This window comes from Eschrichtius robustus, chromosome 8 (genome assembly GCF_028021215.1).
Source record: "Eschrichtius robustus isolate mEscRob2 chromosome 8, mEscRob2.pri, whole genome shotgun sequence".
NCBI classification, from domain to species: domain Eukaryota; kingdom Metazoa; phylum Chordata; class Mammalia; order Artiodactyla; family Eschrichtiidae; genus Eschrichtius; species Eschrichtius robustus.
In genome coordinates, this window is record NC_090831.1 from 64,301,887 (window position 1) to 64,373,975 (window position 72,089).

The window sequence follows — 72,089 nt, forward strand, 5'->3', positions numbered from 1 at the left end:
TCGGTACTCAGCAAACATTTGTTGATTGTCTTCTAAGTTCTGGAGACTCTGCTATGTACCAGTGGTCCAAAATAAGCATGACATATATCTGTCTTCAAGAAGTATATCATGCATGAGAGAGTTCTAAAGCACATCACAATGTGAGACATAGTGCATTAGATAAATACAAAGTGCAATAGTAGCAAAGAAAAAGAGCCACTTCCCTAAGTACAGAAAAGGAGGGTACATTATTTCACAGGAGATGTGACCTGTGAGCTGAGTTGAAGCAAGTTTCCAGAGAAGTAGACAGATACCCTAGAGAGAGAAAAATAAATGTCCCTGTATGTTCAGAGAGAATGAAAAGTTCTGGTGGCTGGAGCCTACCATGCATAAGCAGAAATCTAGGGGCTTGAGAAATGCCCTATGAATTATAGTAAGCAGACTCTTCTAGTCTACAGGTGAAGAGAAATATTGAAAGATATTAAGGAAAATGGTGGTATGACCAGATGAAGGTCTGCAGCTGCTTATGTATTAAAAGGAATCTCTTAAAAGGAAGATTGTGGGCTTCCCTGGTGGTGCAGTGGTTAAGAATCCACCTGCTAATGCAGGGGACATGGGTTCGAGCCCTGGTCCGGGAAGATCCCACATGTTGCGGAGCAACTGGGCCCATGTGCCACAACTACTGACCCTGCGCTCTAGAGCCTGTGAGCCACAACTACTGAAGCCTGCGCGCCTAGAGCCTGAGCTCCTCAACAAGAGAAGCCACTGCAATGAGAAGCCCGCGCACTGCAACAAAGAGCAGCACCCGCTCACCACAACTAGAGAAAGCCGGCATGCAGCAACGAAGACCCCACACAGCCAAAAAGTAAATTAATAAATATATTTTAAAAAATAAGGAAGATTGTACCTTAATATCTCCACTGCACCAAAACAGCAAAATAACATTGGTGCTCATGAATGAATGTACACTGTAAAATAATCAGCTTTGAGTTTTAAAATTGAATTGATTGGATTACTGCCATCCAGGGCACACAGTAATCAAAGACTCTAGTGATCTTGCTATGGGCAATGTTCCAAAGGACAAAAACTCTATATTTTTATATAAAATTTTTAAAAAGCAGTTATTACGTTTATAAACATCTGAAATAAAATGGTGTTATTTCTTAATTCTCCTCTTTCCTATTGGAACTTTTTGCTTCTGTGTAGAATTCTTAAATGCAGCTAAGGCGTGACAGCCACAAGTGCTGTCACACACCAACCAAAGTGGCCTGTCTCTGTGTTTGTCCTTCATCAGCTCAGAGAGTTCTTATCCAATCCTCAGGGACAGAGGAGAAATGAAAAAAGTCTAAGGACAGGCCAAGGAGATTCACTTGCTATTCATAGACTAACCTTATGTTAGAGAGAATCAGCTCTTCAAAGAGAGGGAACTAAAGCTTTGTGTGTGAGTTTAACAGAAACGGCATCGTTGTGAATATAGGAAAAGACTCCTAAATCAAAGGAACACTTTGTAATTCTAAAAGAATGCAAGGGATAAATGTAAAATTATCAGTGAGCTAAAGTGAATGATTCTGTCATCTATTCTTTTATTGTTCTCTCTGGTTGTTTATCTTGAGAATATTTTCTTAGGCAAGTTCTGCTACCTCCTCCAGACCTGTCCTAATAGTAAGATATTAGAAAGTTAGCATCACTTTTGCACCTTGAATATCGCTCTACACCCATGTCGAATTTTTGTAAGTATAGAACTTGATAAATGTAATGCATAGTGGCTTTGAAGAAATTATACCATTTAAATAATATTTAAAATAATTTGTTTTAAATTCCACTCTTGTGGATCATAAATCCTGCTCAATTTAAACACTAGAAGTGTGAGAGATACTTTGGTCCTTTTTTGTTTGAAACCAATTTCATGGAGCTGTAGTTTTTGGCAACACTTTTATTATATAACTGAGCCCAGAAGATCCCCATCCCCCATCTGTTCACTATAATGTTTTCTTCCCATTTTATTCCAGAAGATGCCAAGACAGCCTCCTGGTGGGTTACCTTGGCAACCTCATGTGTCATGTTTTAGAATGTCCCAGGGCTGCAGTTTTATTTCCATTTGCATGCACTTCAGTCAGCTAACTGTAAATTAAAAAGGCCTATTGTAGAATCAAGCTTTTTTTTTCTTGCAGAGTGAAAAACAGATAATTAAGATTACTGTTCAGTAAAATCCATTTATATGTAGGATTATGTATAGGAAAACTTGGATTACTCTTACCTAAGTCATGGTATTTTTCACATGGCACTTCATAAACTGATGCTGCAATGCCACATAATATAATACACAATGTATTATACACATAATACCCAGTGTGACTGCTTGATCTCATCTTTGAAAAGCATGTCACTTTACAATCTTTTGATGACAATCATACAAGGCTTTTCTCAGTGGAGCTTTTGACATGTCAATCAGTATAAGACTGCAGTGATTCAGGATAGTTTTATTGCATCAAGCTACAGATTTCAAACAACCTCCAATCAAGCAAATATTGAAAATATATCATTTAATGTTTCTCATCTGAATAGTCACATCTCTTTGCTATATCTTTTTAAAAGATAGTGTCATAATTTCTTTCTTATAAGCCTAAAATACTTTTAACATATTTTTGTGGAAAATAGCTTACGATTTGTATTAATCTTCAAAGATAGGCTTTTGCAGTTTTATAAAAAGCAAGAGATACAGAAGCCCTGAAATTTGAGCAAAGTTGTATATAAAGTTAATAGCAAAGCTAAAGTGAAAAGTAATTCTCTTTGAAACTCCAGCATTTGTTACGTATCAGAGTAAGAGCAATGAATCAGTGTTTTCACTTCAGGAAGAAAACTACCATCCTGCATGCTCCACAGTCTGCAAGATATTTTTTGCCTCTCTGTAAAGAGTTTATGTATTCTATGACCACTTAACAACATTCTAGGAAAACATCCTGCTATGAAATAGTTACATTTTTCTGTTTGACCCAGCTTCAATGTTACCTTGAAATTAATAATCATCTCTTTCAAAGAAAGGGTCTCTGAAGAGCTTTTCTGGGTAATTTTGAGGACCACCATAAATTGAGTTGTATTTTCCCCTTTCCTTTTTTAGGGGCATATGCTGAACATGCTCAATATATGCAGGGTAATTCAGTTGCTACTGTCTTTTACATTGTTTCCTTCTAGGCTTCATTATCCTTAGTATGTCATATATTAGCTTTGACTTTGATGAAGGTGGCGGAAATAAGTCATCTTTGTTCATGAACTTTTTATTTTCCAAAATCTTCCCCATCCTAAGAGTATTAGGAGAATCTTCCAATATGGTGCACCCATTAAGGACGTCTGTGTCTGAATATCATTTTTTTGTGAATATCCTTAAAGCAATATGGTTCCTTTAGACATGAGTTTGTACTGGACAATTCAATACCTAATAAAGGCCTGGAGTAAGAGATGATTTTTTTTTAACTCCAAAGAGGAGTGAAACTAGCTTGGTATTTTATTTATGGGAGTGAAAATCCTTTGAAGAGATAATAAGGAGACAGAAGGATTGGTGCCCATACTGACATGGACAGTGTTGTTCAGGTTGTTCGTTTTAGATAAACTACCAAAATGCAAGTCTCGTTCTTACAACACTATGAAAATCTTCTCCAAACTTTAGCTGTTCATGACACCAATGATTGCTTCTAATTTGTTTAGGTTAACAGTTTTAATGCTTGCATATCAAAGGCAGATTTTTTTCTCTTATAGCCATAGTAAGGTTAGCTAGCACTGAATGACAGATGGAATAGGTTACCTCTGGTTCTGAGCAGCCATGATTGAGAGCATCGAGCACATCTTCTAGTCAAGCATGATTTTTCATTTAAAATATTTTCAGAGGACCTTAGGTGCAGATGGATGAAGTAGTTAAACTCATCTTTTCCAGTTCATGGCACACTGTCAGTCAATACTGTTCCATGCAAAGCTTCTCTCTTGTTTTCATTCTTTCTCTTAATTTTTTACAACTTTATTGCCATATAATTTACATATGAGAAACTGAACCTATTTAAGGTGTATGATTTGATGAGTTTTGACATATGAAAACATTTATGAAACCATCACTACAATCAAGATAATGAGCATCAGCCCCAAAAGTTTCCTTGTGTCTCTTTGTAATCTCTCCTTTCTGCTACTCTCCCAACCACAAATCTGTTCTAATCACTATAGATTAGTTTGCAACTTCTAGAATTTTTTATAAATGAAATCATACAGTATGCATGAAATTTTGTCTAGCTTCTTTTATGCAGCATAATTATTTTGAGAATCATCTATGTTGTATTTTGTATCAATAGTTCCCTCCTTTTATTGCTAAGTAGTATTCCGGAGTATAGCATTTGTTTATCAGTTCATCTGTTAATTGGCATTTGGGTTTTTTCCACTTTTTGTCTATTTCAAATAAAGTTGTTATGAGCAATAATGTATGTCTTTGTGTGGACATATGTTTCATTTCTGTTGTTTTAATACCTAGGTGCGGAATAGCTGGGTCATACGGTAGATGAATGTTTACTTTTAAAGAGACTGTCAAGCTTTTTTACAAAATGGATGTGCCAGTTTACAATTTCACTAGCTTTGTGCAAGAATCCCACATCCTCACCAACACTTTGCCCTGTCAGTCTTTTAACTGTCACCATTCTAATACACGTTTAGTGGTATTTCATTGTGGTTTTAATTTGCATTTCCTTAATGACTAATGATGAAGAGTATCTTTTCACATGTTTATTTGCCATCTGTGTACCTTCTTTGGTAAGGTGTCTGTTTAAACCATTTGCCCATTTTCTATTAGATTTTCTTAGAGTTTTAACAGTTCTTTATATATTCTAGATACAAGTCCTTTATCAGAGATAAGTTTTGCAAATATCTTCTCCCACTCTGGAGTAGGCCTTTTCATTTATGGCACAGTGTCTTAGAAAAGCAAAATTTCCTAATTTAATGAAGTCCAATTTATCTTTATTTTTCTATTATGGATCACGCTTTTAGTGTTATATTTAAGAAATCTTTGTTTAATTCAAGGTCCCAAAGGTTTTCTATCATTTTATTCTAAATATTTTCTAGTTTTAGGTTTTATATTTAGGTTTATGATCTATTTTGAATTAATATTTGTATGTGGGACAAGGTATGGGTTGAGGTTCTTTATTTCTTTACTTTTTATCTTTTTCTTTTTTTTTTTTTTTTTTTTTGCATATGGATGCCCATTTGTTCCAGCACCATTTGTTGAAAGACTGTCATTTTCCGTTGAGTTGACTTTGCATCTTTGTTGAATATCAATTTCCTATATGTGTGTGGGTGGATTTCTGGACTCTGGACACTCTATTCTATTCCACTGATGTATGCATTTCTTTTTTCAATTGTTCTTTTGTTTGTTTTTCCCTTTGTCCTATCTCCACTCCTACTGTTATTATGTGTATGTGTGTATGTATGTGCATGACATGTACATATATGTACACATATTTTTCTATATATATCATTATAAAATATAGTTATTTTGTATATACATGTTTTAATTTACATAAATATTTTTGTATGTAGTCTTTATTCTGTTTGATACTTCTTATAACATTCATAATATATTCAAAAATATATTTAAATGCTTATTTACATTGCTCTATGTAAATTTACATAATGAATTGTGTCTAATTGCTTCATAGTATCTGACAGTGTGCATCCACTACCTTTTGCTTATCCATTCCTGGAAGGATGGATACCTAGTATGTATATGTCTTCAACTTCTGGAACTACATAAAACACTACAATGAATAACCTTGTATAAATACCTTTGTGAAATTCTGAGAGAATTTCTCTGTGGGTGGAGCCACTGGGGCATAATTTATACACATATTCAATTTGACTATATATTGATCAACTGCTTGCTAGTAAAATCATAACAATTTATATTCCAACAAATTGTGCATGAGGATTCCTAGTTCTTTACATCCTTGACTACCCTTGGTATTACACAACATTCAAATTTTTCCAGTTCAATAGGTGAAGTACAGTATCTTTTAAACTTGCATTTCTTGGATTACTAGTAAATTTGAGAAACTCATTTACATGTAAACTACATGGGTTTCTCCTCTGTGACTTGTCTTTTTTTGTCTAAGTTTTTTGTTTTTGGCCAATTTTTCAATCATGTTTCCTATCCTTTTCCAGTTTATTTGCAGAAACTCCTATATTCTAGACTAGTATTGTTCAATAGAACTTTCTGCAGTGATAAAAATGTTCTGTTTCTTTCTGTCTAATTTGATAGCACTGGCCACATGTAACTATTGAGCACTTGGAATATGGCTAGTGGCACTAAGGAAGTGAATTTTTCATTTTACTTAACTCCAACTAATTTACATTTAAATAGTCACATGTGGCTAGTGGCTACTGTGCTTAAGAGTACAGTTCTAGACATTGGTCCCTTGGCAGTATTACATACTGCAATTGGCTTCTTCCTGGCTGTCTGCTACCTTTCTCTGTGGTCTTTATCATTCAACAGAAATCTTTACTTTTGATCTATTCAAACACATCAATTTTTGACTTATGGATTTCGTCTCTGGATTTTCTTTAATAAGTACTTTCCCATGTTGAAGTCACAAAGATATTCTCCATTATATTACTTACAGTGTCAGTTAATGATTGAGTCTTATTTTCCTTCGTGTAATCATATCCAGTTTTCCCTCCATAATCTATTAAATAATCTCTTTATAACTCATTGCTTTGTGGAGCCTTATTTACCATATATCAAAATTGTGTTTATATCTTGCTGAGCTCTGTATTCTTTTCATGAGGTTATTTCTCTGTTTTGCTTATTCCATATGCTTTTACTGTTGTAGTTGTTACATGTCTTAATATTCAACAGGACATGATTGAATCAAATGGATTTTTTTGGTCAACTTTTTCAAAATTGCCTCACATCTTTGTAAATCTTGATGTTTCGTACAAACCTATTTTTAAACCTTAATTTTTATTTATTGAGGTTTAATTTACATATAGTATCCGTCTCAGTGAATGTTTATACATACATATAACCATGTCACTACCTGTTAGATAAAAATGTAGAACATTTTAACCATCCCCCAAATCTCTCCATGCCCCTTTATACTCAATAACACTTTACCTCCAGAGGTAATCAGTATTCTGAATTTGATAATTACAGGTTAGTTATGTATTCCTTTCGTCTGACTTCCTTCAATCAACATAATGTTTCTGAGATTCATTCATATTATTGCATCAGTAATTTGTTCTTTTTATCACCATACAGTATTTTATGAATACATCACCTTTTGTTTATCTAATTTTCTGTTGATGGACATTTAGTTTGGAACTATTCAATGGTGTGCTGGTAAAGGGCTGAAGGTTTTGGGGGGAGGGGGATTTGTAGCACTGTACACACTGATTTGTAGCATTTGCCAATTCCCTGGTGTAAGTACTTTCACCACAGCCAATTTCAAGCTGCATGGCTTAACAACAATCTTGCAGTGTTCCTTGTGAGCTTCTGCAAGCTGACTCCAACACACACCTGGAGCTATTATGAATAAACTGCTCTGGATATTCTTGCACAAGGGTTTTTTGTTGTTTCTTTTGTTGTTTCTTGTTTTCTTGTTGTTTCTTCTTTGTTGTTTCATGTGGACTAATTTCACTTGAGTATATGCTGATTGCAGGATTTCTGGGTTGTAGGTAGGAGTATGTTTAATTAGTAGAAACTGACAGATTTCCCAGTTTGCTGATAATTTTTACAACATGTAGGAATAGACTGTATCAAATTCCTTTTATCCATATATAAACATAATCTCACAATTTTTCTTCTTGATTCATCAATGAGAATTGTAGATATATATATTTTTTGATGTTAAACTTTACATACATCAATAATGTCAATTATATTTGATCATACTGTATTCTCTTTTGAGCGCAGTTTTGGATTTGGTTAGCTAGCGTTTGGTTTAGGCTATATATATATATATATGTGTATATATATATGTAATATGCATATTATATATATGCTTTTTGCTAAAATGAAAGCAAAAATATAATATTAATTTCCAAATTAAGATTAAAGTGTATAAATTAAAGCATATAAATACTTCCTCCAAATTTCTGTTATTGCTTTTTTTACCCTAACTTTCCTTAGTCTTTAAGGCCATAATCCTAAAATAATTGTTTTCAAGCCTGGTAGTACATTGGAATCAGCTGGGGAGCTTTTACAACCATTCAGGTCCTCACCCGTACAAATCAGAATCTCTGGGGCTGGAATCCAGGTACTCTTTTTTTTTTTTTTTTTTTCTTTTTTTTTTTGTCGTAGGGCATAGTTATTTATTTATTTTATTTTTGGCTGTGTTGGGTCTTCGTTTCTGTGCGAGGGCTTTCTCTAGTTGAGGCAAGCGGGGGCCACTCTTCATCGCGGTGCGCGGGCCTCTCACTATTGCGGCCTCTCTTGTTGCGGAGCACAGGCTCCAGACGCGCAGGCTCAGTAGTTGTGGCGCACGGGCTTCGTTGCTCTGCGGCATGTGGGATCTTCCCAGACCAGGGCTCGAACCCGTGTCCCCTGCATTGGCAGGCAGATTCCCAACCACTGCGCCACCAGGGAAGCCCCAGGTACTCTTATTTTTAAAGCTCTATAGGTGGTATCTATATACAAGCCAGAGCTGATATTCACTATTCTAAAAGATGCTGGAGTATGGTGCAGCGTGTTGTAAATGTTGAGGAATGGCTGTGAGAATCACATGGATCATCACCCTCTGCTCACATAGAATCTGCTGTGCTGGAGATGCCTAGGTGATTATGAAATACACATGTACACAACACAACTACACATGAAACTTAAGCCTCTCTATTGTAAAGTGAAACTTCAGTGTCAGCCATCTTCATATCAGGTGTTAAGTATTGACGCATATTGTGCTTCATGCTGCCTTACTTTCCTAGGAGCTCTCAGCTATTACCTGCTCCAGCTATTCCACCATTGTCAGCAATGATCACCACCTGCTGATTGCAAATTTTGATGGAGGACAGGGTTAGAATAGATGGCCTTTAAGTCCGCTTTGGCTATGAAGTTCTGTAATTCTTAGAAGACCTTAATTTTTTAATTTAGCTCTCTTGATTAGTTCTGAAGCTTACCAACCAGCTATGCAGTCATTTCAAGGTAAAACATATATGTTTTTTTCATTTACTGCACCTATCTATCCTTTTCCTTTGTTGTCTGAAATGTAGAAGTTCCAAGTTAGGGACTACTGTAATAGAGCAGGACACTAAAGGGCTTTCCTGGGACCCAGGGTTTGGGTCCCGAGCCTGGCCACAGGTTGCTGTGGGACCCCTGCGAGGAGACGTGGACCTCGCGGCTCTAACAAGCGTGCACAGGACAGCGGCTGGGACGAGCTGAGGCCGGACGCGCCGCGGATCCGCCCTCCGGGCAGGGATGTGTCAGCCTGGCGGAGACAGGGGCCCGGGACCCGCCGCAGCTGCAGTGCGTCTGGGACGCACGGCTTGGGCGGCGCAGGCGCGGCCCAGGCGGGTGGGCGGGGTGTAGGGGTCTAGAGCCCGGGGCAGGTAGGTCCAGCCCCTAGGTCACTCCCGGGAGCAGGTCTTGAGCGCGTTCCCTGCCTGGCTCCGGGCTCCGCGCTCCGCGCTCCGCGCTGCGACCCGGTTAGTGTCGGCCTCCCTCTTCCCCGGCGCTGCGCCCGCAGGCTGAGTGAGTATCTCTGGCGCTCCTGTCTGTCCTGTCTTCCAGGGCACCGCGAGCAGCCCCCCTGTGCCCGCCCCGGACAGCCCATGGAGAGGGCGCCCCTCAAGGCCTCGGCTCAGTGCTTTTTTTGGGCAAGAACTCACGGTCAACACTGTTGCTTCTAAATTTTGCCTGTTTAGACAACATCCCAAGAACTGAAAGTTCCAAAATCGTTCTCCATATCATTTATTATCTTTTTTAGGGGGGCGGGGGAGGGGCGGACTAGGCCGTGGGGAGAGTAGGGGAGATTTGATCCAATGGAAACAGTAAATACTTTAAATGAGCGTATTTATGGTCTAGTTTCATCATTCAAAGCTGTCATCTTTTATTCCCTTGAACAAATATGACCTGAAGTTAAACTCAGTGAAAAAACAAAGACCATACTGAGGGTAAAATATAGAGGGGTCTCATTAGACAAGCAGACCTAGTTTAATGGAATAATCCTGTTCAGCTGAAACTAGAACTGGTTAACAAAATGGTAGGATAAGTCGTTTGAAAATTTAAACAATAAGTTCCCATCGTCTCTTGCCTGCATCTAGGGTTAATGTTGACATTATATGAAAATAAAGTTTACGTTAACTTTGCTAATTGTGTTAAAACCCTGGCACTGTGCATGTTTTACTGAGAGATACTTATCAACAGTTCTGTGAATGTAACCTATTTGGAAGAGGAGGATAGGCGGGTGGGGCAGGGAAACGGGGATAAGGAAACTTTTCTGAAGTAGTTTACAGGCTTGGCATTAGTTTTCTAAGCTACCTTGATACAACTTCAGTTTCATGTATGATAGAGTAAAAGGAGTCTGAAGATTTGTGTTGGAGTTTTGCTTACTAATGGTGTGGTCTAAGACAAGTAACAACAGTTTGGGAGCAGTTTCCTCAACCTTAAAAGAGTGTCAGTGGTTTAGATTAGCGGGAATACGCTATATAACTGTTTTTCAGACTGTACATGCATATTCGGCTTCCCCACCCCTAACGGCTTGAGGTGGGACAGGGTGTTTCCAGGTGATTCTGATCATGATCTTTTCCTCTTCCCTCTCCATCAGGAGACCCTTGAATACTCCTAGACCAAAGGCTGGGTAAGTTATCTAACTTTATAAACTGTTGAGTATTTGATTTTTCTGCCAAAGATTTTTCTTTAGTCATAATTTTTTTTTCTTAAGCAAAAAAGTAGTAAAACGTAGGTTTAAACTGGGTAGAGTGGTGAATAATTTACCTTTGAGTTGTATTTGAAATGTTGTTTGGTTGAAATATTATGTCTAAACATGAGTGTGGCACATACGTGTTAAATTCCCTGTGTGTGGGCCTAGATGTTTACGAATGAATACTTTGAAAGTCTTCCTGGGTTACATGAAAATAGCTTATACGCTAATTAAACCTTTAATTTCTAATTTGGTTCACTTGTATCTCGGACTGCCTGGATGAGTTCCTCTAAAAATTAGACTCACCTGAGTCCCTTCTTTGCCTTAAGATGTACTCTGTTTTCCCTGATTTCACTAGAATTTACCTTGAATCATTATCTGTGATGAATTTCTATTTCGAGTACTTAAGATATTTTATCATTAAATAAAATAATTAATTATAGTAATTAATATATAAATTATATAAGTTAATCTTTTATATGGTTGCTATAATATATACATGTAAATATACTTGAAGGTGAGTGTAATATAAAATTTGATGTCTGATTAGATCATGACTATACATATATCCATGGTATTTTGAAGGATTGGGGGTTTGCTACCTCGTTTTCTGGTGTATATTAATAATTCGAGTTGAGATCTCAGCCCTAGATGAGGTGTTACTTGAAATTGCTTAGGTTGGATGGATAGTCTATGCAGATCAGATTCTGTAAACCTCTTCATCAGGTATTTCCAAGGTTACCGTTGGGAAAATTCTCCCTTTTCTCTTTAACCTCTAAGATATCATAACATGTGTTAAACATTGGAGAATTTCAACTGAGGAATACAAGAATTGTGCCCATGTGTTGCGTACATTTCAAGGCAGATCTACCCCACTCACATAAGACTTGGAAACAAGATAGTGAAAATGTAGTTTTCAATTGAGTTTATCAGTTACTAGGAAGATATATTAGGGGTAGCTAGAGGTTTGATGAGGATGTTGAGATCTGTGGAGAGGCTTGTTTGGGTCAAATTATCAGTGCTTTACCCATTTCCTATGGAGGAATGAAACGAGAGCCTTTTTGAAGAAGGGGAATGTTTCCCCCTCACCTGAAATCAAGTTGGAGAAGGTTCAAAGTATCCATTCATAGGGCTTGGTAATGTTTCTTGGAGTTTTGGAGATTAACACATGTGCCTGAAAAGATGAGACAAATGCACCTGCCTGAGCACAGAGAGTTAGGAAGCTGCATTAGGAGTAAACTGCAATGACGTATGTAGTGGGGGAAGGATGTATAAATTTGACTGTTGATTCTTGGGAAGAAGTTGGCCTGAAGCCATTTTGAAAGTTTTTCTAACTAAGAGGATCAAAGGTGGACCTCGCGAAGTGAGTGGAAACCACCAGCAGAGAGGAATATTTCATGTCAGGGCAAGTTCAGTGTTCAGCTGGATGTCCTTTGAGAAATGGACAAAAGTGTTCCTTCTCCCCAGTCAGGATTTGTCCTCTGTCACCCAGAGGACTCTGCCTGTACATGACAGTGGTACCTTCCCCTTCCCCCATGTGACCCCTAAGGAGTCACAGTCTAGTGAAGGGGGAAGGACGAGGACAAGAAAGCACTAACCCGGTCACCACTACAGGCTTCTTAGCCTGAAATAGGGTCAGGCTGGGAAAAGCGGAAGTTTCACCTTCCTATGAAGTTTGAGATTTTGATTATTATGTTAAGTGGACATTTTAACTAGTGAAATGAAATTATTCTTTTGATTAAAGGGAACTGGAAAGCTGTGGATACTTCCTAAGGTTTTATCCAGGAGCAGGGAAAGAACTAGCCCAGAGAAGGTTGAAAGACAGTGGGAGAAAGTTTTTTATGCTCACTAAGGAGCCTAACTTCTTTAAAGAAACAGTTATTCCATAATTGCTTTGTCTCTGGCTCAGCTGTGGGATCTTGGCCAATGTGCTTAATCTGTCCAAAGCTTTGGTTTCTATATCAGTACCTGAGCATAATATTAGTACTTACCTCAAATCTTATAGTGAGAAACAGATCTTATTAACACAGTGCCTGACACAATGTAAGCAAATAATATGTTATTAATACTTTTGATTTTTACACAAATGTCATAACTCCTAGTTCAGTATTGGGCTCAGTTAGGTGCTCATTCATCTGTTTAGTTGAATTACCAGAATGACTGGGGTGAGGCAATAGAAATCAACAGATTTCTGAGCCTGGGCTAGAAGAAAGTGGTGACCAAAAGCATAAACTTATCTTGATTCCTTGATTCTGGCTGCTGTTCCCAGATGTGAGGAAGCTTCCCTAATCAGTCTTTTTTGAATCCTTTAATAGTAAACACAATAAAACAGCTTCTTAAAGATACAACTAAACATGTAGCTATGAAAATAGGGGCACAAATCAGGGACTCTATGGGCCATTTATATAAAATAGTTTTAGGGGAAAAATAAAGAAGAAAGATTCTGGTAAAGTTCAAAATGGAGTCCAATTGTTGAAGGCAGAGCTAATATTTGAAGGTCAGATTGCACAGATGTGTAAATCCAAATGCCAGTTAATTATTTTCACATAATCCAACATCAAAGGCACATGTGGCTGTGGATAGTATGTAAACATTTGAAATCTCAGAACCACTGCTTTGGCTTTAAACACTGGGAAGGTGTTTAAATGGTACTTGAATGGTGACTATCTGAGAAGTAGTATCACTTTTGCTTTCTTTGACTTTGTAACTTCCAGTGGTCTGAGGAAAATAAACCAATGTATTATGAAATTAAAGACAAATACTAAATTTCAGAGGAGTGATACAGGTTTAGGAAGGCTCTAAAAATGTGCAGATAGGTTTTGATAATCTCATAAACAAAAAGGCTTGGCTTGGCTTGGCTTTGGCCTTTTTCTTAACTTTTAGTAAAATTATACAAATAAGTATCTGCATGCCAGGGAAAATAACCTCAGTTAATAAAACATCCAGAACAGAAGGCATCCAACTCACTATGACTTGTTCAACCACACAAATTGAGCTATAGTATATATAAAAAAATGAATATCCGTGGTGCATTTTTCTGTTCTTTAAAAGAAGAAAAAGTACCTAGCTCTTTGATCTTCTTGTCTCTAGTCTCTTACCTTTTTAAACATGGTTTCAAGGATGCTTATTTCTCCATAAATATGTAATCAGTAGGATCTGACAAAATAACTTTGTGCAACTCCTTGTTCATTTTCCCTCCACAGCTTCATAGCTCTTAAATTAGAGATTAAAAAGAAAAAAAGAAAAATTCCAAGGGTGGGAGGCAAAGGATCAGTGCGAATCCATCTGAAGTTGAAAGAATATTTTGACATTTTTAACTAAGTGTCCATATTGGGGTGTACAGTATCATTATCTTTTCATAGAATAAACTACTGCTTTGAGAAAATAACCCAAGTTTTGGAGAGCAGTAAATATTATAATTTTAGTGAAAATGTTGTTATAAATATAGAGTTCCATATTTTAAAACTTAGTTCTTTCCTGTACCCATCTTGTCTTCTGAAATTAAGTGTTAAAACAAGCTTGGAAAATAATTTTGAGTTGACGGTGTATTCACAGGTCATGTAATCCTACTCCCCCATTTTATAACGGAATCTTAGATTAAGGTTCTGCATCAACTGGTAGGGCTGGGAAGATTAAAACCTTCGTGTACATCTTTAATCTCCATGATAAAAAGCAGTCCAAGAAAGTTAAGATTCTGTGGCAGTGTTTTGTTTTTGTTTTATTTCAAAGGTTTGATTTTTTTTTTTTGTGGGTGGGTCAGTTTTACATAAGTGAGAATAGCTTAATTTGATACAAATATTAGTCTTATTTAATGAAGGAATAGGAAATAATATTTTAAAATCATTTGTGTAAATTATCTTAGTTTAGAGGTATAAAATCATAGTTCAAAAATGTGAGAGAACATTTATCTGGAAAAAGCCACAGGAATTATTATTAATAATCCTTTCCTTCTTTAGTAGATTATGGCAGTCTTTCTTCAAACTCTCATTTTTTTCAACATTTTCTAGATTCTAACTTTTGTTGAATTAAAAAAAAAAAACAACACAATTCTTAAGGAATTTGAACCAGCTTTCTTATTTTGATTATTCAGTTATTTTTAATAGTGCTGATTTTACAACTTTCAGTGCTTGGTGTATTAAATATTTTATGTTCTGGTTTATATATTTGAATGTTCAAATTCTGGTAAACTCAAGTAGTTCTCAGTTACATGGTGTTTGTCAAATTTATTAACTACTTGGCATACAATTTTTCTTAAATAGCTTTATAGGTGTTTACTGAATTATATTATAGAAATAATTGTTTATTCATTTATAATCTACATGATACTATAGATGTATAGAAATTCATTTGCCGATAAAAATCCCACCTGTGAGAATTTTTATAGATAGGAAAATAATTGTTTAATAAATGATAATGAAATTGGCAATCTGTTTGAAAGGAATCAGATTGTGGTTGAATTAAATCATTAATTATTTTAACTCTAGGCTGTATTTAAACTATAATTAAAGGATATTAAACTTGTTAACTTGAATGATTTATAAGACAAATGATTGTGCTAACACTTGTTACTGAAATCAATACATTTTGGTATAAAGTAATGAGTAAAATAACCACCCCATTTTCTTTAGAAGCACTTGAGTTTTTATAAGGTTTAGAAATTTCACAAGTATTCATCTACTCTTCAAACTCCTTTAATTAAATTTCTCTTCAATCACCATGATTTAAAGTAAAACACCTTTTGCATTTGGTAAAAAATGATGCCCTTAATTTAACCAGCCATGTGACAGACTTGATGTGAAACCAGGTAAGTAACAATGAAAGCTGCTAGTAGTGATAAATATAAAACACCTTGAATAGTTTCACAGGAATTTTCATCTGTTTAATGTACAGTGATGTTAGAATCATTGGGAGTATTTGAAGGAAGATTTGGGTAAAAAGGGTAGATGGTAGTTCATCCATGTTGGTTCCTGGAATTGGCTGTAAAATGCATCGTGAAATAAATTTCTCCCATTTGCTGTTTTGTCCCTAGGTATCTTTGATATTTTGCATGAGAATACCAGGCTGAAATAGTGGGACTTAAGTACTTAAATAGGTGATTCAGAATCAGATATTAAGTATAGGAGTATGGAGCATATGTAAATATTTTAAACATTGTGGCCAATATATCATAATATATTTAATGCATGACTGAAACTGGGTTGTCTTCTAGTAACAGTTCAAGAATCCACAGTTGGATTTGGTTCTTTTAAAATTACATTGTCATTGACTTGTAATAAATGTTGTTGATTTGTCACAAAACAATATTCTTGCTAGCATAAATCATTATCACCATGATAGTACTTTCAATCACACACACTAGAGATTTGATATTCTTACATGTTTGGAGGATGTTGCACTCTTGATTTAAACCAAACTAGCCCATTAATGGTGACAAATGTGGTTTCTGGAGCCGGACTGACTGCATGCAAATCTTGGCTTCACCATTTCCTAGCCATGTGATTTTTGAATATATTAGCTATCCTCCCTGCGGTTGAGTTTGTAAAGTGACATATTTATACATCTTCAATGCCTTGCTGTGAGGGTTGAATGACTTAATATATATAAAGCACTTAGAATATTGCCTAGCACATTTGAATTACCCACAAGTATTAGCTACCAGCTAGTTTTCCCCCTGCCCTTTTTGTCCTGCTGTAGTGCTTTTCAAATTATTTTTTGCTAAATTCTCACCTCTTGCTTTCTCCTGCTAGATTCATATCTGTTGGGTTTATGGAAGGAACTAACTTCTGTAAGACTAAATTATGTGTGTATGTGGTTATGTAAATATATGTAAAGGTGTGTGTGTATATGAGAGTCAGATAAGTAATATTTTGATGGACAATATATCAGAAGGATTTATAGGGTTTCTCTTTACTCTAAAGAGCCATATTCTTGTTAGAGGCAATTGTGTGGACTGTTCTACATATGTACTTAAACACAGTGTTTACAAACTTTGTTCAGGGACCGACACAGGACATGCACACCTATCATTGTGTATATTAGATCACTTGTTCCGAAAATTCTTGGAAAATTCCTTTAATGACGACAAAGCTGTGAACCATAACATGATAGGCATGGAATTTTTTCCCCAAAGGGTACCGAGAATTCAATGTGGGAAGCTTCCAGTTTGGTGGTTAAGATTGACTGAAGGTTGCTTTTGCTACTTAATAGCTGTGTAACCTTACACAAGTTACTTAACCAGAACTCCCTCTTTAAAATGGCTTGAATTTTACATTTCTCATAATTCATATAAATGCTTTAGTATAATTCAGACAATGTTGCTTATAGTTTAAATGATTAAAACAGGAGCTGGCAAAGAGTAAACAGTGGAATATAAGATTGCGGTTTTACATCTAACTCTACCAATTGTCTCAAATGTTTGCTTTTGTTTTACAAAGGGAACTAAGGAAAAAAAAAAAAAAAACCCCACAATTATTTCCTCCTAGATGAACAGTTCTCTAAGAGCATCTCTAGTAGTGGACCAATACAGCATCTTTATATATGAACAAGAGTTTTTTTTTCAATGAAAGTAGCATTTGCAAAACAGCTTGTGTTCACTTTAATTTGGAAACATTAAAAATTAATGTCAAGGTGTAAAATTAGGTTGTATCCCACACTTGAAATATTTTTTGATAACTTAAGCAAAAACCTCAATGTCGCATGATTTATCCATTCCGTAAGTGTCTATTTACTTCTCAGTTGTTTTTTTTTTTACAGACTAATCTTCTTAATCAGCCCAACAATAATGAGAAACTGCTTTGGTCTTCAATTTTGGTTCGATTGTGGAAACAGCCTTGGAAGTATCAGTTCTTATACCTAACCACATCTTGTCTTGCCACAATCTAAACAAAATGAACAGACCCTATAATAAGAATAAATTTCTTATTATAGGATAAAGCAATTTATGACTTCCCCAGTGGCAGTTTGAAAAAATGTTGAGACTTTGGAAGATCTGTTAATCTGGGAAAAATAAAAGGACATGCTTATATCAAAAATATGTGCCCTTGAAGTTAATGTCAGCAAATGAGCCCCCAAATCAAACCCCAACCCAGAAAGCTTTGTTTTTTTAATAAAAGGTTGACAAAATAGAAAAGTTTTATTCTCCAAATATGCAGGTCCACATTTTATTAGTTTTTCAGAACATTAGATAATAGACCCATGTAAAATGAAAGGAAATGTGTCAGCTAAAAATGAAGAATTCTGAATGAGCAATTATTAAATCTTTCATCCTCGTGACGGGACAGCTGCAGGGTTAGAGGCTCACACCAAGTCACTCAATGCTTACAGAACACCCAGTGTGTGCCGAGTTCTGAATAGTGCAGCAACATCTATGGAATATATTGGATAATCACAAGTCTCCTTTTAGGCATAAATTATTTTACATTGCCCAAGGATCTTTTCAAACAAGTAGAGGATATTATAAAATCAAGCATTTACTTGAAATGGGCTTTACTATTTGAAAACAAAATTTATTTGTGAGCTCTACTTATAACTGTACACAGTGATTATTATGAAACTCCTTTCAGTTAAATAAAACAAATGTTAAAGGCTTTATACAGTATTCTCTCTTAGAAATACAAAATCTTTTAGAAACACGTTATAAGGCGTCTTGCCAGAGCAGTGATATTTAAAGATGGTTATAACAACTGCAGATATCTAGGGAGCTATAAAGACAGTTAAGTTATTGTATGTACATTTTAAACCACATTCTGCCAAGAAGGATAAAAGCTTAAGGGAGGAGTGTTTTGGTTTTTTTTCCCTCTTTTTTCAAAGGTGTGTGCTTGTAGGAAATGGAGAAAATCAATAAAAATTTATACTCATGAAAGACATGCCCAACATTGCCTTTTTTTCCTTCTCCTTTTCTGCATTTGTATTGGACTGTAGAAAGACAAGGGAGTAGGAATGAGAACGGAATAATCTTCTGGCAGCTGGGAGTTGTACAGACTAGAGAACAAGGAGAGAAAAGCCTTCTGTCATTCAGGACAGAGCAAAATATAAAACTCAGATTCTGAGATTAAGTAGAGATGAGAATGGTGTACAAGGTATTTATCTCTTAAAAAATTTCTCTATAAGATTATATAATTTAAAAGTTAAAAAGATCCTGTGCTTAAAACTATGGAAAACACAGAAATAAGTTAACTATTTCAAGGGCAGACAAACATTAATTTTACTTCTTTGAACAGATCCTTACATGTTGCTAATTTGAAACACTTTTGCAATAGCATTTTAAACTAATGATTAGCAAGGAAGTAATAAACTCTCAATTTACTCTATATTTGTCCTCTGTAACTTTGTATCCCTTGCTTCCTAATAAAATACCATTCCTGTTAGGCCCCATTGCTCTTAAAAAACTGCCACTGTTCATTTTTGTCTTTTTACCGTTAAATCTATTGGGGACATTCTCTACGCTTTTCTGGGTATTTAATTTTTTATGTATCCTATTACCTATGTTTTACAAATATGGCTTTTTTTGCTTTTTAAATGATTGAGCACACAAGTCTCCTTTTTCTCCTTTTTTCAATTTTATTGTGATATAATTGACAAAATTGTAAAGATATTTAGAGTGTACATTATGGTATACATTGAGAGGATTCCTCCCTGTCTAGTTAATTACCACATCCATCACCTCACATATTTATTATCTTTTTGTGTGTGAGAACATTTAAGTTCTCCTTTCTTAGCAAATTTCAGTTATACAGTAGTGTTATACAATAGTGTTATCAACTGTAGTCACCATGTTATATATTAGATCCTCAGATCTTATTCATCTTATAGCTGAAAGTTTGTGCCCTTTTACCAACATTTCCTTATTTCCCCCAGCCCCTAGCAACCACTTTTCTACTGTTCTATGAGTTTGATTTTTTAATTTAGATTTTAAATATGTGATGCCACGTAGTATTTGCCTTTCTGCTTCTGACTTGTTTCACTTAACATAATGCCTCAGGGTCCATCCGTGTTGTTGCAAAGTGCAGGAGTTGCTTCTTTCTCATGGCTGAATAATATTCCATTCTGTATATACACCACATCTTATCTCTTCATCTGCTGATGGACACTTAGGTTGTTTCCATATTTTTCTGGCCATTTAAAACATCTCTAAAGGGTAGGATTAAGTTCTGCCTCTTTGATTTTGTCCTTTAAATATTTTCTGCTGCAGCCCTCACCCCTTTCACTAATTAAATTGTGAATAATTAAGTTAAATAATTAAATGATTATTAACTATGAATACCTCTTTTTTGATTTACAATTATAAAAGAACTCTAACCTGAACGCAGCTCTCTCAGGCATGGATACTATATTCCACTTCTCCTATGTCTTTCAGTGCCAACAATAGTGACAGACACAGCATTGGAAATAGAAATGAGGGCCAATCACTGTAAAATTATGTTAAAATACTATATGGCAGTTACAAAAATACTAATTGTTTTGTTAATTAAATATAATGGTACTCTAGGCTTAAAGGTGGGGCAAAACCAGTGGAAGATGCTTGGTATATTCTTTTGTCATATTTCCTATAGATATATGAATAGGGCAAGTGTTCCCAAGTATGGGGACAATTATGGGAATCTTATCAAAACATAATTGTTGGGATTGAGATATATATATACTAATATGTATAAAATAGATAACTAATAAGAACCTGCTGTATAAAAAATAAATAAAATAAAATTCAAAAATTCAAAAAAACACATAATTGTATCAGAAAAAGCCCACTATACATATATTAAAAGGATCAAAATGTCATAGTAGGTAGTTGGGGGGGGGGGGTGGACATAGTAGGACAGTATCTTAAAAAAATGAAAGAAACTTATGGAGGTATTTTCCTCTTATTTACAATAGTTTAGGGTATTATGATTTTCCAAACAAAATGAGAGGACGGTATGACCTGATCCTTTCACCTTATGTTTGAATCCTACAGCCAGTCAGTACAAGGATCTCTTTTAAAAACATCTGATACCAGGCGCTACCCATTTTCCCAAAGATCTTTTATTAATGCTTTGATACTCAAATTAATCTTTTCTGAAACTTGGATTCTTTTCTTCAGTTTTTAATTTGTTAAACTCTGGTATATCACCATTTGTCTATGGCTTTCCAATTGTATTTTCCAACATCACTTTATAAATAATTTGCTACTTTTAAAATTTTACTTTGTAAATGATTTAATATTATTTGCATAGTATTTTCAGCATTCCAGTCGACAGTCAGTAGGGACTGAACGTTAAAGAGGTTGAGCAACGAATATGGAAAACTAGTATTAATTGGGGAGATTTCAGTGATAATGGGTTTTACAGGTCATCAATTCACTTATGAATATTTTTGGGTAGTGATGTTTTTCTATCCTACCTTATAAATTCAGGTATTTGGAAAATGAACGTTAGGGTAATGGGAGACCCTTATAAATATTTGCAGCTAGAGGTATATAAAAAGTATCCTTAAGGACAAATTGTGACTTGACTAAGGATCAAGCGTGACACTCATGGAAGCTTCCTAACCACTAGTCTCAGAATTCTCTGCAATTGGCAAGGTGGACAATAATGTCTCTGAAAGCATTCATCTGTGGGTGCATACCAACCATGTTTCAAATAATTTCACCCAGTCTCACACCTTCAAATACTATTCATTTCCTTTTCCTTCCCCCATTCTCTTACCTCTCCTCCTCTTTCGTGGTTGGTGCTATCTTTTAAAACAATTTCTGGCTGCTTTGTTTTTGAGATACCTTTATTTTTATTTCAAGAAACTTTATTTTTTGAGCAGTTTATGCTCATAGGAAAATTGAGTAGAATGTACAGAGACTTCCATATAGCCCCCCTCCCCACCCCCTGCAGTTTTCCCTGTGAACATCTTGCACTGGTATAGTACATTTGTTAAAATTGACAAATGAATGTTGATATATTAACTATATCCCATGGCTTATATTAGGATTCACTCAGTTTTACCTTTTATGTGTTTGACAAATGTATAATCATATATTGGCAATTAGAGTATTGTGCAGAGTAGTTTCATTGCCCTAAAAATCTTCTGTGCTCTATTCATCCCTCCCTATCGACTAATCCCTGGAAACCACTAATCTTTTTACTGTCTTCGTGCTTTTTTCTGTTCTAGAATGTCATATTGTTGGAATTATACAATATATAGCCTTTTTCAGGTTGGCTTACTTAGCAGTTCTCTTGATGTATTATCTCCATTCTGACCTGTCACTTACTCTTTCTTTTGCTGAGGTCTTTACACCTCTTCCAGTGGTCTTCATGAAAAGAACTTAAATGATCCCATATGTGCTCTTTCATTTATGTGGCCTGCATCTGGTCTGTGGAAAATCCTGATAAATTCATTTTCTTGAAAACTGAGTACCAGCTGACTAGTGGGAATGACCTCTCCATTGTGCCTTTCATCAAAAAAAAGGTAGCCAGGTGTTTGACCTTAACCTGGAAAATGCAAAGCTGATAAGCACTCATTCAGTGGATCTCCTTCCCTTCCTACAGCTCTTCTTTATTGATTTGGAGTTGGGAGATAGGGCTTCCCATCCCTCCATTCTTCAAAATGACTGTACTTTAAACCTTCATCAGTGTGACTGAGGGGTTTAAGAGTCATTGCACTGATTTGTGGCCCCCATAATAAATCCTTAACTAGAATCTTACTTTGGAAGCTCAGTTTAACATTTTAGAGCAGGAGCAACTCAGAACATATTTTTTCTTCAAATATTCAGAGATTTATCAGGAATGCCTCTACTTTGTCTTTTTTGTGCCAAAATGTCACTTAAGGAGTGACTTTCCCAGACCCTTCAATGTCATATTTCCTGTTTTCATCTGGATACCATCTAATTGACAGTTCTAAAATATGTGGCAAGTAAATAAAGCAAAACTACCAGATCACCAAATACTAAAACAGAAGACATATGTTTGTGACATATATACATCAAATGCAAATAATATACACTTAACAATTTACCTATGAGAGGAATGGATCATGGGATTCTTAAATAAAAAAGGTAGGGCACTGAGAGTTCTTTGACTCCAAGAAAGTGCTCCTCTATGAAATAACCATAAGGAATTAGTTTATAAATTATTATATATACATAAACAATTTTTTAGATTTCTATACTGTTTCCTTTAGATTGCTAAGTATGGGAACATGACCTACTTTTCTCCAGCTTGTGCCTCATAATGGGTATTTGCTCTATTTTATATACAACTATTTTCTCCTAGAGTTACTCTTCTACAGAAAGCACTTCCAAAATTGACTCATTAAAAACAGTTCTGTGAATCTTAATCAAAGATTCATAGTTTGTATTCATGTAGTTCACAGCTTTGTGAATTGCCAATTTTTGTTGAATTATTTACATAAAAATGAATACATTTTAACTGTTCGTTAATTGGCAGTATCTAATAATATCTTCTATTTGCTACTTGCCTTGCGGACATTAAGAAAATGGTTCTGAAATTCAGTTGGCATTTTGGGAGGCTGGCCTAGATAATCCTATTTCTGGAGAATCACTGATTTATGCCAGGCCTAGATAATCCTATTTCTGGAGAATCACTGATTTATGCCAGAACGTACTTTAAAAAAATCTCTTCTTAAAGTTACATCACTGTTTTCCTTAATCCTTAATTCAGTCCATGGACTCTATTTTTGTTTTAAATTGTTTGCCTTCTAACAGCTGATAATCTGGAAAAATTTAGGCTAACACCAGCCAACAGAAGGAAAACTCGGTAAACATGGTGTGACATAGCAGATAAGAGCATAGAACTATAAAGCCAGGCCGAGGGATATGAATCCTTTTTTGTCATCTCCTGAGTTACATTGAGTAGGTTTCTTAAACTGTCTGTGACTTAGTTTTCTTTTGTATAAAAAACGAGTAATAGCACATATCTTGTAGGGTAAAGATGAAGATTAAATGAGTTAATATATGTAAAGAGCTTCTCAGTGCCTGCGACATGAAAAGCGCTCAGTAAATGTATGTGTTTTAGTATTTGTAAAATAGTTACAAATCCTATTTGTCTAGCAGTACCAGGAATCATAGCATTTTCAATTTTTTTCCACATAAAGAATAAATGAAAGTTAATCAACTGAACTTCTGTGATTACCGTTTGCACCCACCTGGCTTGAGAAACTATTGGCTTACGAAACTAAAAATAATCAAATCAAATCAAACATAGGACACCAGAATTTAAATTGACAAGGTCTTTTATTTTAAGAGGCATTGGCCGTGGTTCAAACCATGTGGAAAAGCGTTCAGAAACGTCCTTTGTTCATCAGGATGTTTAATCCTATACTGTAGGGAAAAAAAAACACACAATAGTTCTCAGGAAGCATATATACCATTCTGAAAAGAACTTATTCCCAAAAGAAATAGTGTCAGCTTCCCGATGGGCTTCTGGGGTTTGGTTCCCTCACTTGCCTCTCTAGAGGGGCCTCTGTTTGAACCCCTAACGCTAACGAGGTTCTGTGCAGTGCCAGAATCTATGGCTAAGAGCTCGTGCCCTTGATCTTTTGCTAGCTTAAATTACCTTCTTTGATTTTGGAGTAAATTATTCTGAAGGCTTACTCACATTCTAGCATCCTATCTACTTTCCTTTTACATGTTTACTTTTTTCCTGGTTTGTTCTTCTTATAAATCTAGAGGTGCAAACCACAGGGAGTGTGGGTGCACACTGAGCGTCGCAGTGAGGGAGAAGGTGAAATGTTTTCCTAGTTCTCTGCAACCAGCCCCTGCAGACCTCCAGCCAATACCCACACTATACAGAAAGCTTTGAGGATAAAAATTCAAAGTGAGATCCAGAAATTGTTTAAAAAATGTCTCAAGTGACTAAGTTGATAGATACTTTTCCTATATTAATGTAACTTTAGAATGGCAAATGGTTTCTCCTCATAGGTATCTTTTTCTAATATTCTATATTTCATAAGTTATAACGTATATGGTCAATAATGTTACACATTTAAAAAATAACTGACGCTCAAATTCCAATACTGACCATAGTTCTACATGGATCAGTACTAAATCTTTCAGACAAATTAGTCTTTACACTGAACAAAACAAAGTCATTATATGCATATTAGGTACCACAACATAATTTGAATTAAGAGGTGAGTGAAGAACATACAGCTTTTTATACTACTTGATATGTGATACTTTCAGCCTTAATTCTCTACCACATTTTTAATGTTAGCAAATTATTCCAATGGCTAAACCATCAGCCATCTGCTCATTAAGTGAAATAAAACAGGTAAAATGTCCTGTACAGTGTGTGGTGCATAAAGGGGTTCATTAAATATTATATTCTTACCTCCTCCAATTTTTATCCTACAAAATGGGGATATTAAGAATTTAATCAACTCCTTTATGTATATATAAGACTAGTGAGGGACTTCTCTGGTGGTGCAGTGGTTGGGAATTCGCCTGCCAATGCAGAGGACACGGGTTCGATCCCTGGTCTGGGAAGATCCCACATGCCCTGGAGCACCTAAGCCCGTGCGCCACAACTACTGAGCCTGCGCCCTAGAGCCTGTGAGCCACAACTACTGAGCCCGAGTGCCACAACTTCTGAAGCCCGCATGCCTAGAGCCCACGTTCCACAACAAGAGAAGCCACTGAAATGAGAAGCCTGCGCACCACGACGAAGGGTCGCCCCTGCTCGCCGCAACTAGAGAAACCCTGCGCGCAGCAACGAAGACCTGACGCAGCCAAAAATAAATAAATAAATAAAAAGACTAGCAAATTTGGTGATGGAATCAGGGACTAAAAGCTGCCTTATGATGTGGCTGGTTTATTCCCTGAGTGGGGAGTTGGATGGAGATTACAAATTTGGGAAGTACTAAATGTTCTATAAGAGCATTTGATTTTAAAAAAGAGGTCCGTCCCTCTTCTGCCCATATAATTCTGGGGGCTATGAGTGTGGGAAGTATCCTTTCCCAAATTTCCAAGTTTACCTTAGACTTCGTCACAAAAGGAGATCTCATTTTATTCTTCAGGAGGTCCAATACTGTTGAAACAGATATTCCAGGGTTAGTTGGGAATGTAGACAGCCAAGTTTGGACAGGGCAGTACCAAGAATATTACGCATCTGTAGTTTTTGAACTTGAATCTCTTACTTCTCCTTGTCTCTGTCCCTGCTTTGTAATTCTTAGATAAACTGCCTTCCAAGCTGAAATGGTCAGAAATTGCCCTTTAATGACTTAGTCATTGCTTCACAGCCTAAAAGCTATTATACTCCTATATAAAAGGACTCATAATTATATATAAGGGTTAATTATTATAACTTTGCAAACTTTAATATAGGGGATCCAAGAGTTAAGAATTCTTGTTTTCTAATATTTGAATTTTATGGGTTCCCCTTCTAGAAAGCCTAATCATTTTTTTGACTAGAATTTTGCTAAAATTAATCGTCTTCAATATAGGTAGAACTAGTTACTCTATTAGTGTGAATGGATGGAGTCGAATAAAGGTAAACTCTCATCTGGAACCTTTCCGAACTAGAAGCCAAGCATCTTCTGGGCATACCTGCTTGTCTGGGATTTTACACTAGGCTTCTAGGTAGTCATATTACTGTCTTGTTTTGTCCCCACCCACCTCAGTTTTCCCCTCTCTACCACTGCCAATGCGATTGCGGTCATATCATTATCCTATTTCAGAATTCTAGCACCAACTGGGTATTTGAGTCATTAAGGAATTCTTACTTTTTTTTTTCAGTTTGCTATTGGTATTGTGGTCATATTACAAAAAAGGAGTTCTTATTTTGTATTTATGATAGAAATGCAATATAAGTTAATATTGATTTTCTTAAGAATGATATGTGATTTTTATTTGCTTTGTTCTTTATTTTCTGGAATTAGGTGTTTTTTAAAAATAGGCATTATTACCATATGAAAATCCTTCAATGGTATCTCATTTTTATGTTTATAATATTTCTTAACTTTTAAATAATTAATTAATTTATTTATTTATTTTTGGCTGTGTTGGGTCTTCGTTTCTGTGCTAGGGCTTTCTCTAGTTGTGGCAAGCGGGGGCCACTCTTCATCACGGTGTGCGGGCCTCTCACTATCGCTGCCTCTCTTGTTGCGGAGCACAGGCTCCAGACATGCAGGCTCAGTAGTTGTGGCTCATGGGCCTAGTTGCTCCGCGGTGTGTGGGATCTTCCCAGACCAGGGCTCGAACCCGTGTCCCCTGCATTGGCAGGCAGATTCTCAACCACTGCGCCACGAGGGAAGCCCCTTAACTTTTTAACAGTGTTAAAAGCCCTACCTACTTTTCAGTCAGATTGTTTTACATTTACTCACAGTCCTGTATTCCAGATATATCAAGGTATTTGCTGTTCAGTTTTTTGATTCAAGACCCTTTTTAGTCCTGTGTATTTGTACTGTTCTAAGTTGAATACTTTTTTCCTTCCTCAGTGTTGCTAACTCCTGTTCTTCCTTAGTAACCAGTGCATATACATATTATTGAAATTTGACTGTATCATACCTCATGGTACATATTCTGGCCCTCCCCACCCCTTTTTTAGACAGTGAGCTACTTGAGAGCAGATATTGTTTCCTAGCTTTATCTGGAGCGGCATATAGTAGGTACTTAAGTTCTGTTAAATGAATGAATACATTTGTAGCCCCAAAGCATTTTCTCTTACCCAGTGGACCTTCTTTACCATGTTTAGCTCTTGGAGGAAAAATGTTTCTAACTAAGAACAAAACCTCTGTACTTGGAACTGAGGCAGATCATGGGGTTGAGACTTAGATTTCCTCCTTTCCTCTTCCTCCTTTCTTGCCAAAATCTTCCTCCACACTTCCTCTAAAAAATTCAAAACTGGAGGTTGGGACAAATAACATGAATGTATTCATAGATGCTCTGTTAAAAACCAAAACCAAAACTAAAAACCTCAATGCCTCTCCAATATTTTTCAGCATTAATGACCTTCCTTCTGTCATTTCTTTTTGTTTTTGTTTTTGTTTTTTTTGTTTTCAGATTTCATCTTTTTAATCAGCTCGGTGAAAGACATCCTAAATGCTACATGAAACACAACAGAATTATTTTTTTCTTCCAGTATTAAAAAAAAAATTACACACAAATATTTTTAAGAAACTTCTGTATAATCAAGGCAGAGATCTGGAGTAAAAAAACACCTCTGAGTAATCATGTTCTTCATTTCTTATAGTTACAGTCAGAAATTGCTTCCTAATCACGATTAAACATTGTGTACAGGTGTTTAAAATGTTCCTAGATGCACATTATTTAAAAAAATCAGTCTGGCCAAACACTTTTTGCCAGAACCAACATTCCTGAGAGCCCCAACTAAAACACTGGTAGAAAAGGAAAAAATATCCAGACTCCACAAATGTCTCAGAATTTGTCTTTAAATAGGAGAAAAATTTAAAAAAAAAACACATGGAACTTTCTGAAAGGTCTTTAACAAGCTACCTTGGGAGCTCTACTCAGAAAAAGAAGTTGATGTAACTAAAACAGATGTTTCAGTGCAGCTCCAAAAATCTTTATAAATACAGCCATTTGGAGGGATGGTCCTGGATCAGAAGAAGTTTTATTCCTTGTGTATCTACATTAGGTGTGCATGCCTCATGTCAGTTATCATAATTATCCCAGTAATTTCCTCCTGAGTAGCGGTCATAACCACCCTGACTTCTGCCGCCATAGTCTCTGGACCTTCCATATCCATATCCTCCAGGTTGGCTGTCATACCTGCCACTTCCATAGCCCTGGTCCCCACCACCTCTAGAGTAGCTGTGACCACGCCCATAGGCCCCAAAGGCACCCCCTCTTGTTCCCCGGGCCGACTTGCCCGCATGGTCTACACGGATCTGACGACTGTCCAGAGACTCTCCATTCATGGCTCTCATGGCATCTGAGGCATGTTCTGGGTTGGTGAAGGTGATGAAGCCAAAACCCCGGGATCGCTGAGTCTCCCGGTCCTTGACAACAACCACCTCAGAAATAGGTCCAAAGCTGCTGAAGTGGTCTTCCAGAGCTTGCTCATCAGTGTTGAAGCTGAGCCCTCCCACGAAGAGCTTCCCTTCTTCAGAGGACATGGCGGTAAATTCAAGTCCTGGAAATTAAGTCAAAGGCCGAAGGGACAGCTACCACCAAGAAGCTGAGAGACTGGGCTGTCATTTCTTTTTGTAGGCTAGACTAGAGTATAATTCACACAGATTTCCCTATTCACAGGAGTATCTGGAATGCCTTTTTAGATGACGTTAATATCACAAATTGTGGCTATCAGTTTTGGTATTATCTAAGAAATATTAAAAAGTTAGAACTTGTCTATCCTTAATGCAGATTGTAATCTTACAGCACAATAGTAAAATAGTGTCTCACAAGGGGGCTCTTTATGCAGTGCTGCACTGGAAGTTTATTTGAAGAAGTGGAAGAATTTGATCACTCTTTGGAAATCAATTCAGCTATTTCTCATGACTAAGTTTCCCTTATACTTAGAAAGCCTTTATTGTCTTCCCTCGAAACAGTGCTGTTTTGTCTACTATTTTATCTAAGGAACATTTTATTTGTCAACCAAAAAATAATTCCTCATACAAGTGCAGATTCATTAGTGTAATTTAAATTAATTCTTGTCAAATATAATGAGTTTGAAAAATGAAAACGTGTGGCTATAGAATAATGAAAAGGCATTTTTCTCAGGTTGTTTTTCTGCCACACTTAGGAAGTGGGGAAGAGGGAAGGAGAAAGTGAGAATGAGAGGGGGAATGGGAGGAGGAGGTGGGGAGGAGGAAAAGTACTCCATTCAGTTGTAACTATTCAGAAGGTAAGAAGGTAAACGTGCATTTATTTTTTTTATTTAATAATTGAAATTTCCTCTGTATGCCTTTTGAAAAATTATCGAACATTGTAGAAATAATTTTTAAAGTATTAGATGCTTATGGCTCTTAATACCTTGCCTTTGCAGAGGCATAAGTAATAATTTACTCAGTAACAAGCAATAACATCAAAAAAGGAGTTTCATTTACTTAGAGCCTGAATAGTATACACTCTGAAAGCCTTTAACGTTTTTTTTTCCTTTTTCTTTACCTTATTAAAGCATTATGAAATTTTGAATATATATCAGCTCTATGCCAATCTCAAATTTGTTTACTTAGTCGTTCTTATTTTTTCCCTTGTTAAACATGCGTTTCTGAGGTTTAAATAATATCGGCATCTGATGGGAATTCTGATATGGTAATGATAGCTTCATTAAATCATTGTGATAACATAATGCCTGGGATTCAGTTTCAATGTCTTCAAGATATCTCATGTTCTTGTATCTGTCTGAATTTCTATATAGTTTATTTTCCTTCATAATGCCAAAAAAAGACACATAACCTGTAGTAGTAAGCTACTTGAATGATCTAAGTTGTTTGAACAAGCAAATAGACGTTTTTCTTTCACTGATTCATTTCGTGTTCTATTGAGTTGGGCACTTATATTTTTCTATCAATAGTATAAGTTTTTAGAAAATTAACATGAATAATGTGCAGCGATGGAAAACTTTCCCCTGCTAGGTTCTTTGGCTGGTCTAATAATTAAATTGATATAAGACAGACTAACAGAAGAAACAAATTTAGTTATGTACATATGGGAACCCCACAAAGACATGACACTTAAAGGCAGTCAGCCAGTTGAGGCTTACATGCTATCCTGAGCTAAGGGTAGAGATAGGGGTCTGGGGCTTCAAAGGGGAGAGGGGTGATTCACAGGAGGATGAGAAGAGCAGATGTTTGGTAATCAGATATTTGCCCTGCTATGTAGAGGAGTCTTTCAGATAAAGTTATCTCTGGTAATAGCTCTCTCCTGGATTCAGCCCCCTATCCAAATTCTTTTTAGGCAGTTAAGAAGGAGGTAAAAAAGCTCTTTCTGAGTCTGCTGGTCTTGACTGCCTTCAGCCCCAAATAATTCACCTGCTAAAGTGGTGCATTTTGGGGTGGCATATTCTGCTCCCTTCACATATCTGCTTCTAAAAGCATGGAATCTAAGAATAAATTATTCCAGATTAGACATATATTAGTGTTAATGAAAACTGAAATTGAGTTACATTTCCCATAATTTCTATTTCTCAAACAAAAGCCAACTCTAAATATTTTCTTGCATTATTATTTAAAATGTATAATAATAATTCAGATTTTTTCTTCCATTTTTATTGAGATAATAATTGACATACAGCACTGTAACTTTAAGATATACAGCATAATTAGTTGACTTACATCATGAAGTGACTATCACATTAAGTTTAGTGAACATCATCTCACGTAGGTACAAAGTTAAAGAAATAGAAAAAAGTTTTTTTATTACTATGAGAAATGTTAGGATTTACCCTTAACAAATTTCATATAGAACACACAGCAGTGTGAATTGTTCATGTTATACATTACATCTCTAGTACTTATATATCTTATAACCAGAATCTTGTCCCTTTGACTGCCTTCATCCAGTTCCCTCTCCCCCACCCCCATTATTTAGATTCTTGAAAAAAATATCTTTTTAAAAGTATGTTTTTACAAATATCAATCTTCTAATATATGTGTATGCATGTATATAACATAGTGTCACATTGCTTCTAGTAGTATGAATGAAATTTCATGAAAATTCCTGGGAAATGAAAAACAAATGTTATTAAAGTTGAGTGTATATAATCAGAATGACAAAGTAAGAAATTACTCTTTTTTAATGTGGAAAGAGACAAAAATGTATTAAAAGTCCAAGGATTAAATATATATTATGTAAATTGTTAAATCTGAAAGTACTTTGAGTATTTTCACTATATTTTAATTTCCTAAAACATTAAAAAAAGTTAGACAAGTCAGTTACTAAGAAATTCAAAGTAATCATTTTTTCAAGGATAATATTAAAATATCGATTAAAATGGTATTTGACAATATGTGGGATATAACATTATTTAGAAAAATAATAGTAGGCTTGAGTCGTCTAGCTTTGCCATCTCTACCTTCTTTATTTCCCTCCATCAGCCTTCTCATTCACTTTTATTTTAAAAGCCTTTTGCACATAGAAGTCTACTACTCTCTCCCAAGATGTGCCATTGTCCCAGGTGACTTTAATATCTAACCTGGTGAACCAACACTACTTTGAATTTCTCAGTTCTAATGAGTTCTACCTCCCATCCTTGTTAGCCATCAACTCTTGTGGCCATATAAGAGGAGATACTAACATTAGAAATAGAAAAACTATGTCTTTTTAGTGGATGTTCATAGTTTACTTCTACAGCATCCCATTTGCATTCTTCTAGCTACAGTCCTCTATTTCATTTTATTCATTCCTCCCTTGGGGATCCAAGGCCATTTGTCTTGACGGTTCTCTTTCTGGAGAACCCCCTTGGAAGCCAAAGTATTGCTAGTAACTAGTAACAGTAACTAGTTTAGCCTAACCTAAGCTGGTCCAATCTTTTTCTTTCACAGAATATTTGTGGAAGGTTGGGAAAAACCCTTGGTGTTTCTTATTGGATGTGACTGAAAGGATGTGAGGCTAAGGTTTCTATGGCCATTTGCTCTGTAGGAAACACTTTGACACCTATTGTACCTGGGAATGAAACCAAAAAAAACATGTTTTATACCCAAGAATGGAGATATTCCAAGTCCTGATATTTGAGCCCTGGGTCTTCTGGCATTAAGCTAACTCATCCCTTGGACTTTTCATTTACTTGAGTCAGTTCATTACCTTTTCCTTTAACCACTTTTGTTTCTGATACATATATCAGCCATTCCTAACTGATAATATCTGTAACCTTGATTTCAAATCTCATTTTCAGACCATAACTTTATCTTTCCAGCTTTCTGTCATACTACTTCACTTCTTTAACTTTTCTGAAATTGCTGTTTCCTTGACTCTTTAATGCCTAGGTAGATCTTGGCACATAGTATGTCTTGATAGATATCTGTCAAGTGAATGAGTGAATTGAAGGAGTTAGTGATATGACTCTTCTATTTAGCTCTCTCCTCTCTTCAGTTTTTTAAAATTTCATTTATATATGACATAACCACTTTCTTGGCAATACCCTCTACTCCATTATCCACCATTTCCCATCTCATCTCCTTGGTAAAACATTAATTTTTCATCAGTCCAACTGTCCTGTCTTCTCCATGACGCCACTTTGGCTGCTAAGCACATAGGACCATGCCGCCCACTTTTGTAGGAAATGAACTCTGTGACAAAGGAACTCTCTAATTCTCATCTGCACACCTAAAATTTAACTTCACATCATACTTTCTCTTTCCCTTCTGATACAGTGAACAGAGTGATTCCTCTAAGGTTTGTTCCTCCATCTGGGCTCTGGGTTCCATGTCTTCCCAGCTGGTTTGGGGTCTTTTGTTAATCAGTTATTCCTTCCTAATACTATATCTTTAACCTCAACCTTGCTATTTTTACTTTCTCATACATGATTTATTTTCTTTTTGTTTCTCCTTCAAATTCACGTTCTCTTCTAGTTTTTTTCCCCTCTCCCTCCTCTTAGCAAAACTTCTTGGAAGAGTTGTCAGCATATCTTACCTGAAGTTTTTCACCTGCCATTTTATTCAGTTCAGTGAAATCTGGGTTATTCCTATGTTCTTAACTGTTAATGTGCTTCTCAAGAAAACCTAATAAGCTTTCTCCACCATCTAATAGACCTCACAAATGAAATACTAGGCACTTTTCATTTTACTTTTGTTTTTATTCTCAGTTGCTTAGGAAAGCCTTCTTTGATACTGTAGGCTATATTTGATCTCCCTCTCATAAACTGCTATAGCTTTCTGTACTTTAAATTCAGTTTCTTAATCTTGATAATCAGTTTCTTGCTATAATTACACAGAATAATTGTATATTTGCATGATAATTTGACTAATACCTTCCTCTTCTACCAGCTTCTATATGCTATGAGAGAAGAGACTATGCATATTTTGTTCATCCTTTTAGCCACAGCCACTCATGTACGTCTTGCTACAGAGAATTGATTAAATATTTTAAAATGATTGTAGAGAGATTATCTAAGTCAATATGGAAGGCAGAAAATGGCCTCCATAGATGTCCATGTCCCAACTTCTAGAACTTGTGAATATGGCATTTTACGTGGCAAAAGGAATTTTGCAGGTGCATTTAAATTAAGGATGTTCAGATGGGGAGATTATCCTGGATCATCTGGGTGGGTAAAATGTAATAAATGTCCCTTAGTCTTGCTAAGGGAAAGAGCAAGGAAGGAGAATCAGAAGATGTGACAAAGGGGGTGGAGTGATAACAGCTACAAGCCAGGTAATGCAGGTGGCCTCTAGAAATTAGAAAATACAAGAAATGGTTTCTCCCTTACAGCCTTCAGAAGAAATGCATCTCTGTGGACACCTTGATTTTAGCTTCATGAGACCCATTTCAGACCTCTGCCTCCAGAGCTGTAAGATAATAGATTTGTGTCTTAAACCACTAAAATTGTGGTAATTTGTTATAGTGGCAGTGGGAAACTAATACATGGACCAATTTGATCACATCACTCTTCTGAACACGGAGACATGTGTTCTCAAATTTCCAGATTCTTCACATGAATGACATACAGCATCTAAAATTGGCTCCTTTTAATTGCATCAGCCTTATTTTGATCACATACTAATAACCGTAGTAGAATATTACAGTTATAAAAAACTTCCAGCTCCCCCAATAATTATGTTCTCCTTTACCTTAAATCTTTGCCTGCTCTGTTCCCTTGGCCTCAAAATTCCTCCCATCTGGCCACTTTCTCCAAAATCGAGGATATATGTATAGTATAACCAGAGGATATATTGCATGCTCATCTCATTTATTATTTATAAGGTTCATATAATTTTTTTTTTTTCTTTGCTTTTTAAAACCACTGTTTCTTCCATTTGGTAGAGGGTTTTTTTTTTTCCATACAAATATTTGCAACAATTTTTAATTCCCCAAAACCATACATAGACGATAAATACCATGCTATTAAAGTGTTAAATTTGTACAAAAATACCTTACAGTTTAATACTTGTTTGTTACAAATAAAAATACATATTTAAGTGACTCATGATCTTTTTTTTTTTCCTTAACATGATTCTGCTTTATGCTTTCTTGCCCTGGTGGTTCTGAACTATGATTGAAATAATACATTTCTTTGCACAAAAAAGAAAGGTGAACTTTTTTCCTTAAACAAAGGACACAGTGTTCAAATGCTTTACCTAAGAAGTTGTTTGAATTATTGACCAAAATAAAAATGGAAAATAATTGTTTCAGTATGGAGATTCTACAATTAATATACAGATCTATTTTTTTTATATTCACCAAATAACAGTTATTAGTGTAACTATTCAGAATATCTGAACAAATGAAAACAGTTGCTGACAAACATTAAAAGCAACTGTCACAATTTATTGCTTTGAGGGATGATAATAATTGGCAATGCATTTTGTGAAAAATGTATTTACAATTTCAGTAAGTGGCATGGCTCAGAACAAAAGACAGTCCAGTGTCATTTTTAAGTACATGTACTGTACACCCCTCAATATAACCAGTTTTCAAAACATGTCAAGAGTATGAGTTTGATTTGCCTATCATTAAGATAAATCTCATTTTAATAGACTCTTCATTCTCTCTTAAATTCTTAGTCTTGAATTTTAAAAATAACTAATTCTCAGTGTTGCTAAACACCCTAATTCATTATCAGAGATTTTTCACCTATTAAAAATGTGTCCTTAAAAAAAAAAAACAGGTCACAAGACATACCCTGTTTGATAATTTGTTGCATAGGGAATAGCATACATCTTAGTTAAAATCATTCCTATACTTGGGCAAAACATTTACCACCACCTATTACGGTCGCCTACATGCATCATTGCTGAAACGTTGTAAGATGATTTTATACCTGTACCCCTCCCATAGCAGCAGTTCCAGCAGTTCACCAAACTAGTTCTCCTAGTAGAGCCAGCTTTATGAAAAGCCTGTTGGTTAAATTCTTACAAGAATGATTTCGTAGTAAGAAACTGATTTCAAAGTGAATTAAGGAAATAGAGAACATTTTCAAACAGACACTTCTCATTTTAAAAAGGAATAGGATTGGGTTGTTTGTTTTTTTGATATTGAGCTGCATGAGCTGCTTGTAAATGTTGGAGATTAATCCTTTGTCAGTTGCTTCATTTGCAAATATTTTCTCCCATTCTCAGGGTTGTCTTTTGGTCTTGTTTATGGTTTCCTTTGCTGTGCAAAAGCTTTTAAGTTTCATTAGGTCCCATTTGTTTATTTGTGTTTTTATTTCCATTTCTCTAGGAGGTGGGTCAAAAAGGATATTTCTGTGATTTATGTCATAGAGTGTTCTGCCTATGTTTTCCTCTAAGAGTTTGATAGTGTCTGGCCTTACATTTAGGTCTTTATTCCATTTTGAGTTTATTTTTGTGTATGGTGTTAGGGAGTGTTCTAATTTCATACTTTTACATGTACCTGTCCAGTTTTCCCACCACCACTTACTGAAGAGGTTGTCTTTTCTTCACTGTATATTCTTGCCTCCTTTATCAAAGATAAGGTGACCATATGTGCGTGGGTTTATGTCTGGGCTTTCTATCCTGTTCCATTGATCTATGTTTCTGTTTTTGTGCCTGTACCATACTGTCTTGATTACTGTAGCTTTGTAGTATAGTCTGAAGTGAGGGAGCCTGATTCCTCCAGCTCCATTTTTCTTTCTCAAGATTGCTTTGGCTATTCAGGGTCTTTTGTGTTTCCATACAAATTGTGAAATTTTTTGTTCTAGTTCTGTGAAAAATGCTACTGGTAGTTTGATAGGGATTGCATTGAATCTGTAGATTGCTTTGGGTAGTAGAGTCATTTTCACAATGCTGATTCTTTCAACCCAAGAACATGGTATATCTCTCCATCTATTTGTATCATCTTTAATTTCTTTCATCAGTGTCTTATAGTTTTCTGCATACAGGTCTTTTGTCTCCTTAGGTAGGTTTATTCCTAGATATTTTGTTGCAATGGTAAATGGGAGTGTTTTCTTAATTTCACACTCTTGCACTCTTGGTGGGAATGTAAATTGATACAGCCACTATGGAGAACAGTATGGAGGTTCCTTAAAACACGAAAAATAGACCATACGACCCAGCAATCCCACTACTGGGCATATACCCTGAGAAAACCATAATTCAAAAAGAGTCATGTACCAAAATGTTCATTGCAGCTCTGTTTACAATAGCCAGGACATGGAAGCAACCTAAGTGTCCATCAACAGATGAATGGATAAAGAAGATGTGGCACATACATACAATGGAATATTACTCAGCCATAAAAAGAAATGAAATTGAGTTATTTGTAGTGAGGTGGATGGACCTAGAGTCTGTCATACAGAGTGAAGTAAGTCAGAAAGAGAAAAACAAATACCGTATGCTAACACATATATATGGAATCGAAGGGGAAAAAAGAAAAAAAAAGGTCATGAAGAACCTGGGGGCGAGAAGGGAATAAAGACACAGACCTACTAGAGAATGGACTTGAGGATATGGGGAGGGGGAAGGGTTAGCTGTGACAAAGTGAGAGAGTGGCATGGACATATATACACTACCAAACGTAAAATAGATAGCTAGTGGGAAGCAGCCGCATAGCACAGGGAGATCAGCTCGGTGCTTTGTGACCACCTAGAGGGGTGGGATAGGGAGGGTGCGAGGGAGGGAGACGCAAGAGGGAAGAGATATGGGAACATATGTATATGTATAACTGATTCACTTTGTTATAAAGCAGAAACTAACACACCATTGTAAAGCAATTATACTCCAATAAAGATGTTGAAAAAAAAAAAAAAAAGAAAGGAATAGGAAGATGGCCTTGTAAAAAATTTCCTCTGATGTTAACTGTAGAAATGGGTGGCCTGCTTGTTTTTCTTTTTCTCTACCCTTGGGCTTGGCAGGGGTTTGCCTGTCGTATACCACAGTGATCACCAACAAAGAAACCTCTTCAACTTGAAAGGGGAAGTGAACATGAGCCATGAGATTTAAAAGACCCCTGTGCATGCAGTTAATGCCACGTGATTATATGTGCTTCAAATGTCACAGAAATCTTAAAGGGTTTTTTTTTTAGCACCATGTAGATATCGTCTTTTGTCCTGCTTTATAAAAAGCGTCGCTATAATGTATTAGTGGGTTCTCTTATCTCCAAATTACCACCGTGGCTCAACTGTTGGAAAAAAGCACTGTTCTGTTCACTCCATTCTCCTCCTGGTAGAGTCTGTTCTATGGACTTCTGTGAAGCCAGGGGGTTTCTACTAATAACCCAGTCCAGCTTATTACCAGATTCTGCTATGAGAGGCACAACAAGGCAGTAGTCAAAGTCTCTCATTTGGTAATGATTGACCTGTAAGAGCCTATCGTAGGGCTTTAAGCCACCAAGATCTGGCCCAGCTGGGCGAATATTTTTGACACATACTCCTTTCTCCAGCAAGCCATCTGCTACACTGAACCCGAAGTCCTCCATGTCAGAGCCCTTGTACAAGGTCACCAGATCACCGGTTTATCATAAAATGATATAACTCAGACACAGCCTGATGGAAGTGTTGCTTTGGGGCAAATTATGTGGGAAGGACGCGGAGCCTCCATGCTCTCTGAGCGCACCACTCTCCCCACATCCCCATGTGCTCACCAACGTGGAAACTCCTGGAGATCCATCCTTTGGGGTTTTTATGGAGGCTTCATTACACAGGCACGACTCTTTAAGTCATTGGCCTTTGATGATGGGTTCATATAATTTTAAAATAATATAACTTATACATTTGTCTGTTGAATATCCTAAACTGGGTTAATATCTGAGGTATAATCATAGTAAGTAAAAGCCAGAAGGACTTGGAGCTTATCCAGCCCAACCTTCTTATTTTATCCATATAAGGCAGCTGAAACTGAGTCATCATCAATGATGTGACTGATATACTTTACCAGACTGAGGGTGGTAAAGGGAGGGAGATGATAAACCAGCTATCATAGCCTCCTTCATTATTTTTGGAAGAACAGAACAGAGAGGGATAAATAAACTTTCTTATGAAATACACATACACACCTCCACCAATTTTGACAGCTCAAATATTATAGATTTATAGAAGAAATTTGGGATTGGAGTTTTTCAGTTGTCATTCTTGCATAATTCCGCCTTGACTGTAGTGGAGATGGTGATGATAAAGATGATGAATGGTGATGCTGGAGGTCCTGATTCAGGGGTGGCTCCAAATTTTGAGTGACCTAAGTTAAAGCTAGAGCAATTTTGGGAGGGCTCTATAAAAAATATATCTATAATCACACAAATACAGATTTACATATGAAATGATTATTTAGACTGAGAAAAGAAATCAGAGTTATATGTCTTCAGAAGCTGGTAGATACCATGGCCATTGCAACATCCTGAAAAATAATGTCATGTTATCAATTAACTGTCTAAAACACTTCTACAATATATTTTCCCATGTTTTGGCTGCATACTTTGACCACTTCTTCACACGACAATAATTTCATATCTTTTTCTATAAAAAGAACAAAGTATGAATGTCTTTCCTGTAGTATGATTGTCTGAATTTTTATTTTATTTCTTTTGTTTTAATTTTTTATTTAATTGTTTTAATTTTTTTTAAATTTAAAATTTTTTTAAATTTAAATTTAAAAAAATTTTTTTAAAATAAAATTTTTATCTTAAATTGATAGTATAGAAAAGTTGCTTGCAGCCTCACAACTTTTTATTGATATCATATAAAATTCTAGGATTGTCAGAGTTGAGAGAACCTTTTTGTTTCATCATATACGGTTATAAAAGCTAGAGTAATTTTCCAACAACCATCTTCTGGCTACATTTAAGCATGTTTCTCTTCTAATACCTACATACTTCTCGTGCTGGCCCCTGCAGGGAACATTCAAAATACACTATGATCTTTGGCCCTGTACTTCCATGAAAGAATCATTGGCTGAGTGGTCATTAGGAATATGCTTGAAAGTCATTCCTAAGCCTAGACAGCTACAATTACATAAATATACATAAACGACTAAAACTCAAATATATTTTGCCACATTTGTTCCCAAATCAATTGTGCCTTAGCTGAATATCAAAACAATGCTTGTAGCCAGTTTAATGGCACCCAGAATATGGGAAGAATCACAGAGCAGAAGCAGTGAAAAGAGCCAGTGGTCTTAATTGAAAGTGGCTAAAATCTAATTTGTAAAAATTTTGTAAAAGCATATGACCATGTGAACATACTTCTATGACATCTCTAGGACTTTGGAAGAGTTTGATGCAATTGAGAATCTAGATCCTTATACTTCACTAGCCTGTGTCACATTTAACTCAGATAATATTTTCCATAGATAGTGTTTTAGAGTTTGCATGAGTCAAGGCCTAAGATGACCAAATTACTTTCTTGGAAACAAACATTTCAAAATTTTCAAGAGTGGAAGCTAATTTAGAATTCTGAGGAAACAAGCTAGGACTAGTGGTATGGTGATAGAGTTAAAAATGGAATAAATCATAGGTGTTGGCTTCCAGATTATTGCTGAATAATGAAACATACATGATGCTGGCTTTTCCTTATGCTTTGTCTATGCTCTTTGTCATCATGAATTTGAGTACTGCTTTTATATCGAGAATTTAGTCTTTGGCAAAACATTGAATAGAACACAACCCTGTGACTTCCCACTAGATAGCTCTCCCAATCTAACACCATTTAAAAATATTATTTGGTTAGCTGATTCTTTAAAACTATTCTGCTACAATGAGATTTTAATAGTGTTTGCTTTAATTGTTTGTGCTAGATAACTGATGTAATACTGCTAAGTTCTCTGTAAAAAACAAAAACAAAAACAAAAACAAAAAAAACCCCCAAAACACCAAAAAACTATATGTATCTCAATTACATACTTAGACCTGTAGTGCTGTATTAGAACCCAAGACACTCCACACAGATGGATTTAAGTCATCATTCAGTAAGAAATTGAGTAATGCAATTTTAAGTATCTTGTGGTAGGGAAACTTAGGGATATCTTTAAAGCTTGCATAACAACTAGCTCTGAGCTTATGAATTGTAGGAACTTCATAAATGTTGATTGAATGGATCAGTGTACCAAGAGTAATTATGAATCACTTGTACCAAGAATAATTTGATTTCAAACTGCTTAATTTAGGAAAAACTATAGTTAAAAGAAATATTAAAGAAAGTAATGTGTCTTTTTGGTATGAGACCTTTTTTTCCCCTGACATTTTCAACTAAATAACAATTTTCCAATAATCTTTTGGGAGAACAAAATAAGAAATGTAAAATGAAAGACTTTGAGGAACAGTTTTGATGATATATACTCTTAAATTAAAAGACTATACTTCTGTGTTCATAGCATGGATGCCTGTAGTAACTATCACGGTGCTTGGCACGTATTTGACTCTTACAGTAATGATTAGTGCTGTTCACCAAATGTTATTGACTCCCCAGTTTCTGGGCATATGATAGGACTGACATTCCCCATAAGCTGAAGAAATTAGATATGTCATCCATTTGCTTTGGCCAATGGAATGTGAGCAGAAGCAAAAACTTGAGAGTTGGTGAGTGGTACAGAATTGTCTACTCTCCTTCTGTCCCCCCTCTCTACTTTGTCTTGGCAATTTTTGTAACAAGGAGTTGAAGCCTTTCTTAGGCTGAGTCCCTGAAACAATGAAAGATTGTAACTGCACCATAACGTAGCCAATTCAGATTAATGTAGCTATATAAATAGATATAGAAAGATAAAGTATATTCTGCTTTACTTTGTGTCATATTCCTGTTAACATTGTCAGTGTTGTTTGATTTAAAAATGTACAGAGCATTCAGGCCTTGGGGTTGAATTTAGGCAGTCTTACCTGAATTAATAAATTACTAAATAATGTTAAACCATATTACCCAAATAGTCTATATTATATAAATATTAACATCTAAGATATACTTTGGATATCTGTTTTCTCCCCTGCTCCAAGCATGAATAGAAATATTTAAAATAATTGCGAAAATTATGTATATATGTACATATAATCTTTAATCTGTAAAGGTAAGCAGCAGTTGAGTTAAATAGCATATGAGAATCTTTATAGTATTCATGATGCACTGACTACCGTGATAGTTTTGTAATCCATTTCATTGGAATTTTTATGAGCTGATTGATAAATCTTAAATTGGCTACACATGGAGATATTGTGATGTCATTTAGGATGAGATATATTTAAGCTAATTGTTAATATTTGTGGAGATAGAATTTTTAGATCACATATAATGACATTTAAAAAAATTATGTGTTTTAATAATGTGTAACAGTAAAAAATCTGCTAGCTGCGAGAAGCAATGGTCATTTATTCACAAATACCACATCTTCTTCATATTTATATAAATTTATCTCTTTCATATGGATATTGAGTTCTGTCATGTTGTTTTAAGAAAGATGCTGTTCAAAGCTTAGCTATATTTTTTTCAGATGATCTACAGCTAATCAAGAAGAATTTCTACATTCTAATTTTCTTTATCCCAATAGTTAATACTTTCAAAGAAGACAAACTTCAAAGATGTCAATTTTATATAAAGCCTGGTAAGAGTGGGAGGGTGGAAGTTATTAAATCACATATGATTGCTCAAAATTATTCAATATTTTCTAGTAAGTTAACTGGAGCAGGATGAGAAGGTATATTTTACTAAATCCACACAGATAAGCTTATTACTTCTTTCAAAACCGATTATTTCTTTGCATTTCTCAGTGCTGAATCTTCTCCCAATCTATCTTTCAAATATAGTGACCTATTGTTTTGGAACGTGGAATGATTCTTTCTCAGTTCTCCAGTGCTTCCAGATTAGCATCTAGTGCCCGGATTCTTTTTTTTAAATTTTTGAATTTAATTTAATTTACTTTTCTTATACAGCAGGTTCTTATTGGTCATCAATTTTATACACATCGGTGTATACATGTCAATCCCAATCGCCCAATTCATCACACCACCACTACCACCACCCCACCCCTTTCCCCCCTTGGTGTCCATACATTTGTTCTCTACATCTGTGTCTCAATTTCTGCCCTGAAAACCGGTTCATCTGTACCATTTTTCTAGGTTCCACATATATGCGTTAACATACGATATTTGTTTTTCTCTTTCTGACTTACTTCACTCTGTATGACAGTCTCTAGATCCATCCACGTCTCAACAAATGACCCAGTTTCGTTCCTTTTTATGGCCAAGTAATATTCCATTGTAGATATGTACCACACCTTCTTTATCCATTCGTCTGTCGATGGGCATTTAGGTTGCTTCCATGACCTGGCTATTGTACATAGTGCTTCAGTGAACATTGGGGTGCATGTGTCTTTTTGAATTATAGTTTTCTCTGGGTATATGCCCAGTAGTGGGATTGCTGGGTCATATGGTAATTTTATTTTTAGTTTTTTAAGCAACCTCCATACTGTTCTCCATAGTGGCGGTATCAATTTACATTCCCACCAACAGTGAAAGAGGGTTCCCTTTTCTCCACACCCTCTCCAGCATTTGTTGTTGGTAGATTTTCTGATGATGCCCATTCTAACTGGTTTGAGGTGATACCTCATTGTAGTTTTGATTTGCATTTCTCTAGTAATTAGTGATGTTGAGCAGCTTTACATGTGCTTCTTGGCCATCTGTATGTCTTCTTTGGAGAAATGTCTATTTAGGTCTTCTGCCCATTTTTGGATTGGGTTGTTTGTTTTTTTAATATTGAGCTGCATGAGCTGCTTATATATTTTGGAGATTAATTGTTTGTCCATTGATTCGTTTGCAAATATTTTCTCCCATTCTGAGGGTTGTCTTTTCGTCTTGTTTATGGTTTCCTTTGCTGTGCAAAAGCTTTGAAGTTTCATTAGGTCCCATTTGTTTATTTTTGTTTTTATTTCCATTACTCTAGGAGGTGGATCAAAAAAGATCTTGCTGTGATTTATGTCAAAGAGTGTTCTTCCTGTGTTTTCCTCTAAGAGTTGTATAGTGTCCAGTTTTACATTTAGGTCTCTAATCCATTTTGAGTTAATTTTTCTGTATGGTGTTAGGGAGTATTCTAATTTCATTCTTTTACATGTAGCTGTCCAGTTTTCCCAGCACCACTTATTGAAGAGACTGTCTTTTCTCCATTGTATATCCTTACCTCCTTTGTCATAGATTAGTTGACCATAAGTGCATGGGTTTATCTCTGGGCTTTCTATCTTGTTCCATTGATCTATGTTTCTGTTTTTGTGCCAGTACCATATTGTCTTGATTACTGTAGATTTGTAGTATAGTCTGAAGTCAGGGAGTCTGATGCCTCCAGCTCCGTTTTTTTCCCTCAAGACTGCTTTGGCTATTCGGGGTCTTTTGTGTCTCCATACAAATTTTAAGATTTTTTGTTCTAGTTCCGTAAAAAATGCCATTGGTTATTTGATAGGGATTGCATTGAATCTGTAGATTGCTTTGGGTAGTAGACTCATTTTCACAATATTGATTCTTCCAATCCAAGAACATGGTATATCTCTCCATCTGTTTGTATCATCTTTAATTTCTTTCATTAGTGTCTTATAGTTTTCTGCATACAGGTCTTTTGTCTCCCTAGGTAGGTTTATTCCTAGATATTTTATTCTTTTTGTTGCAATGGTAAATGGGAGTGTTTCCTTAATTTCTCTTTCAGATTTTTCATCATTAGTGTATAGGAATGCTAGGGATTTCTGTTCATTAATTTTGTATCCTGCAACTTTACCAAATTCATTGATTAGCTCTAGTAGTTTTCGGGTGGCATCTTTAGGATTCTCTATGTATAGTATCATGTCATCTGCAAACAGTAACAGTTTTACATCTTCTTTTCCGATTTGGATTCCTTTTATTTCTTTTTCTTCTCTGATTGCTGTGGCTAGGACTTCCAAAACTATGTTGAATAATAGTGGTGAGAGTGCACACCCTTGTCTTGTTCCTGACCTTAGAGGAAATGCTTTCAGCTTTTCACCATTGAGAATGATGTTTGCTGTGGGTTTGTCATATATGGCCTTTATTATGTTGAGGTAGGTTCCCTCTATGCCCACCTTCTGGAGAGTTTTTATCATAAATGGGTGTTGAATTTTGTCAAAAGCTTTTTCTGCATCTATTGAGATGATCATATGGTTTTTATCCTTCAATTTGTTAATATGGTGTATCACATTGATTGATTTGCATATATTGAAGAATCCTTGCACCCCTGGGATAAATCCCACTTTATCATGGTGTATGATCCTTTTAATGTGTTGTTGGATTCTGTTTGCTAGTGTTTTGTTGAGGATTTTTGCATCTATATTCATCAGTGATATTGGTCTGTAATTTTCTTTTTTTGTAGTATCTTTGTCTGGTTTTGGTATCAGGGTGATGGTGGCCTCATAGAATGAGTTTGGGAGTGTTCCTTCCTCTGCAATTTTTTGGAAGAGTTTGAGAAGGATGGGTGTTAGCTGTTCTCTAAATGTTTGATAGAATTTACCTGTGAAGCCATCTGGTCCTGGACGTTTTTTTGTTGGAAGATTTTAAATCACACTTTCAATTTCATTACTTGTGATTGGTCTGTTCATATTTTCTATTTCTTCCTGGTTCAGTCTTGGCAGGTTATACCTTTCTAAGAATTTGTCCATTTCTTCCAGGTTGTCCATTTTATTGGCATAAAGATGCTTGTAGTAGTCTCTCAGGATGCTTTGTATTTCTGCAGTGTCTGTTGTAACTTCTCCTTTTTCATTTCTGATTTTATTGATTTGAGTCCTCTCCCTTTTTTCTTGATGAGTCTGGCTAATGGTTTATCAATTTTGTTTATCTTCTCAAAGAACCAGGTTTTAGTTTTATTGATCTTTCCTATTGTTTTCTTTGTTTCTATTTCATTTATTTCCGCTCTGATCTTTATGATTTCTTTCCTTCTGCTAACTTTGGGTTTTGTTTGTTCTTCTTTCTCTAGTTCCTTCAGGTGTAAGATTAGATTGTTAGAGGTTAGATTGTTTATTTGAGATTTTTCTTGTTTCTTGAGGTAGGCTTGTATAGCTATAAACTTCCCTCTTAGAACTGCTTTTGCTGCATCCCATAGGTTTTGGATCATCGTGTTTTGATTGTCATTTGTCTCTAGGTATTTTTTGATTTCCTCTTTGATTTCTTCAGTGATCTCTTGGTTATTTAGTATCATATTGTTGAGCCTCCATGTATTTGTGTTTTTTACGGTTTTTTCCCTGTAATTCATTTCTAATCTCATAGCGTTGTGGTCAGAAAAGATGCTTGAAATTATTTCAATTTTCTTAAGTTTACTGAGGCTTGATTTGTGACCCAAGATGTGATCTATCCTGGAGAATGTTCCATGCGCACTTGAGAAGAAAGTGTAGTCTCCTGTTTTTGGTTGGAATGTCCTATGAATATCAATTAAATCTATCTGGTCTGTTGTGTCATTTAAAGCTTCTGTTTTCTTACTTATTTTCAATTTGGATGATCTGTCCATTGGTATAAGTGAGGTGTTAAAGTTCCCCACTATGATTGTGTTACTGTCGATTTCCTCTTTTATAGCTGTTATCAGTTGCCTTATGTATTGAGGTGCTCCTATGTTGGGTGCATATATATTTATAATTGTTATATCTTCTTCTTGGATTGATCCCTTGATCATTATGTAATGTCCTTCCTTGTCTCTTGTAACCTTCTTTATTTTAAAGTCTATTTTATCTGATAAGAGTATTGCTTCTCCAGCTTTCTTTTGATATCCATTTGCATGGAATATCTTTTTCCATCCCCTCACTTTCAGTTTGTATGTGTCCCTATGTCTGAAGTGGGTCTCCTGTAGACAGCATATATATGAGTCTTGTTTTTGTATCCATTCAGCAAGCCTGTGTCTTTTGGTTGGAGCACTTAATCCATTCACGTTTAAGGTAATTATCGATATGTATGTTCCTATGATCATTTTCTTAATTGTTTTGGGTTTGTTTTTGTAGTTCCTTTTCTTCTCTTGTGTTTCCCACTTAGAGAAATTCCTTTAGCATTTGTTGTAGAGCTGGTTTGGTGGTGCTGAATTCTCTTAGCTTTTGCTTGTCTGTAAAGCTTTTGATTTCTCCATCGAATCTGAATGAGATGTTTGCCGGGTAGAGTAATCTTGGTTGTAGGTTCTTCCCTTTCATCACTTTAAGTATATCATACCACTCCCTTCTGGCTTGTAGAGTTTCTGCTGAGAAATCAGCTGTTAACCTTATGGGAGTTCCCTTGTATGTTTTCTGTCATTTTTCCCTTGCTGCTTTCAATAATTTTTCTTTGTCTTTAATTTTTGCCAATTTTATTACTGTGTGTTTCCTAGTGTTTCTCCTTGGGTTTATCCTGTATGGGACTCTCTGTGCTTCATGGACTTGGGTGGCTATTTCCTTTCCCATATTAGGGAAGTTTTCGACTATAATCTGTTCATATATTTTCTCTGGTTCTTTCTCTCTCTCTCCTTCTGGGACCCCTATAATGCAAATGTTGTTGTGTTTAATGTTGTCCCAGAGGTCTCTTAGGCTGTCTTCATTTCTTTTCATTCTGTTTTCTTTATTATGTTCTGCAGCAGTGAATTCCACCATTCTGTCTTCCAGGTCACTTATCCGTTCTTCTCCCTCAGTTATTCTGCTATTGATTCCTTCTAGTGTAGTTTTCGTTTCAGTTATTGTATTGTTCATCTCTGTTTGTTTGTTTTTTAATTCTTCTAGGTCTTTGTTAAACATTTTTGCATCTTCTTGATCTTTGCCTCCATTCTTTTTCCGAGGTCCTGGATCATCTTCACTATCGTTATTCTGAATTCTTTTTCTGGAAGGTTGCCTATCTCCAGTTCACTTAGTTGTTTTTCTGGGGTTTTATCTTGTTCCTTCATCTGGTGCATAGCCCTCTGCCTTTTCATCTTGTCTATCTTTCTGTGAATGTGGTTTTTGTTCCACAGGCTGCAGGATTGTAGTTCTTCTTGCTTCTGCTGTCTGCCCTCTGGTAGATGAGGCTATCTAAGAGGCTTGATGGGACGGACTGGTGCTGGGCAGAGCTGAATGTTGCTCTGGTGGGCAGAGCTCAGTAAAACTTTAATCCACTTGACTGTTAATGGGTGGAGCTGGGTTCCCTCCCTGTTCGTTGTTTGGCCTGAGGCAACCCAACACTGGAGTCTACCTGGGCTCTTTGATGGGGCCAATGGCAGACTCCCGGAGGGCTCAAGCCAAGGAGTACCCCCGGAACTTCTGTTGCCAGTGTCTGTGTCCCCACAGTGAGCCACAGTCACCCCCCGCCTCTACAGGAGACCCTCCAACACCAGCAGGGAGGTCTGGTTCAGTCTCCCCTGGGGTCACTGCTCCTTCCCCTGCGTCCCGATGCGCACACCTCTCTGTGTGTGCCCTCCAAGAGTGGAGTCTCTGTTTCCCCCAGTCCTGTCGAAGTCCTGCAATCAAATCCCACTAGCCTTCAAAGCCCGATTCTCTAGAAATTCCTCCTCCCATTGCTGGACCCCCAGGTTTGGAAGCCTGACGTGGGGCTCAGAACCTTCACTCCAGTGGGTGGACTTGTGTGGTATAAGTGTTCTCCTGTCTGTGAGTCACCCACCCAGCAGTTATGGGATTTGATTTTACTGTGATTGCGCCCCTCCTGCCATCTCATTGTGGCCTCTCCTCTGTGTTTGGATATGGGTTATCTTTTTTGCTGAGTTCCAGTGTCCTCCTGTTGATGATTGTCCAGCAGCCAGTTGTGATTCTGGTGTTCTCGCCAGAGGGAGTGAGAGCACATCCTTCTACTCCGCCATCTTGGTTCTTTCTAGTGCCCGGATTCTTAAAGCCATCTTTTTACATGGACTGCAAACTTCTGGTTCAGTGCATCCTAATTTGTTTTGAAAGTACACTCCAGTGGGAATCTGCTGAAAGCTATGGATCTTCTCTCCCCCTCACTTCCTCTCTCCCTCCTTACAATCCCTGCCCACACCCAAGCTCGCACTCAGCTCTGCTACTTTGCGGTGGGCCCAGGGCATAGCTCCAGTCCCACTGTTGATATGGAGGTTGGCCCACAGGCCAAACCCAGCTTTCGTATTTGCTTCCAGTTCATAGGTTTCTGCCCTGGTTTCAGGATTTAATTTGTATGCTTGCTCCCCCTCCCCCACCCCTCCATAAAGGCTTATTCCCTTTAATCTCTGGAAACCAAGAAAAAACAAAGCATGCTTTACATCTGATTCAGTTGTTTTGTAGCAGTAAGATTCTTCAGAGTATTTTATCTAACATACTATCCGAATCAGAACCACAAATGTAGGTTTGGGAATTGGTTGACACTTTTTGAAACATATTTTAATTGAAGCACTTAATTATCTGACTCCTAAGAATATTGAAATATTTAATTATATAAAATAAAAGTGATTTTTATTACTATCAGTACTGCTATAATTATATATATATATATATATATACACACACACTGTGTACAGCTAGTTCTAAGTATTTCTTTATACAGCTGACTTTCCTACGCGAATGCGTCCATTTGATAACAGAGTGCCTGTCTTACTGATCTTTGCAAGACCTAATACAATACATAGTACAGTGTGAGTGTCCAGAAAAATGTTTTAGACGAATGTGTTCATGATTAGCTGGTATTATAGTTGCATTATAAGTTATGAGATTTGGGGATTTGTTTTGGGTTTGTTTTACTTCTGTTAACATTGTTTCATTGGTTAGGTTAACTCACTTAGTCCAGGTTACACAAATAGTTATTGATTAAATTTTATGTGTTAGGCTCTTGTGCAGGAAAGAAAGGCCTACTTGCAAGACTGGACCTTGACTGACATATGGGAACTTGAATAGTAAACAGTTCCCTACAGTGATATGAAACTTTAGCTAAATGAGATATAGACCGTATAAAGTGTTGTTTATGCTGAATATCTGCTTTTCTTCTGTGAGTCTGGGATTTTACTATTAGTGAGGCAGAGAGTACCTTATGTGATGAACCCCCAATATAAACCATTCAACTCTGAAGCTCTAATGCGCTGCCCTGGTAGACAATACTTTGCATGTATTACCACAATTGTATGCTGGAGGGCAAAAAAGCATGTCCTGTGTGACTCCACAGAGAGAGGGCTCTTAACATCTTAGTTTCCTCTGGTCTTTGCCCCATGCACTTTTTCCCTTTGCTGATTCTGCTTTGTATCTGTTCACTGTGGTAAATCATAGCGATGAGTGCAACTGCGTGCTAAGTCCTGTGAGCCCTGCTAATGAACCACTGAACCGTTGGGGTTGTCCTTGGGGATCCCTGACACAGCCGTGCATCAGTTCTAGGGAACAAATGGAGAAAGGACACTTGCCCTTCAGCAACTTAAAGCCTTACCATGGGGAGGGAGGAGGCAGGTGTATACAGGGTATTAGACATTCAAATAGATAATTTCAATATAATTTGTTTAATAATTATAGCCATAAAGAGTGTTATGGTAGCACTGAAAAGCGACATTGTTTTAAAGGTTCAGTACAGTTTTTTGAGTCAGGTTTTGAAAAATGAGAAATATTTTGCCAAGTGAAGGAAGAAAGGAAATACATACTGAGCAGAGCGACTTGAATATGTAAATAACAGTAGTAGTAGTAATAATGGTCACAAACATAACAGGCAACACACAGTGCTTACCAAGAATTGTTTTAAGCCCTTTATATATGTTATTTAATCTTTATAGTAATCATGTGAAGTAGGTGATAACTGTTTTATAGAAGAGGAAACTTCAGCACAGAGATATTAAGTACATTGTATAGACTCCTAGCTGGTGTACAGTACCCTGGAATTTAATCCCAGGCAATCTGCCTCTTACTCCATGTCGTCTTTCTAAGGAAGGAAAACAGGATATATTTACTACTTATTTTTCAATTCTAAGCTTCAGACATAGAAAAGACTTTTTGAATTATAGCACATCTTTGAATTGAGTTTCCCAGAATAATATGTATCATTTCCATGGAGAAATAAGATTGGAATCATAAAATAATAGAAAACAATATAGAGCAGCATGTTTAAATATGTAATACAATCCAAAAGAGGCAACGTAGGTATTCAGCATTATTTCTTTTGTGCATGTGTGGGTCCAGTGGCATCCTCACAGTGTCTAGATTGGTGATAAAAGCATGATAATATCTCAATAATTGCTTCAATAAATAATATCTAGCCTCCCTTTGGATAATCTTTAGCACCTTCTTTACTGTTTTATCTGACAATATTTTCAATGGTGAGTGACTTTTTTTTTTAATATCTTTGGTGTTTGTGTGTGCATACATATACATGCCTGCAGAGTTGTTAAAAAGTGGTGAATATGACATTTGTGTTTAAAATTTTTTTCTAGTTGATGCATAATTTCTTGACGTTTTAGAAAAAATTAAGAGAATTAAAGTGGCTACCTTTAACTTGTTCTCCTTTAAAACTGTAACAAAGCTTAGAGATATAAATGAAAAAGATAAACAATCATATTGCATACCAAAAAACCTAAATATCTTTAGGTCCATTTAGTATTTCAGTGTTCTTTGGTTAACTTGACTGCAGTATAATCAAGAGCTCGTCTGTTGTTTAAAATTGCATTTCATTTTATTTATTATTGAATTATATTTGACCTACAGAGTTACATTTCAGGTGTACACCATAGTTATTCAACATTTATATATATTAAGATCATCATGATAAGTTACCATCTGTCACTGTTTAAAGTTATTATAAAATTATTTACTATATTCTCTATTCTGTATATTACATCCCCATGACATATTTTATGACTAGCAGTTTGTGCCTCTTAATCCTCTTCACCTCTCTGGCAACCAACAGTTTGTTTTCTGTATGAGTCTGTTTCTCTTTTGTTTTGTTTTTTCATTTGTTCTGTTTTTTAGATCCCAAATGTAAGTAAAATCATACAATACTTGTCTTTGACTTATTTCACTTAGCAAAATAGCCTCTAGACCCATTCATGTTGTAGCAAATGGCATGATTTTATTCTTATGGCTAACATTTCATTGTATAATATATACCACATCTTTACCCATTCATTTATCATTGGACACTTAAGTTGCCTCCATATCTTGGCTGTTGTAAATAATACTGCAGACACAGGGGTGCATATATCTTTTTAAATTAGTGTTTTCATTTTCTTTGGATATATGCCCAGAAGTGGGATTGTTGGATCATATGGTAGTTCTATTTGTAATTTTTTGAGAAACTTCCATACTGTTTTGTGCAGTAGATTCTGTAGTAGCTGCATCAATTTACACTCCCGCCAACAGTGAACAAGGAACTTTTTTCTCCACATCCTCACTGACAGGTATGGCCTTTCTGACAGGTATGAGGTGATTATCTCATTGTGCTTTAAATTTGCATTTCCTTTTTGATTAGTGATGTTGACCATCTTTTCATGTCCCTATTGGCCTTCTGTATGTCTTTTTTTGGAAAAATGTCTGTTCAGGTCCGCTGCCCATTTTTCAGTTGGATTGTTTGATAAGGTTTGTAAGTTATATTTATGTGTTCTGGATATTAACGCCTTAGTGGATATATGATTTGCAAACATCTTCTCCCATTTGGTAGTTTGCCTTTTCATTTCATTGCTGGTTTCCTTTGCTGTGCAAAAGATTAAGTTTGTAGTCTTAACTTGTTTTTGCTTTTGTTGCCCTTGCCTGAGGATACATATCTAAAAAATACTGCTAACATCAGTGTCAAGTAGCTGACTGCCTATGCTTTCTTGTAGGAGTTTTTGGTTTCAGGTTTTACATTCAAGTCTTAATCCATTGGAGTTTATTTTTGTATATGGTATAAAAAAGTGGTCCAAACTTGTTCTTGTGCATGTAGCTGTCCAGTTTTCCCAACACCACTTGCTGAAGACACTGTCTTTTCTCTGTTGTATATTCTTGCCTCCTTTGTCATAGACTAATTGACCATATGTGTGTGGGTTTTTTTCTAGGCTCTCTATTCTGTTCCATTGATCTAAGTGCCTGTTTTTTGTACAGTATCATACTGTTCTGATGACTGTAGCTTTGTAGTATAGTTTGAAGCCAGAGTATGTGAGACCCTAGTTTTATTCTTTCTTGAGATTGTTTTAGCAATTCAGGGTCTTTTGTGGTTTCATACAAATTTTAGGATTATTTGTTCCAGTTCTGTGAAAAATTATATTAGTATTTTGATAGGGATAGCATTGACTTTGTAGATTACTTTCGGTGGTATGGATATTATAACAATCTTGTAATCCTTGAGCATGGAATATCTTTCCAGTTATATGTTGCCTTTAATTTCTTCATTGATGTCTTATAGTTTTCAGAGTACAGGTCTTTTACCTCCCGGTTATATTCTTTTTGATGTAATTGTAAATAGGATTGTTCATTTCTCCTTCTGATAGTTTGTTATTAGTGTATAGAAATGCAAGACATTTCTGTGTGTTTATATTATATCCTGAAGCTTTACTGAATTCACTGAGTTCTAATAGTTTTTGTTGGAGTCTTTAGGGTTTTCGATATATAGTATCATGTCATCTGCAAATAGTGGTAGTTTTACTTCTTCTTTTCCAATTTGAATTCCTTTTCTTTTTCTTGTCTAATTGCTGTGGCTAGGACTTCCATTAGTATGTTAAATAAAAGTGGTGAGAGTGGGTATCCTTGTCTTTTTCCTGATCTTTAAAGAAAAGGCTTTCAGCTTTTCACCAGTGAGTGTAATATTACCTGTGGGTTTGTCATACATGGCCTTTATTATGTTGTACATTCCCTCTGTACACACTTTGAAAGTTTTTTTTTTTATCATAAATGGTGGTTGGATTTATCAAAGGCTTTTTTCTGCATCTATTGAGATGATCATACAATTTTTATCCTTTTTTAAAAATGTGGTATATCACATTGATTTTTGGGTGTTTAACCATCCTTGCATCCCTGGAATAAATCCTACTTGATCATGGCATATGCTCCTTTTAATGTATTGTTGGATTCGGTTTGCTAATATTTTGTTGAGGATTTTTGCATCTATGTTCATCAAGGATATTAGCCTATAATTTCTTTTTGTAGTGTCTTTGTCTGATTTTGTCAGGGTAAGTCTGGCCTGATAAAATAAGTTTGGAAACTTTCATGCCTCTTCAAATTTTTGGAATAGTTGAAGAAGGATAAGTATTAACTCTTCTTACAGTATTTGGTAGAATTCATCTGTGAAGCCTTATGGTCCTGAACTTTTATTGGTTGGGACTTTCTTTGATTATTGATTCAATTTTACTACTACTGATAAGTTTCATCAGATTGTCTGTTTCTTCTTGATTCAGGCTTGGAGGACTGTATTTTCTAGGAATGTATCCATTTCTTTTCTAGATTTTCCAATTTGTTGGCATATAGTTGTTCATAGTAGTCTCTTCTGATCTTTTGTATTTCTGTGGTATTGGTTATACCTTCTCTTTCATTTTTGATCTATTTGGGCATTCTTTTTATCTTGATGAATCTGGCTAAAGGTTTGTCAGTTTTATTTGTCTTGTCAAAGAACCAACTCTTAGGTTCACTGATCTTTTCTATTGTTTTCTTTGGAGGGGGGGTCTCTATTTGACTTATTTCCACTCTGGTCTTTATTTCCTTCTACTAATTTTGGGCTTTGTTTTCTAGTTCCTTTCAGGTGTAATGTTAGATTGAAAAAAATTTTTTAAACAGGCCTATATTGCTCTAAACTTTCCTCTTAAAACTGCTTTTTCTGTGTCCAAAGATTTTTGAAGGGTGCGTTACCTTTTTCATTTGTCTCAAGGTATTCTTTGATTTCCTCTCTGATTTCTTTGTTGAGCTATTGATAGTTTAGTAGCATGTTTAGTCTATGTGTTTTTTCCAGTTTTCTTTTTTTTTTTTTATACATCTTTATTGAAGTATAATTGCTTCACAGTGGTGTGTTAGTTTCTGCTTTATAACAAAGTGAATCAGCTACACATATACACACGTTCCCATATCTCCACCCTCCTGCATCTCCCTCCGTCCCACCCTCCCCATCCCACCCCCCAAGGCGGTCACAAAGCACAGAGCTGATCTCCCTGTGCTATGCGGCTGCTTCCCACTAGCTATCTATTTTACATTTGGTAGTGTATATATGTCCATGACACTCTCTCACCCTGTCACATCTCACCCCTCCCCCTCCCCATATCCTCAAGTCCATTCTTTAGTAGGTCTGTGTCTTTATTCCCATCTTGCCACTAGGTTCTTCATGACTTTTTTTTTTTTTTTCCCTTAGATTCCATATATATGTGTTAGCATACTGTATTTGTTTTTCTCTTTCTGACTTACTTCACTCTGTATGACAGACTCTAACTCCATCCACCTCATTACAAATACCTCCATTTCATTTCTTTTTATGGCTGAGTAATATTCCATTGTATATATGTGCCACATCTTCTTTATCCATTCATCCGATGATGGAAACTTAGGTTGCTTCCATGTCCTGGCTATTGTAAATAGAGCTGCAATGAACATTTTGGTACATGACTCTTTTTGAATTATGGTTTTCTCAGGGTATATGCCCAGTAGTGGGATTGCTGGGTCGTATGGTAGTTCTATTTGTAGTTTTTTAAGGAACCTCCATACTGTTCTCCATAGTGGCTGTATCAATTTACATTCCCACCAACAGTGCAAGAGTGTTCCCTTTTCTCCACACCCTCTCCAGCATTTATTGCTTGTAGATTTTTTGATGATGGCCATTCTGACCGGTGTGAGATGATATCTCATTGTAGTTTTGATTTGCATTTCTCTAATGATTAATGATGTTGAGCATTCTTTCATGTGTCTGTTGGCCATCTGTATATCTTCTTTGGAGAAATGTCTGTTTAGGTCTTCTGTCCATTTTTGGATTGGGTTGTTCGTTTTTTTGTTATTTAGCTGCATGAGCTGCTTGTAAATCTTGGAGATTAATCCTTTGTCAGTTGCTTCATTTGCAAATATTTTCTCCCATTCTGAGGGTTGTCTTTTGGTCTTGTTTATGGTTTCCTTTGCTGTGCAAAAGCTTTTAAGTTTCATTAGGTCCCATTTGTTTATTCTTGTTTTTATTTCCATTTCTCTGGGAGCTGGGTCAAAAAGAATCTTGCTGTGATGTATGTCATAGAGTGTTCTGCCTATGTTTTCCTCTAAGAGTTTGAGAGTGTCTGCCCTTACACTTAGGTCTTTAGTCCATTTTGAGTTTATTTTTGTGCATGGTGTCAGGGAGTGTTCTAATTTCATACTTTTACATGTACCTGTCCAATTTTCCCAGCACCACTTATTGAAGAGGCTGTCTTTTCTCCACTGTATATGCTTGCCTCCTTTATCAAAGATAAGGTGACCATATGTGTGTGGGTTTATCTCTGGGCTTTCTATCCTGTTCCATTGATCTATATTTCTGTTTTTTGCCAGTACCAAACTGTCTTGATTACTGAAGCTTTGTAATATAGTCTGAAGTCAGGGAGCCTGATTCCCCCAGCTCCATTTTTCGTTCTCAAGATTGCTTTGGCTATTCGGGGTCTTTTGTGTTTCCATACAAATTGTGAAATTTTTTGTTCTAGTTCTGTGAAAAATGCCAGTGGTAGTTTGATAGGGATTGCATTGAATCTGTAGATTGCTTTGGGTAGTAGAGTCATTTTCACAATGTTGATTCTTCCAATCCAAGAACATGGTATATCTCTCCATCTATTTGTATCATCTTTAATTTCTTTCATCAGTGTCTTATAATTTTCTGCATACAGGTCTTTTGTCTCCTTAGGTAGGTTTATTCCTAGATATTTTATTCTTTTTGTTGTAATGGTAAATGGGAGTGTTTTCTTAATTTCACTTTCAGATTTTTTGTCATTAGTGTATAGGAATGCAAGAGATTTCTGGGCATTAATTTTGTATCCTGCTACTTTACCAAATTCATTGATTAGCTCTAGGAGTTTTCTGGTAGCATCTTTAGGATTCTCTATGTATAGTATCATGTCATCTGCAAATAGTGACAGCTTTACTTCTTCTTTTCCGATTTGGATTCCTTTTATTTCTTTGTCTTCTCTGATTGCTGTGGCTAACACTTCCAAAACTATGTTGAATAATAGTGGTGAGAGTGGGCAACCTTGTCTTGTTCCTGATCTTAGTGGAAATGGTTTCAGTTTTTCACCATTGAGGACAATGTTGGCTGTGGGTTTGTCATATATGGCCTTTATTATGTTGAGGAAAGTTCCCTCTATGCCTACTTTCTGCAGGGCTTTTATCATAAATGGGTGTTGAATTTTGTCGAAAGCTTTCTCTGCATCTATTGAGATGATCATATGGTTTTTCTCCTTCAATTTGTTAATATGGTGTATCACATTGATTGATTTGCGTATATTGAAGAATCCTTGCATTCCTGGGATAAACCCCACTTGATCATGGTGTATGAACCTTTTAATGTGCTGTTGGATTCTGTTTGCTAGTATTTTGTTGAGGATTTTTGCGTCTATGTTCATCAGTGATATTGGCCTGTAGTTTTCTTTCTTTGTGACATCTTTGTCTGGTTTTGGTTTCAGGGTGATGGTGGCCTCGTAGAATGAGTTTGGGAGTGTTCCTCCCTCTGCAATATTTTGGAAGAGTTTGAGAAGGATAGGTGTTAGCTCTTCTCTAAATGTTTGATAGAATTCGCCTGTGAAGCCATCTGGTCCTGGGCTTTTGTTTGTTGGAAGGTTTTTAATCACAGTTTCAATTTCAGTGCTTGTGATTGGTCTGTTCATATTTTCTATTTCTTCCTGGTTCAGTCTCGGCAGTTTGTGCATTTCTAAGAATCTGTCCATTTCTTCCAGGTTGTCCATTTTATTGGCATAGAGTTGCTTGTAGTAATCTCTCATGATCTTTTGTATTTCTGCAGTGTCAGTGGTTACTTCTCCTTTTTCATTTCTAATTCTATTGATCTGAGTATTCTCCCTTTTTCTCTTGATGAGTCTGGCTAATGGCTTATCAATTTTGTTTATCTTCTCGAAGAACCAGCTTTTAGTTTCATTGATTTTTGCTATTGTTTCCTTCATTTCTTTTTCATTTATTTCTGATCTGATCTTTATGATTTCTTTCCTTCTGCTAGCTTTGGGGTTTTTTTGCTCTTCTTTCTCTAATTGCTTTAGGTGCAAGGTTAGGTTGTTTATTCGAGATGTTTCCTGTATCTTGAGGTAGGCTTGTATTGCTATAAACTTCCCTCTTAGCACTGCTTTTGCTGCATCCCATAGGTTTTGGGTCGTCGTGTCTCCATTGTCATTTGTTTCTAGGTATTTTTTGATTTCCCCTTTGATTTCTTCAGTGATCACTTCGTTATTAAGTAGTGTATTGTGTAGCCTCCATGTGTTTGTATTTTTTACAGATCTTTTCCTGTAATTGATATCTAGTCTCATAGCGTTGTGGTCGGAAAAGATACTTGATATGATTTCAATTTTCTTAAATTTACCAAGGCTTGATCTGTGACCCAAGATATGATCTATCCTGGAGAATGTTCCATGAGCACTTGAGAAAAATGTGTATTCTGTTGTTTTTGGGTGGAATGTCCTATAAATATCAATTAAGTCCATCTTGTTTAATGTATCATTTAAAGCTTGTGTTTCCTTATTTATTTTCATTTTGGATGATCTGTCCATTGGTGAAAGTGGGGTGTTAAAGTCCCCTACTATGATTGTGTTGCTGTCGATTTCCCCTTTTATGGCTGTTAGTATTTGCCTTATGTATTGAGGTGCTCCTATGTTGGGTGCATAAATATTTACAATTGCTATACCTTCCTCTTGGATCGATCCCGTGATCATTATATAGTGTCCTTCTTTGTCTCTTGTAATAGTCTTTATTTTAAAGTCTATTTTGTGTGATATGAGAATTGCTACTCCAGCTTTCTTTTGATTTCCATTTGCATGGAATATCTTTTTCCATCCCCTCACTTTCAGTCTGTATGTGTCTCTAGGTCTGAAGTGGGTCTCTTGTAGACAACATATATATGGATCTTGCTTTTGTATCCATTCAGCCAGCCTGTGTCTTTTGGTGGGAGCATTTAATCCATTTACATTTAAGGTAATTATCGATATGTACGTTCCTATTCCCATTTTCTTAAATGTTTTGGGTTATTGTAGGTGTTTTCCTTCTCTTGTGTTTCTTGCCTAGAGAAGTTCCTTTAGCATTTGTTGTAAAGCTGGTTTGGTGGTGCTGAACTCTCTCAGCTTTTGCTTGTCTGTAAAGGTTTTAATTTCTCCATCAAATCTGAATGAGATCCTTGCTGGGTAGAGTAACCTTGGTTGTAGGTTTTTCTCCTTCATGACTTTAAGTATATCCTGCCACTCCCTTCTGGCTTGCAGAGTTTCTGCTGAAAGATCAGCTGTTAACCTTATGGGGATTCCCTTGTGTGTTATTTGTTGTTTTACCCTTGCTGCTTTTAATATGTTTTCTTTATATTTAATTTTTGATAGTTTGATTAATATGTGTCTTGGCGTGTTTCTCCTTGGATTTATCCTGTATGGGACTCTCTGTGCTTCCAGGACTTGATTAACTATTTCCTTTCCCATATTAGGGAAGTTTTCAACTATAATCTCTTCAAATATTTTCTCAGTCCCTTTCTTTTTCTCTTCTTCTTCTGGGACCCCTATAATTTGAATGTTGGTGCGTTTAATGTTGTCCCAGAGGTCTCTGAGACTGTCCTCAGTTCTTTTCATTCTTTTTTCTTTATTCTGTTCTGCAGTAGTTATTTCCACTATTTTATCTTCCAGGTCACTTATCCGGTCTTCTGCCTCAGTTATTCTGCTATTGATCCCGTCTAGAGTATTTTTAATTTCATTTATTGTGTTTTTCATCGTTGCTTGGTTCCTCTTTAGTTCTTCTACATCCTTGTTAAATGTTTCTTGCATTTTGTCTATTCTATTTCCAGGATTTTGGATCATCTTTACTATCATTATTCTGAATTCTTTTTCAGGTAGACTACCTATTTCCTCTTCAGTTGTTAGGTCTGGTGTGTTTTGACCCTGCTCCTTCACCTGCTGTGTGGTTTTTTGTCTTCTCATTTTGCTTATCTTACTGTGTTTGGGGTCTCCTTTTCACAGGCTGCAGGTTCGTAGTTCCCGTTGTTTTTGGTATCTGTCCCCAGTGGCTAAGGTTGGTTCAGTGGGTTGTGTAGGCTTCCTGGTGGAGGGGACTAGTGCCTGTGTTCTGGTGGATGAGGTTGGATCTTGTCCTTCTGGTGGGCACGTCCACGTCTGGTGGTGTGTTTTGGGGTGTCTGTGGCCTTATTATGATTTTAGGCAGCCTCTCTGCTAATGGATGGTGCTGTGTTCCTGTCTTGCGAGTTGTTTGGCATAGGGTGTCCAGCACTGTAGCTTGCTGGTTGTTGAGTGATGCTGGGTCTTGATGTTGAGGTGGAGATCTCTGAGAGATTTTCGCCGTTTGGTATTACGTGGAGCTGGGAGGTCTCTTGTGGACCAGTGTCCTGAAGTTGGCTCTCCCACCTCAGAGGCACAGCCCTGATGCCTGGCTGGAGCACCAAGAGCCTTTCATCCACACGGCTCAGAATAAAAGGGAGAAAAAAATAGAAAGAAAGAAAGAAAGAGGATAAGATAAAATAAAATAAAGCTATTATGATAAAAAATAAGAAAAAAATTATTAAGAATAAATGTATTCAGAAAAAATTTTTTTTTTAATTTTTCAAAATAGATTTATTAATTTTTTATAGTAAAAAATAAGAAAAAAAATTAAAAAAATTTATTAAGAAAAAAAAATTTAATTTTTTAAAATAAAAAATATGAAAAAACTTATTAAAAATATTTTTTTAATTTCTAAAAATAGAATATAAGGAAAAATTATTAAGAAAACAGTTATTAGGAAAAAAAATTTTTTTAAGTTAAAAAAAACCCAAAAAAACAAACAAAAAAAACACGGGCGGACCTAATCCTAGGACTAATGGTGAAAGCAAAGCTATACAGACAAAATCTCACCCAGAAGCACACACCTATAAACTCACAAAAAAAGGAAAAGGGGAAAAATTAATATATCCTGCTCCCAAAGTCCACCTCTTGAATTTGGGATGATTCGTTGTCTATTCAGGTATGCAAGAGATGCAGGCACATCAAGTTGTTTGTGGAGCTTTAATCCGCTGCTTCTGAGGCTGCTGGGAGAGATTTCCCTTTCTCTTCTCTGTTCGTACTGATCCTGGGGTTCAGCTTTGTATTTGGACCCGCCTCTGCATGTAGGTCGCCTGAGGGCGTCTGTTCTCCGCCCAGACAGAACGGGGTTAAAGGAGCAGCTGCTTCGGGGGCTCTGGCTCACTCAGGCTGGGGGGAGGGAGCGGTACGGAGGAGGCGGGGCGAGCCTGCGGCGGCAGAGGCCAGCGTGACGTTGCAGCAGCCTGAGGCTCCCGGCGAAGCCGTCCCTGGATCACGGGACCCCGGCAGTGGCGGGCTACACCGGCTCCTGGGAGGGGCGGCGCGGAGAGTGACCTGCGCTCGCACACAGGCTTCCCGGTGGCGGCAGCAGCAGCCCTAGCGTCCCCCGCCCGTCTCTGGGGTCCATGCCGATAACCCCGGCTTGCGCCTGTCTCTGGTGTCCGCGCTGTTAGCCGCGGCTCACACCCGCCTCTGGGGTCCGCGCTGACAGCCGCGGCTCGCGCCCGTTTCTGGAGTTCGTTTAGGTGGCGCTCTGAATCCCCTCTCCCCGCGCGCCGCGAAACAAAGAGGCAAGAAAAAGTCTCTTGCCTCTTCGGCAGCTGCAGACCTTTTCCTGGACTCCCTCCCAGCTAGCACCGAAGCCCGAGCCTCAGCTCCCAGCCCCCGCCCGCCCCGGCGGGTGAGCAGACGAGCCTCTCGGGCTGGTGAGCGCTGCTCGGCGCCGAGCATCTGTGCGGGAATCTCTCCGTTTTTCCCTCTGCGCCCCTGTTGCTGTGGGATCCGCGCTGATAGCCGCGGCTCGCGCCCGCCTCTGGGGTCCGCGCTGATAGCCGCGGCTCGCGCCCGTCTCTGGAGTTCGTTTAGGCGGCGCTCTGAATCCCCTCTCCTTGCGTGCCGCGAAACAAAGCGGCAAGAAAAAGTCTCTTGCCTCTTCGGCAGCTGCAGACTTTTTCCCGGACTCCCTCCCGGCTAGCACCGAAGCCCGAGCCTCAGCTCCCAGCCCCCGCCCGCCCCGGCGGGTGAGCAGACAAGCCTCTCGGGCTGGTGAGTGCTGCTCGGCGCCGAGACTCCGTGCGAGAATCTCTCCGCTTTGCCCTCCGCACCCCTGTGGCTGCGCTCTCCTCCGTGGCTCCGAAGCTTCCCCCCTCTGCCACCCGCAGTCTCCGCCCGCGAAGGGGCTTCCTAGTGTGTGGAAACCTTTCCTGCTTCACCGCTCCCTCCCACTGGTGCAGGTCCCGTCCCTATTCTTTTGTCTCTGTTATTTCTTTTTTCTTTTGCCCTACCCAAGTACGTGGGGATTTTCTTGCCTTTTGGGAGGTCTGACGTCTTCTGCCAGCATTCAGTGGGTGTTCTGTAGGAGCAGTTCCATGTGTAGATGTATTTCTACTGTATCTGTGGGAAGGAAGGTGATCTCCGCGTCTTACTCTTCCGCCATCTTGCCCCTCCCTCTCCAGTTTTCTTGTAGTTGATTTCTAGTTTCATACCATTGTGGTTGGAAAAGATGCTTAGTATGGTTTCAGTCTTCTTAAATTTATTGAGACTTGTTTTGTGGCCTGGTGTATGATCTATCCTGGAGAATGTTCCATGTACACTTGAGAAGAATGCGTATTCTGTTTTAGGATGTAATGTTCTATAAGTATCTATTGAGTCCAGCTGGTAAAAGGTGTAGATTAGGGGCAGTATTTCTTTATTGATTTTTTTTTTTCTGGATAATCTGTCCATTGCTGTAAGTGGGGAATTGAAGTCCTCTAGTACTATTGTGCAACTGTCACTTTTTCTTTTTATGTCTGTTAATATTTAGGTGCTCCTAAGTTGGGGGAATAAATATTTACAGGTATTATAACCTCTTGTTGGATTAACCCCTTTATCATTATACAATGCTCTTCTTTGCCTTTTGTTACAGCCTTTGTTTTAAAGTCTATTTTATCTGATAGAAGTATTGCTACCCCATATTTTTCCATTCCATTTGCGTAGAATATCTTCTTTTCATCCTTTGACTTTCAGCCTGTGTGTTGCTTTAGATATGAAGTAAGTCTCTTATAGGCAACATATAGATGGGTCTTGTTTTTTAATCCATTCAGCCACTCTATTTCTTTTCATTGGAGCATTTAGTCCATTTATATTTAGAGTAACTATTGATAGATGTCTACTTAGTCCATTTAGTACATTTTTTTTTCTGGTTGCTTTTGTATCTCTTCTCTGTCCTTTGTGATTTGATGACTTTAGTGTTATGCTTTTTCTTTCTCTTTTTTTGTGTATGTATCTGTTATATGTTTCTGGTTTGTGGTTGCCATAAGGTTCAAGTATCACAACCTGTGTATATAGCAGTCTGTTTTAAGTTGATGGTCACTTAAGTTTGAACACATTCTAAAAACACTATATTTCTACTTCCCCACTTTACATTTTTGATGTCATATTTTACATCCTTTTATTTTGTTTATCTCTTATCCAATTACTATAGTTATAGTTGATTTTATTGCTTTTGTGTTTTAACCTTCATACTAGCTTTGTGTGTGGTTGATCACTGCCTTTACTGTTGGCCCTCTGTGCCCACAGGGGATTGGTTCCAGAACACTCTGCCCCTAGTGGATACCAAAATCCGATGCTCAGGTCCTTTACAGTTAGCCCTGTGTATCCATGGATTCTGCATTTGCTGATTCAACCATATTTTTGGTCTGTGGTTTGTTCAATCTATGGATGTGGAACCTCAGATACAGAAGGCCAACTGTATGTTTTTTTTAACCAGTGGTATTTTTCCTTTCATGAATTATTTCTAGTTGTGGCTTTTCTTTTTTGTTTAATGAAGTCCTTTTAATATTTTTGTACAGCTGGTTTAATGGAGGTGAACTCCTTTAGCTTTTTTTAAAGTCTTATGGCGGTTCCCTTGTATGCAACTAGTTTTTCTCTTCCTGCCTTCAAGATTCTTTTTTTAACTTTTGACATGTTAATTGTAATGAATCTCAGTGTAAGTGTTTTTGGGTTCGTCTTGTTTGGCACTGTCTGTGCTTCCTAGACTTAGTTGTCTGTTTCCTTCACCAGGTTAGGGAAGTTTTCAGCCATTATTTCTTCAAATAAGTTTTTCTATTTCTCTTTCTCCTCTCCTTCTAGACCCCCTACAATGCTAATGTTAATACACTTAATGTTGTCCTAGAGATCTCTTAAACTATTATTTTTTTTTTAATTCTTTTGTTCTTTTTTTGCTTTCCTGATTGGTTGGTTTCCACTACCCTGTTTTCCAGATTGCTGATCCAGTCTTCTTTATCATGTATTCTGCTGTTGATTCCATCTAGTGTATTTTTCATTTCAGTTATTGTATTCTTCAGCTCTGATTGGTTCTTTTTTATATTTTCTATTTCTTTACTGAAGTTCTCACTGTTTTCATCCATTATTCTCCTGAGTTCAGTGAGTGTTTTTATGACCATTACTTTAAATTCTTTCTCAGGTAAGTTACTTATCTCTGTTTTGTTTGGTTCTTTTCCGAGGTTTTGTCTTTTTCTTTTGTTTGGAACTACTCCTTTATCTCCTTGTTTTGCCTCTCTGTTCCTATGTATAAGGTAGATCAACAATGTCTCCTGGTCTTAAAGGTGTGGTCTTTTGTGGAAGGTTTCCTGTCCTGTGGGACTCAGAAGAACAATGCCCCACTGGTCACCAGAGCCAGAAACTCCAGGGAGTTAGAGTGGGCCCACCTGTTTTACTGGTGCTGTGCTTGCTTGGCTGCTGTGGTACACAGGTGTGCAGGGGTGGCCTCTGGCACAGCTGTCTGTGAGGCCAGTCTGTGGCTTTTGTGGGTACCCTAGTGGGTGGGACTGGACCCTCAGGGTGGGAGCCACTTTGAAGGGGCCCTTGCCAGGGTGGGTGGATTGGGTGTGAGTCACAGGGGAATTCTGGGGTGGGGTAAGTGGTACTATCAAGATAGGTGGCAAAGGTCAGAAATGGCACCTGCCAGCACTGAGCTACCTAGGTAGAGGGAGAATTTGAAAAATGGCACCTTCCAATGCTTCAGTCCCTGGAGAAAGTTCCAACAGATCCTTGACCTTTGGCACTTTGCCTACAGTTAGTCCGGGAATCATTTTCTTGTGTGGCCCAAGTACTTTACAAACGCCTGCTTCTGTGCTGGGTCTCAGAGCAAGTGAATTCATGTATAAGCCCTTTAAGAGTGAAGTCTTGGTTTTCTCCAGCACTCAGGTTCTCCTGAATATAAGCCCCTTTGGTTTTCAAAGACAGATGTTAACGGGGCTCATCTTCCTAATACAGGTTCCCAGGGCTGGGGTGCCTCATATGGGGCTTGAACCACTTGCTCCTTAGGGAGGACCTCTGCCTTTGTGATAGCCCCTTTTGCTTGTGGGTTGCTACAGCAGGGGTGTAGGTCCTGACTAGACTTTGTCTCTGCTTCTCCTACCCGTCTCTATTGTTTTTTCTTTATATCCTTAGTTGTAGAAGAGCTTTTCTGTTAGTCTTCAGGTTGTTCTCAGAGTTGTTCTTTATGTAGTAGTAGTTTTGGTGTGTCTGTGGGAAGAGGTGAGCTCAGGATCTTCCTACTTCACCATCTTGATCCTGCCTCTGAACTCATTTTTAATACACTTGGAAAAATGAAATTTTCAAGTGGTCTGACACGTATGTATAAAAAATGATACTTTCATAGATGGAGAATGAAAATCACAACCTGTATTTGAGTGTAAGGATGAAATTCACATACCAATGGAGTAATTTTCAGGAAGATTAGCCAAAGAAACTTTGGCTAATTTGTGCTTACTAGAAATGTATACTTATTAGAAAAAGGATGATATTAATCTCATTTGGATAGAATTTAGTGTAATGCTCAATATAATTACATGCCTAGAGTCACAGTGTGTTACTTAAATTTTAACCATTATAAAATTTTCATTTCTAGAATGACTATTTGATTAATTTTTATAGTTTTCAGCTCTTGACTGAAGTTCTCTACCTTGTTATGTAACCACATGACAGTACTCACCATATTTACGTCTGATAATTTCAATATCTGTCTCTACCATGGGTTTGTTTCTGTTGTCTTTTTTCTATTTTGGCCTTGATTAATTTGTTCTTTTTTATGATATGCCTGAAAAAATTTAATGGAATGTTCTCTTTCCATAGTGTATGAAAAATTTTAGGGATGATTTTAGTCTCTGAATATTTTTTTTTGAGAGAATTCACTTTTGCTTCCTTCAGGCAGAGAGAAGGGATAGATTATGTTCAATTCAATTCAATGCAGTTGTAGAATTGCAGTTCAGTCTTAGGGCTACTCACGTGTTTCAACTTTGAAGTAAGTATGTGTGCATATGTGTATACATATACACACAAATACAAATGTAAGCATTTGGCATATAGGCTTGTTTGGCTATGTGTAATATCAACATTCATGGGTCCCAACTGGGGTGTTTCTTAGGACCCCTTCTCCTTGATGTCTCTCAACTCCAATTTGTTGCCCCATCCCCATGAGAAGCTCTGTTCAGTTTTTCAGCCCCTACCCTGTGCTTGCAAATTAGCAAATGATTTTAAAGGGAAAAACAGTAGTGAATGTTGGGCTCTGTCCTTTGTACTTCCATTCTCTCTGGGGTCAGGGTCTCTCAAGTCCACAGTCTTGATAATTCTTCAATACCTTCAAAATGGTGTAATTTGGATTTTGGGTAGTTTTTCCAACACCAGTGCTAACCAGGAATATTGTTCTGCAACAAGTTTTTCTGCAGAAAGCTCAATGCATTAGAGAAAATGAAAAATGTAAAACATATTTAAGTATATTTTTTTATAAAATTAGCGATAATTTATTTGAGAACACTTGACTGTTAAACATACTGTGTAGTAAATAGCATATTAACCTGGGAGTGAATAAACTAATGTGCTTAACAGATACTTAACATATAATGGATAATTTCATTCAGTAATTGGTTTAATCTGGGGTTCCTAGTCTAGATTGTAGTTTATATTTTAGACTACAACATCATGCTTTTCACAAAGTTAAGTAGCTACATAACCTGTACCTCAAGCTCCATGCTATAGCTAGAACCAAATGTCAACAGGATTGCTACTGTGACTCATGTCTGAACTTAATCTTTTTCATTTTTCATCATTGCTATCAATTTGTTTTTTTCTTGTAATAAAGTGGTAATAGGTAAAGTGCTTGAGGTTGAGTGATAGTGTGAATGATGACAAATATAAAAAAACCTGAAAATATATACATATTCCTTACTCTTGACTGTTAGTCTAAGTTCACATTTTTTATAAAAATGTCATTTGTTTCGGTTCCTGATGAGAACCTTGTCCTTCAGTAAATTAGAGGAAATGCCATTTTATTACTTCATGTAACTCAGCAATATGAATTACTACAAATGCACATTAATATACCATTTTCCCAGAAGCATATTTCACATAGCTTTGCAAACAAATGCAAAGGCACATGAAAGGAATTAGATAGTATTTTAGTGATTTAGTAGCACTTTTAACTTACAGCTTTGACATAACATTTTAATGAAACAATGAAGTAATTGATTCAAGAAAAATAGACTACAAATTGCACTTTGAAATATTTGGTTCCAAAATTTCAGATGTGAGTTATTATTACCGTAATCCGTGGGCATTCATTTAAGTATTGATGCTTTTTATAGACGTCAATTTAACATCAGTTTAACAAGAAAAACATTCTTGTTAAATGTTGTGTGCATCAGTTTAACAAGAAAAACATTCCTCCTTATGACCATCTGCAAACCACAACCATCAATTAATGTTCAGGGGCCGTTCACAGCAGGAAGGGCTGGAAGGATGGTTGATACTGAACCAGTAGCATGTATACATACTAGAAGAGTTTGACTTCTAATGGTGGAGCTTTTCTTATACCTGAAAAGTCAATGGTGGCACAACTTTCACTTGTGACATATATAACGACTAGTATCCTACATGAATAATTTGTTGAGGCTATTTGTCTTTGACATGAGGTCTTTTTTTGATAAATGAATTAATATCACCATTCTTTATTTAACCATAGTGATCATCATCCCCCTGAGCTCAAGAATTAAAGCATGCAATTCTGTATAAATCTTTATATGCTATTTTTGCTTTTGCATTTATTCATATACTGAATAAATTCCAAAAAATTTAGCACATTCTTGTTAAAATGGATTTTTGGTTTTCATCTTTTAGTACTAAGTAGCTATCAGTTATAATATATAGAATTTCTTATAGGCGCATGAATGCATTTGGTGCATTTGAGCATTGATTACTTTAACCTTGCTTTGCAGTCTGTTCTTTACACATGTTTGTACTTACATACATACAACAAAATGTATGGACTGTTGAATTAAGGTTTATAGAAATAACTGGTAGCCACCAAGAAGCTCTACATACAGAAATGAAAGATAAACAATTTAAACAAGATAATTATCATTATCGTTGTAATTATGTTAACTAAGATGTATTGCGTACACCAAGATATATTTGAATACAATGCAGTCTCTGTTCAAAGTGCTTAGAGTTCCTGCTATCTTAGCTTCACACGATGAAGGTCATAAAGTAGGAATGATAGTGAATAGGGCATCTTCAAAGGTGAAACTGGACATGCTAAAGAGCAAGGCTTAAAAAAAATTTATACAGTCTTGGTCCAAGAATATTTTAGAATGTGTGGCTCCAAGTCATGGACCTTTACCATATAAGCAATTACTATTCATAGTTTAGAAAAATGAGTTTATTTATAAGATTAATTATCTATTTGGATATGTAATTTGACCTTATATATGTCAAAATATATTTATTTTCCATAATACACATGGTTATTTGCACATGCCAGATCTGGGAGGTGACACCTGCTGGCATAGGAGCTTCCATTCATCTCTTCTACTTGGAGATGCTCTGAGTAAATTTTTCAGATACCTTATTACCTACGCTGAGCAAAGCAAACAATGAACAGAAACATATTGAGTATTAGGCATCATGAGACGTGCAGTAATCAATAAGATGCGATTTCTGTCTCCTGAGGCATAACAACATAAAAGTAAATATTAACCATAGGTAAATAAAAATGGAATTTGCTAAATTGCAGGTAAAGAGAATAGAAAGGGTGGAGGTTTGAGGAGGGAAAGTTTTCCTCTAATAGAGCTTTTGCTCTTAGAACAGAGAAAAAAGTACTGAATTTCAAGGACATCCAAGGTTTAATCTCTATCCTCAAGGAGGCCCTTAAGAGAATGAACTTCTGTCTTCTTTCACATTTCAAAACTATCCAATGATCTCTTATCTTTCACCCTAGACTGGACACACACCAGACCCACACTTTAATGTTGAATCCTCCCCACGCTGTCCAATGCATTATGTGCTCATTTTTCTTCCCCTGTTTTGCAGAATTGACCTCAAGTTTACTTACAGGAAAATAGTTTATTTACAAAGTAAACCTTGTCTTTTCCAGACTGAAGTGGTGTTGCAAAAATAAACCCTTCTTTGACTCTAAGTTTCCCAGCTTCCTCTGGCAGAAAGGAAGTGGGGGCAGGTAGGGAACTGCACCAGTGTATCCACAGTTAGGGAAAGATTTTGGCCCTGACACTGAAGTTGATTTATATGCTGATGTATGCTAATCAGTACAATAGAATTTTCTAATAACATAATTATTATGCTGACTCAGGCTAAAATGTTAGCCCATGTGGCATGTTTATCTTGTCCTCCAGCACCAGTGGTGTAAAGGGATTGATTTCAGTGTACTGCTCGTGAATATGATGAATTTTATAAAGCAGTTTATTTCTTTGGTTGAAACCCAAATATCTTAATAAAAAAGGAAAGTAATTAATTGCTAAAAGTGGGCTTGGGGTTGACTTCCATAGGGTTAACATAAATAACATGAGAACAGTAATTAAAATACGAGCAGATAAATGCCCTCAAGCACTGTTTTAATGATGGACACATTCCAAGAAGGCTCTTACCTCCTTAGGGCAAAGGCTGGAAGCCCCTTTTCTGACTCTCAGAGTGGGGATGGCATCTCATTTTGCTTGTCAGATGCACATTTTAGGAGAAAAACATCTAGAAATACACAGAAGCCTGCTGCTTTTCAGGATGGAAAAATATTGCAGCTATAAGGATCAGCTTCTTAGGTTTTTTTTATTTTTGCATGTATGAACTTCTGAACATTTGGGACAAAAGCGGATTTTAGAAATTAAGATCCTTTCAATGAATTTTAGACAAAAGGAAACTTTTCCCCCCTATATTATGCCTTGGGTTGAAGCTGGAAAGAATTTAGAGCATCTCTTATTGTTTGCTTTTAATGGGCACTTACATAGGGTATTAAGTCATAACCATTTTGTGATAATTCATTTTGGAATATACTTCATTATAGACATCAAGTTATGAACAAGTTTATGTAATCTTTTTTCTGCTCTATGGTGCTTAGCATGTCCTCTGAACTGGCTTAGTGCCTTGGGAGCTCCCTCCCCACATGGCTGCTGGTGAACCTACAAGCCCTGTGACCTTATCAGCTTTGTACACACTCCCCTGGGAAGGTTTGGTTGCAGGGGATTCCTTCTAGGAACCTACCTTTCACCATCAGCATTTCCCTGAGTTGGGTAGTTTTTGCCATTTAATTAGTAGTTCTCAATGCTCGTTGTGTTTTTTGAACCCCTAGAGATTCTGACTAAATTGGTCTTGAGTGAAATGAAGGTATTAGTATTTTTGTTTTTAAAGCTCCTCAGGTGATTTAATGTACTTCTTGGGTGGAGAACACAGCATTAGATCATTTAGGGAAACCCCAGAGCTATTCCCTCCTGGCAGGGGAGAGAGAGGAGCGTGGTCCCCTGTAACTTTTCCATGGACTTGGCCATTCCACTTATTACTTCTGTCCAGAGGTACTTGCGAAGTCCCACCTTTTGACTAAGTCTTGCTTAATTTTGGGTACTGAATCTTCCTTTGTGCTTTTTCTAGTTGTTCAGATTTCTTCTGGTTTCCCAGCTCGTGGCTGTTCAAGACTTAGACAGTAATTAACCTTGGCTTCACAACCTGCAACTCTAGGCCAGCTTCCTCTCTCAGCCAAGAGAGGAGGCTGGACTGTAATCCATACTGTTACTAGACATATGGGCTCATGAAACATTGTGTGCATTTTACCCCTCAAATTGTGGACCCCCCAATTCAAAGTGTTTGAAACTCTTCTACCTACCATCCTCTTCAGTGATACAATGAAAATATATTAGCATTTTAGTATATAACTGCTATTAAAATTAGTAAATATTTGGCCCCCCAAAAATCACGTCACTTAAAGCTAGATAATATGGCTCATCTGTTTTTTCTTCCTTGTGTTAGTAATTCTACATAGGTTGGCTTTAAATACTTTTTATCTAAAATATATAATTTCTTTTCAAAAATATATAATTATAGTATGAAATTTCAGTCTTCATGGATTAACTCCTATTGATGAATATAGTGATAGATATTTGGAATATAACTTGGTAATAATTTATTTCATATGATACCAGAAAAGGTTGGAAACAAATGCAGTCTGTTAACCAAAATACATGAACAGGTTGAAATTTTGTTTGGTAGTGAAGTCTTTATACTCTATGACTTGCATTTTGATTGTTTTATATGGTAAGTGGTTTTTTTCCACCCTATTGGAAGAGATTTGTGTACAAAAACTAATACATAGTCATTAAAAAAGCAATAAAAATGTATGCTGTGGCATTAACCTTCCTTTTGGATTTTTTTCAGTTATTCTTATCAAAACAACCACTAAAATATAAGTATTTTTTTTTTTTTAAAAAAAGTAGTGCATCGCTTACTTGGCAAACAATGTTAAAACACAATAAAATATACATATAATGTATTCACAAAGTACCAGTAATCTGGACTTTCATACTACACAGTGTAAATCTCAATGATACTAAGATTGCTCAGGATATTTTAGTGGTTTTGTAGTTGGCTCAAGTTTATTATTTGGAATCAGCTAGAGTATCATACTGTTATCTCTATAAAGTAGCATCAACACATGTGAAAACCTTTAATGACTTAACAGCATTAGGCTGTTGAAGCTATAATGATACTTTCTGCCTATTACTTTCAGTATTCAAGAGGAAGGTCCAATAATATTTTCAAATTGAGCTAGAGGGTAATCATAGAGGCAAAAATCCATGGCTCACTATCACAGGTTATGTAATTACATTGTTTGAATTCTTTGATTCTAAGTAAGGGAAACAAACTTGAGATCCTTCTTAAGTCATGAGGCAAATTAATA

General features: G+C 36.6%; 1 pseudogene; it reads right to left on the minus strand.

Annotated features, from left to right (window-relative positions):
• Nucleotides 1–27,981: 27,981 nt before the first annotated feature.
• Nucleotides 27,982–28,976, minus strand: LOC137768448 (RNA-binding protein 3 pseudogene; annotated as a pseudogene).
• Between the last annotated feature and the right edge of the window lie 43,113 nt (nucleotides 28,977–72,089).